The sequence below is a fragment of the Alosa sapidissima genome, chromosome 15 (assembly GCF_018492685.1).
Source record: "Alosa sapidissima isolate fAloSap1 chromosome 15, fAloSap1.pri, whole genome shotgun sequence".
Classification (NCBI taxonomy): domain Eukaryota; kingdom Metazoa; phylum Chordata; class Actinopteri; order Clupeiformes; family Clupeidae; genus Alosa; species Alosa sapidissima.
In genome coordinates, this window is record NC_055971.1 from 9,524,071 (window position 1) to 9,596,159 (window position 72,089).

At 42.7% G+C, this 72,089-nt stretch overlaps 2 protein-coding genes and 2 long non-coding RNA genes across 17 annotated transcripts in view; 1 reads left to right on the forward strand and 3 right to left on the reverse strand.

Annotated features, from left to right (window-relative positions):
• Positions 1-17,259: 17,259 nt before the first annotated feature.
• Positions 17,260-21,854, reverse strand: LOC121684131. Of its 4 annotated transcripts, none has more exons than XR_006023042.1 (6): positions 21,834-21,854; positions 21,510-21,551; positions 21,249-21,413; positions 18,455-18,532; positions 18,281-18,343; positions 17,260-17,679 (listed from the first exon to the last, which is right to left on the reverse strand). It is a non-coding gene; the product is annotated as an uncharacterized LOC121684131 (long non-coding RNA). The 4 variants fall into 4 exon arrangements; XR_006023041.1 differs by having other exon boundaries at positions 21,760-21,851; XR_006023040.1 differs by having other exon boundaries at positions 21,510-21,851.
• A 130-nt stretch (positions 21,855-21,984) lies between these two features.
• Positions 21,985-23,493, reverse strand: LOC121684132. Of its 3 annotated transcripts, XR_006023043.1 has the most exons (4): positions 23,465-23,493; positions 22,980-23,116; positions 22,782-22,858; positions 21,985-22,064 (listed from the first exon to the last, which is right to left on the reverse strand). It is a non-coding gene; the product is annotated as an uncharacterized LOC121684132 (long non-coding RNA). The 3 variants fall into 3 exon arrangements; XR_006023045.1 differs by lacking the exon at positions 21,985-22,064 and having other exon boundaries at positions 22,438-22,858; positions 22,980-23,111; positions 23,465-23,488; XR_006023044.1 differs by lacking the exons at positions 21,985-22,064; positions 23,465-23,493 and adding an exon at positions 23,313-23,458 and having other exon boundaries at positions 22,438-22,858.
• Positions 23,494-24,017: 524 nt separating this feature from the next.
• Positions 24,018-49,637, forward strand: pipox (pipecolic acid oxidase). The gene is made up of 8 exons (XM_042064079.1): positions 24,018-24,222; positions 33,016-33,164; positions 35,749-35,962; positions 39,421-39,603; positions 44,210-44,362; positions 45,410-45,559; positions 46,942-47,017; positions 49,014-49,637. The coding sequence occupies exons 1-8, from the start codon at positions 24,115-24,117 to the stop codon at positions 49,139-49,141; spliced, it is 1,161 nt and encodes a 386-aa protein (XP_041920013.1). The 5' UTR covers positions 24,018-24,114; the 3' UTR covers positions 49,142-49,637.
• A 19,452-nt stretch (positions 49,638-69,089) lies between these two features.
• The window catches only part of myo18ab (myosin XVIIIAb), a 108,613-nt gene continuing 105,613 nt past the window's right edge, over positions 69,090-72,089 (reverse strand). For all 9 annotated transcript variants that reach the window (XM_042064453.1, XM_042064449.1, XM_042064451.1 and 6 more), the window contains 2 exons: positions 70,458-71,952; positions 69,090-69,229 (listed from right to left, as the gene is read on the reverse strand). In XM_042064453.1, coding sequence (XP_041920387.1) covers positions 70,473-71,952 — 1,480 coding nt within the window. In that variant the 3' untranslated portion in view covers positions 69,090-69,229; positions 70,458-70,472. The remainder of the gene's footprint in view (positions 69,230-70,457; positions 71,953-72,089) is intronic.

A 72,089-nucleotide genomic window follows, 5' to 3' on the forward strand; every position in this document is an offset into this window, starting at 1 on the left:
ATTATCCACAAAACACACATGTGGGTTTGGCGGCCAATATGGACGCCCAGGGGTATGACATCAGTCACATGACTGTCACATGACACTACATCCAATATGGATGTCAAGGGGGGCGTGGCATTGTTTGACAACAGACACATGACTTTACATCCAATATGGCTGCCCAGGGGTTTGACACCAGTCACATGACTGTCACATGACTCACAAAACAATAACAATAACAAACAACACGTGGTGACAACCACATGGCTAATTTGCATAAAATGAGGCGTGGTTATGACATGATTTATGGCATTTCAGGGGGCGGGGCTTATTTTTGACAGATAGTTCATGATAATATACTACTTCTACATTTCTGATATGTTGCTGATTGGATCATAAACGGCCACAGCAATGAAGAAAAGTGAAAGTGATTGATAATGACTGACTGACTCTATTATTGTCTTACATGCTCCAAATGTAAAGCACTTTGAGCTGCATTCTGTGTATGAAAGGTGCTATTTAAATAAAGCTTATTATATTATTATTACTGCACTTCAGTGTAGGCTATCTTAGGTAAGAGCAGTCAGGAACATGGTGCGTCAAAATCTAAGCCTAGGCTCCTCATTCAGAGTCAGACGAGCTTTACTGCATGTCTGCCTGTAGCTGCGCTATTCTTCTTGTGAACACCTCATCCTATAAGCAGTCTCGCATATCTTTAAAGGGGCTTAAAAAGTTCTCACACAACAGCTATGGCACCAATTGTGACAGCCCTCTAAGTAAAAGTGCCACTCTTTTAAGCCTAGGCCCCTACACATTTCCTCTCTTTCTAACTCGACCTCGACGTCTTCTTCAGTGACACTCCAAAACACTATTGCGCAGGCAGCACACCAGGTGGGACTCTCAACAAGTAAGAAAGACCAGGGTCCAGTTCCCCGAAAGCATCTTAAGCCTAAGAGCGTCGTAAAGTCCCTCTTACGAACGTCTTAAGATTTGCCGACTGTTTCCCGAAACCATCGTAGCTTGAGAGCGTCGTGAAAACACTCGTAGATCTACGAGTGCTCCAGAGTACTCGTTACCGGCTAAGAGCGTCTTAACAGTACTTCTCACTGAGGTCACCAACAGGACATACAGAGGAATTACAACTTAGAATACATAATCCAATTTACGTTCCCATTCTGTATTGTGTTTACCTGTGATGAATCAGATTTTAGCGTGCAAAATAGCCTACATTTAATGGTCATAATAATGTGATGAAAAGCGGACAAAAATGCAATTAAGTTATTAAACGAGACGTTGCCAGAATAGTTTGACATTATCAGGCTTGGGCTTAGCCTAGAAATCTAGACGCGCCCCTAGCGCTGCCAGGGCTAGTCTAGCAACTCTTCGTTGGCTTGTGAGCTCCAGAAATCGAAACTTAATCAGGACATTGAAATCGTGTATAAAGTCGTTTGGTGGGCTTAACATAATGATTGATGGCAGAGTTGCAACGGTTTGGCTTGAATTCCCTGCTACTTGAAAACAAATATCCTATTGCGTCCTATTGCGTGCAGAGGGAATTTGAAAGACAACTGATTATCCCGCCCCTCGGACTGAGCACTGCGAACGGTGAGTGCCCAGACCCTACATTTTAATGTGGGTCTGGCTCGCCAGGCTAGCTCGGACTGGTAATCTGTACAACCGGGCAAATGCACGGTGGGCCGGTCCACATGTGGCCGGTCCACATTTTGTTTAAAGTTATTTAGCCTATTTGCGGCCAGTCATGTAGACCTAGGCTTAGCCTATAAATGCAGTTGCATCCATTTGGATTGGGGGGTGACAGGTCAATCATTTTGGCCTCTTCATGACAGGTTCAGTGTGTGTTACGATCGCGCCCCCCTGCCCCACCCCTCAAGTGGATTTGTCCAAGCAGCCGCTTGGTTTGTGGGGAAATATAGCCTACGAGTCCATGCATGGTAGCCTAGGCCAGTGTTTCTCAAACTTTTTCAGACCAAGGACCACTTAATCAATAAAAAAAGCCTCACGGACCACCTAGCTAAAAAAAATAGAATAAATTAGACCTAGTTCAATAGTAAATTACACAATAGGCCTACTCACTGAACCACTTTGATTGTATTATTGTGTCAGAGAATTCATATGATTTAAACTGGCATGGCTTACATAGGCAGTGTTGCAGAAATGTTTGGATTTACATACAAGTTGGTTCAATATTGCAAACAACTCAACTATATTAAATTTTACCACGTCTGCTCGCGGACCACTTGGGCTAGCTTGCGGACAACCAGTGGTCCCCGGACCACACTTTGAGAAACACTGGCCTAGGCTATATAAGTGCCCTCCGCTGGCTGGTGTTCACATCATCGCAGTTTAACCGTAAACAGCAATCAGAGGTGTCTAATTTTATTCCATAAATATATTGTTTTTATAGACGTAAGTTGCACGCGCTACGAAGAGCTTCCATTTACTGCACCATGTAGGCTACTGTAGTGCGGTTTGTCTGTCAAAATAAAAAAAACTCCGGGTACCTACAATTTTCGCACAACTTGGTGGAAAAGTGTAGCACAGGTTAAAGAAAACCTATTCATGTTTGGACTCAAAAGGAACTTCAAAGTATTTCCCATATAGTAGCCTTTTAGCTCACAACGACAGTGAAAGTGGAACTTGGAAAGTGGAAGTCTCTCCACCGAGTGTTACATAGATGCAAAATCAATCGCGAGTCGATGCACGTAAAAAGTATCAACTGGTAGGTTAGTAACTAAGGTAGCCTAATTTTGCAAAATGTGATGACGGCACACAAACTTGTGCAAAAACGTTTAGTATACACTTGTGGTGATAGCCTACGGTTAATGTGAATCGCTGACTATAACCAATGTAGAAGATTTGCACCAAATAGGCCTAAAGGCTGTGGTTGTGTTTCTACAACATGTTGGCACAAATCGTAATTTCTGTCAACCATGACGATCTCCATGCATGTTCAGTAGCCTATATTTTTCATTTAGTCAAGCAGTGACATGTGGTTTAATCAGCAAGTTACTTCAAAATCGTAATATATTATGTATTACTTATTACTGTCATTTCAAAGTAATTCATTACATTATAATATTACTGTCTCTGAATTGTAAGGCATTACACTACTATTGTATTACTTTTAAGTTACTTTTACCAAAATAGGTGCAGTGATGGCTCATGATGCAATACAAGGAACAATCATAGCCAGAATTTTGTTTAAAGAAGACAAAAGGTCAAAGTCTGGTCAATTGTAATAGAAATGCTGTAACTTTAGGCTTAGGCCTACTCATTAAAATCAACAGAGAGCCCACTACCTGTATATTGTAACCCAAAACTTGAAGACATGTCAAGATAGGCTAGGGTTGTGCCGATCATCGTCCAACACGATGGAAAGCAACCATCGTGATGCCACGCCCCCACATGCCAGTCACTAATTCCTGCTGTAACAGGCTAAAACATAAAAAAATCTTTACCTGAAAATGAGCCTACTTTAAAGGCTGTCAACCAAACAGTTATCACGTATTAGTCTACCATCTTGTAAAATAAAAGACTTATTAGTCTACCCTCTTATTCAAATAATTCCTGACTGTGACGTGAATGTGTAGCCTAATTGTCTTTTTGTAGCCTACATGTCTCGCAGGCCTATAGCCTACATTGGACATAATAGGTAGCCTAATGTTTTAGCAGAAAATATAGATTTATTATTGTTAGGCTACGACTAGGACATTCTAGCGCTCAAATATTTTTGCAAGGCTACAGCGAGCGCCAAATGCGTCCTTCTCCACTGTGTTAAAATAAACCATTTCTTTCGTTAATTATAGGATCAGAAGGTAGCCTATTCGTCTTTCACTGTAAGGCTTGTATTTCATGCATTCAGTCCCAGACAGCAGCGGAGTGGTAATTGGGATTCGTTATTTGTAAAAGTGTTTTTACTTCGCCCTCCTATAAATAGCCTGGACTGCGCGATCGCAGCCCTTTACTTTCAATTCCCGCCGCCCTCATATCAGCATAGACGGTAGCCCGATAACGTGGGATGCTGCATAGTACTAAGATTTTAAATGAGTGACCACTCATTTGCTGGGCCCAGCGAAGGCTGGCAATGTGTAATATTCCGCTGGTTGGTGCACACGCAAGTGTTCAGATTGATTGTCTATCCGTCTTTCAGAACAATCTTCTTGGAGCAGATCTTCCACACAACTTCGGTAGCCTGGTCAGTATGTCTCTCTTAGCTGTCCACTTTCATCAGGCCGTATTTAGGCGACATCGCCCAACCCTAAGATAGGCTACACAGTGCAGCTACTGGCCATTTTGGTGCCCTAACTGGTGAAATACAATATTAACCTAAGTATGTCATCATATGGCCAACTATAAAGATGTAATCTGCCTGTTCCCAGGGATGGGTAGTATTTCTGAAACATGTAATATGTGTTTCAAATGCAAAATAGTATTTTGTCATTTGTATTTTATTGGGTTGAAGGAAATGGCTGTGTATTTTGTATCAAAATACTTTATTGGTGTGTATTGTTGTATTTTAAAAATACTGCAAAATACTAAATGTGAAAAACACAAAAAAAGTAGATACTACACACAGGTGTAATGAATAATTGGTAATTAGGCAACAATGGTTTATGTTTATCGCAATCAGCTAAAGTGAGAACAGCTGTGTTCAACAACACTTACAGCTGTTCAGTGACGGCTATTGCTGAAGCATCAGCCCAGGGCCCACTTCCCCGATAACGACGGAGACACGCTCTTAAGAGGGTTTTCTACGATTCATCTTACGATCGTTCGTTTGATTTTTCCGACTGTTTCCCGAACATGCTCGTAGCGTGAACGCGCATGCATTGCTCTTAAGGGGAGCTGTCCACGTTAATAGTTCTGAAATATCCTCTGATTTGATGGTGATGTCAGGTGACTGCACGTCACAGCTATAGGCCTACCATTTAAACTTCAGATCTACACATTAATTCACATCAATACGAAAATAGAAACATTTTGACATCTGCATGTAAGCATCCCAAGTAGGTTATATACCACACAGAGACATAAATAATTGTAATTATTTTAAGATTAGATTGTTGCACCATGCAATAATTTTTCGCGGTGCCACTTAAGAACACGTTTGACGATAAGAAAGAAGTCGAGTAAGAAAGAGAGGAAATGTGTAGGCTTAGATTTTGATGCAGTAGGCTACAGACTAAACCACATGTTGCTTTCTCTGCTTTTTACCTCATAGGCTAATAAAATATTCACTTAGCAAAGAATATGTCAAACTATTCTGGCAACGTCTCGTTTCATAACTTGATTGCATTTTTGTCCGCTTTTCATCACATTATTATGCCCATTAAATGTAGGCTATTTTGCACGCTAAAATCTGATTCATCACAGGTAAACACAATAAAGAATGGGAACGTAAAATGGATTATGTATTCTAAGTTGTAATTCCTCTGTATGTCCTGTTGGTGACCTCAGTGAGAAGTACTGTTAAGACGCTCTTAGCCGGTAACGAGTACTCTGGAGCACTCGTAGATCTACGAGTGTTTTCACGACGCTCTTAAGATACGATGGTTTCGGGAAACAGTCGGCAAATCTTAAAGGCTTCTACATACCTGACGCACCCGACCGGTAGCGCGACAATGTGACGTCAAAATGACGTAGATCTCTCTTGCGCGCCAGGGTTTTGGCCGTGTAGCGCTAGGTAGCGCACCACTCATTTTTTTTCAGACGAGCGCGACAAGGCGGAAACAGGAAGATGGACTAGTTCGAGGGCAAGCGAGTTGCAGTGTTTTGTGGTTGAGATATCTGACATTTTTCTGTTAAAGATTGGCATGGAGACAATGGGACATGGTTGCCTTTGTCAGTGTCCTGAACTTGCACAGGTCTTTACTTGCGTACCACTTCGCACCAGTGCTTCAGATCAGAGCTGCTGCTTCAGCAATAGCTGTCACTGAAAAGCTGTAAGTGTTGTTGAACACAGCTGTTCTCACATTAGCTGATTGTGATAAACATAAACCATTGTTGCCTAATTACCAATTATTCATTACACCTGTCTGTAGTATCTACTTTTTTGTGTTTTTCACACATAGTATTTTGCAGTATTACTACCCATCCCTGGGAACAGGCAGATTACATCTTTATAGTTGGCCATATAATGACATACTTAGGTTAATACTGTATTTCACCAGTTAGGGCACAAAAATGGCCAGTATAGCTGCACTGTGTAGCCTATCTTGACATGTCTTTAAGTTTTGGGTTACAATATACAGGTAGTGGGCTCTCTGTTGATTTTAATGAGTAGGCCTAAGCCTAAAGTTACAGCATTTCTATCACAATTGACCAGACTTTGACCTTTTGTCAAAATTGTCTAAACAAAATTCTGGCTATGATTGTTCCTTGTATTGCATCATGAGCCATCACTGCACCTATTGCATTCTACTGTTGTTAGCCTTAAGCCTAGCTCAGTCATTATGTTGTACCACATCACCCTCCTTTAGAAGTGCAATGAGCTGCATTGAGCATAATAAACTGCATTTAGAATTCCAAATCCATATTTCCAGATATTTTGGTAAAAGTAACTTAAAAGTAATACAATAGTAGTGTAATGCCTTACAATTCAGAGACAGTAATATTATAATGTAATGAATTACTTTGAAATGACAGTAATAAGTAATACATAATATATATTACGATTTTGAAGTAACTTGCCCAACACTGATTAAACCACATGTCACTGCAACATGCATGGAGATCGTCATAGTTGACAGAAATTACGATACTGATTATATAATAACCTATAGGTCCAAATCTAAATGTTTGGGTTCAGTTTATGAAGTGTTGCTACAGCATGATACTGTGTGTTTGTTATTTATCAGGGGGGGATTTTGGTATCGGTGGGCTTGTGTGTGTGTGTGTGTGTGTGTGGGGTGGGGGGGTCGTCGGTCCAGGTAGTGGGTCGGTCCAGGAGAAAATTGCCAGGGCCGAATTTTGTTCCCAGTCCGACCCTGGATCCGAAGCTTAAACGGTAGGCCTATAGCTGTGACGTGCAGTCACCTGACATCACCATCAAATCAGAGGATATTTCAGAACTATAACGTGGACAGCTCCCCTTAAGAGCGTCTTAAGAGCAGTGCACGCACGTTCACGCTACGAGCATGTTCGGGAAACAGTCGGAAAAACCAAACGAACGATAATAAGATGAATCGTAGAAAATCCTCTTAAGGGCGTGTCTCCGTCGTTATCGGGAAACTGGGCCCAGGCATGACAGATGTAGCCTATACTGAGCCTAAGCCTAATATGGTACAACATCTTGCAACAAACATGAAAATGGTGCAACAATCTAGGCTAACCTAAAATAATTACTATTATTTATGTCTCTGTGTGGTATAGCCTATTGGGGATGCTTACATGCAGATATCAAAGTTTTTCTATTATTGTAGCATTGAAGTGAATGTGTAGGCCTAGATCCGAATCGGAGTCGGTGGTGGGCGGCTGTTGAGCTTTATAGAGTGTCCCAGTGACTTCCGTTTTACTTCCGCTACAAGGGACCTGTCTTTCAAAAAAATATGAACGGGAGTTAATGGAGAGATAACAATTATTTTTTGGTCCAGTTTGAATTGTGCCACGAATTTCACATATGATGTGTGTGAATATAAAAGATAATTATGACCGCCGCTAGCGAAGCGGTCATATAGAGATTGTCAATTTTGTTTTTTGTTTTTTTTTCGTCATCTACTTCCTGAATTTTTGGTCAACGATACCCGGGACACCAAACCACCGGGGCACATGAAATTTGGTGGGTATGTAGCCCCACTAGACTTTTACGGAAAAAATTTGTTTCGTCCCCGGGGGCCACTCCCCCCCCCCCCCCCCCCCCCGTGCTGGGCCCCCCGAACCGCAAAAAAAGTTTTTCCTAAATAACTACCTGAACCATGGCACTGAGGATTAAGAATCTTTTATGATATGTTGGTCTCAAGGGCCCACATCAACCTGGCCCATAATCACTCATTTGTGATTTGCACCCTGCCCACCCGGTAAAAAATGAAAATGCAATATTATTCTGCTTTAATCGCCCCTATCTTCAGTTAAGATGTTCAGAACTGCACCAAATTTTATGTGTATGATTGACCTGGCATTCTCTGGGGGTATGCCAAGTTTCGTAGAATTTCATGGGGGGGTCTAAAAAAAAATAGGTTATGTGTACATTTAGTGACTGTACACTCATTGGCCTGTAGATGGCAGTGCACACATATACACATGCACACACACACAGGCACCCACATACTATCGGTATTAGAACGGCCGATACATAATTACAAATTCAGTAGGATTAAAAGAAAGCCAAAATAAATATTCATCATCATCATCATGGCTGCATTTCCAGTATTGGCGATAAGTAGTCGTTTGTCCACTAGATGGCGCATCGTTGCAGTGAGACGTAATTTTGTTGGAAGTTAAAAGTGGTTTGGAAAGGACTATAGTTTACCGCAGAGAACGTCTAATAAGGATAGGACGATGTTCACATGAAATGTAATTGGGGGCCAAGCAGCGAAGCTACGTTTTCCTATTATTATTATTATATGCAATGGAAGTCAATGGCAGCCCATAGAACCGTCTGGTAAAAAGGTGGGAAATTTTGCACACTAATTGGGGATGGTCCCATGATTCATGTCACCAAGTTTCATGTCGGCAACTCGAACCCTCTAGCGCCACCAACAGGCCAAAGTTGGAAGTGTGTTCACTCACATAACTTTTGACCCGTAGGTCAGATTTTCAAAAGTCAGCTATTGTTGGAATCCTTGGACCAAGCCGAGTTCAACGCACCCTATGACGTCATTTTCCGCCATTTTGGATTTCATCAAAAACACTTAAAATGTATCAGGGGTCACATACTTTCTCTGATTCCCACCAAATTTTACACAGATCATCTTCAGACCAAGCCTCACAAAAGTTATCACTTTTCGTCTTCGGCTCATATCTCAGCAACCCTTGCATTTATCAAAGCCAAAATTGGTGCATGGACTCAGGACCCAATCAGGGGGACGCTCAAGAAATCTGGTGACCTTTGACCTCTAGGGGGCCCTGTAATTAAGAATCATGCCTTTTGGCCTGTAGCAGCAGTTTTGCTTAGAGTTAAAATGCACTAGTGGTGTCTGGTAGTACTGTTGAATGTCCTTAGGCCGACCCAAGCCAATTTGTGATGTCATCGTAATTGATTCGGCCGCCATATTGGATTTAATCAAAAACACATACAAGTTTTCGCAGGTCACAAATTTCAGCGGATCCTCACCAAAATTGGCAGAGACCATCTTCAGACCATGCCTTATCAGTGCATTGCTTTTTGGAACATTTGACAGTAGCATTCGGCTGTAACAGCCAATCGAAACTTGCTGCGAAGCCGCCAAACAGGAAGTGAGCTCATATCTCAGCAACCCTTGCATTTATCAAAGCCAAAATTGGTGCATGGACTCAGGACCCAATCAGGGGGACGCTCAATAAATTTGGTGACCTTTGACCTCTAGGGGGCTCTGTAATTGGCAAAAATGTATTTTGGCCTGTAGTTGTTGCATTATTCTGCAATGGAGGTCAATGGCAGCCCATAGAACCGTCTGGTTCATCCTGATGATGCACAAATAATTTGGTGACCTTTGACCTCTATGGGGGCATTGAAATCACAGCAAGCATGATCATATCTCAATCGATCTTTTATTTTTGATGTGAAACTGATACAGCGAGTTCCATTCAATTAATTCTAATGCGTGCGTGCAAGGGTGGGGCAGGGTGGGACGGGCAGGGGCGATTGCGGCGGTGAGTTGGCTGGTTGAGGGGCGGCGGCACTCAGCCCTGGTTCAGCCACACAAAATCAGTTATGTTTTGATGTGAAACTTGAACTTGTAACTCAGCCAATCTTGGGTTGTTTTGCATGGAACTTGCTGTGACTGCTTAATTCTAGTGATGTAGTACTCGAGTCCGGTCTCGGACTCGAGACCGGTCTCGAGACCAATTTCTGCTTTCTCGGTCTCGTCTCGGACTCGTTCCTTCAAAGACTCGGTCTTGACTCGGTCTCAGACCACAGTGGGAGGAGAAGGACTCGTAATTTCAGACCGAGTCCTCGAGACCAACGCATTTTTATGTTCATATAAAAAAAACACACAACAACAATAATAATAAAATACAATGTTGACCGGCATTATTTAAAAATGACATCCCATGGTGCAATGCAAAGATACTGCCGTCAGAGCCGTTTATTTATCACTATGGCTCTGCTGCCGGTGAATGTCTGTAGGTCAGCATAGTCCATATTAAGACGTTAAGACTGCTCTTCTAAACAATTCCCAATCTAGCTTAGTCTGTAGGCCTAATGGTTGATTATTAACTGGGGTGATATTAAATCATGAATATGAAAACTGACATGTTTTTATGGTCTTGGTCTCGACTCGGTCTCGACTCCTAAAGGACTTGGTCTCGACTCGGACTTGCTTCCTCAAAGACTCGGTCTTGACTCGGACTCGACTGTATTTGGAAACCAACAGACTCGGTCTCGACCCTTCAAAGACTCGGTCTTGACTCGGACTCGGCATAGGCGGTCTCGTCCCCATCACTACTTAATTCTATATGCCTGATGCCACAGCATTGAGTTGCATGGCAAATCTGGCCTGCTGAACTGACTGCTTGGCCCCCACATTGCTGCTTGCAGCTATATTTATTATATGCAATGGGAGTCTATGGCAGCCCATAGAACTGTATGGTAAAAAGTTGGGAAATTTGGCACACTGATTGGGGACGGTCCCATGATTCATGTCACCAACTCAACTCGAACCCTCTAGCGGCACCAACAGGCCAAAGTTGGACGTGCGTTCATGCACGTAACTTTTGACCTGTTGGTCCGATTTTCAAAAGTCAGGCATTGTTGGAATCCTTGGACCAAGCCGAGTTCAACGCACATTTTCCGCCATGATGGATTTTCCGCCATTTTGGATTTCATCAAAAACACTTAAAATGTATCAGGGGTCACATACTTTCTCTGATTCCCACCAAATTTTACACAGATCATCTTCAGACCAAGCCTCACAAAAGTTATCACTTTTTGCCTTCGGAAGTATTACCGTTCGCCCGTAAAAGCCAATGAAAATTTGCGGCGAAGCCGCCAAACAGGAAGTGAGCTCATATCTCAGGAACCCTTGCATGTATCAAAATCAAACTTGGTACATTGACTCATGACCCCATCAGGAGGACCCTCAAGACCTTTGACCTCTAGGGGGCGCTGTAATTCACAAACATGCCTTTTGGCCTGTAGCTGCTGCTGTGCTTAGAATTAAATTGTACTAGTGGTGTCTGGTAATGCTGTGAAAGGTCCTTAGGTCAACTGAGGGCAACTTGTCACATCAAAATAATTCATTCGGCCGCCATATTTGATTTGATCAAAAACACCAACAATTTCGCACAGGTCACAAATTTCATCTGATCTTCACCAAAATTGGCACAGACCATCTTCAGACCATGCCTTGTCACTTCATTTATTTCTTTAACAATTGATAGAAGCGTTCGCCCGTCACATCCAATCGAAATTTGTGGCGAAGCCGCCAAACAGGAAGTGAGCTCATATCTCAGCAATCGTTGCATGTATCAAAACCAAACTTGGTACATGGACTCAGTGACCTTTGACCTCTAGGGTCACTGCAATTAGCAAAAATGCATTTTGCCTTGTAACTTTTGACGTGCTAGACGTGAAACTTGCTTTGACAGCTTATGGCCATACGTCTGATTGCAGCATTGAGCTAACAGACCTATGTATGTCTGGTTGAACCCAGCCTGATCTGCCCGCTATTTATTTTTTGATTTCTTAAAAGCCAGACTAGCCATGGACCTCAGTTACACAATGCAAGGGAACATGAATAAGCCTATATTTGCACGAACAATAACGGACAACAGCTCTTCAACTTTGGCCCATTAAAATGTGTATGAACAGTCTAGCGACGCATTTCATCAAGGCCCATTTGGACATGTCAGTTATTTGCACCACTGGTTAGATGTAAAACAGCATTTCGTTTCAAACTACTGTTACTTAATTTGCATTAACAATAACGTTTCAGACTACTGTTACTTAATTTGTGCATTGACAATAAAGTATTACATGAACTAAAGATGACTAAAATCTTATGTAGAAGAAGAAACATTCACAAAAAATCCATCCATCCAAAAATGACCTTTGTTTTTGATAGCTGTTGAAAACGGCATGGAACTGACAGAGATGTTTTTGTTTATAAATAAATAAATAAATAACATTATGCTGATACCTTTTGCTTTCCCCAAATACAATGTAGCCTACAGGTGTACAGTAGGTGACCTTTCATCAATCCAGTTGCAATGGATGAACTGTGATGAACTGCCCTACTTGTGATTGTTTAGAGATTTTAAAGGTTTTATAACAATGCTACATCTTCTTTGGCTATTCTACAATCTATTCACCTTTTCAGCACCAGTAGGCTACTTTCTGTGCAGCTGCACACACACACTCAGGCATGCCAAACAAGCATACACAAAAGTTTCAAGAGTGGGGGATGGAGTAAAGTATGGAGACAAATTGAAGTGTGATTTATTTTCGCGGAACAGATGTACAGGACTGAGCGGCGGTCATATTTTGTACCGCTATGCGGTACATGTAGTTTTTCACGTCAAGAAAGTACTGTTGTTCGATAGACTTCAAAAGTTATGTTGTTTTTTTTGCGAATCCGCTCAGTGGACTACATCTCTCGTCTCGAATGATGTACGTCACCAACGTAATGAAACGATAAGTTTAGCATGCTAGCTGTTATGCTAGTTAACGGTTGCATCTTGCTGCCTGCTATGTCACTTAAAAGTATCTAATGTACAGTCTATTGACGAATACAACTTACCTGATGTGTTTAATCCTCTGACTCATGGTATTTTCATCGGCAAGAAAGCACAATTAAGATCTGTTGCTGGTATGCTTGTACAATCTAGTGTGGCTGTGAATGAGCTAACGTCACTAGCGCGACTGATCGGTTTGTAGTCGTTGGAATTACGATCTTTCACAATGTTGTAATTCAATAATTCAATAATTCAATAGTTACGAAACAAACTGCAAATGTCTTAACATGAAAAATTGTCTTTAAAATTGACAAACATCATTATGGGTAATTCAAGGCACAAGTCAATAGGGGTGTGACTTTCGAAACCGACGTCTCGAATCAGTGTCGAGGCTTCGAAGCACACGTGTTTCGAAACACTGCTTCAAAACGTGGTTCAAAACCGCCATGTCATGTGACCACAGCTTCGAAACATCGTTCAAAATCCCCATGTCATGTGACCAAAGTTAAGCGAACCTCAGTGCATTTCACTGGTGTCGGCAGGCGTGCCCGCGCGTTCAATTAACAGTGTAGACTTATCTTAAGCAATAACCATGATGGTGTAGTGGTTAGTGAGAGTGTTTTTTGCACGGTAGCCCAGGCTGCTTAAATGTGGTTCGATCCCCGTTTGATTTGTAAGGTAGCCATATTGTTTCAGATCGTATCTGTATGTTTTCTTACTTCATCATTAACCACACAGTTAATGATGAAGTCAACTAAACTCTCAGAACGGTAAAAAATCGAGAGTTTTTATAAGAAGAAAGTGATTTAGAGAACACCGCAGCAATAAGATTCTTATTGTGACTTCATGGTCTCCCATCCAGTAATTGACCAAGGGCATGACTGCTTAGCTTTTGACAAAGACTGAACACCGGTAACACAGTGAGCTACGAACTTTAAAGACGACATCTCCAATACGAAGAATTTGACAGATTTGTTTCACCCTAAACAGCTCTGAGGTGTCGGAATTGTTGTTCGGCACAATTGCTTCGAACGTTTCAGTATTTCATAAAGCCTCGCTTTGCCCATCCCTACAAGTCAACCGGGACCAGAAAATCATTTCTTTTTTGCCATAGACTGGCGTTCAAAATTTTTTGAAAGATAGGTCCCATGGAGGCAAATGGAAGTGGCGTCACTGGGACACTCTATAGAGCATCACAGTCCCGCCCCTCCTCCAAGAGAGCTTAGTTTCCGGAAGTAAATTTCCCATAAACCACGCGCCTCACTGAAAAATATATAAGCAGCACGAACCAGCGCGAAATCATTTCCAACCGGCGACAGCACGCGAACCCTTTCCTCCAAACAATGATTTTTATGTAGTTAATAGCAGTTATTTCAGGAGTAATCGTGTAAATAATAGTGTTTTGGTATTGAATGTTATATTTACCATCGTGTATTTTATATATCGTGTGTGTGAAAGCGGTTAACGTTAACGTTAGCAACATTGTGCAGTGCTTCGTATCTGACTGCCATCCTGATGCATGGTCTGGACCACCATATTCAGTTTATTAACTTGCTGTTAATTATTACACAAAATGTTCATTAAATGCACTAATAAGTATTTCTAGGTTAATGATTGATGATATGGCTCGTACAGTATGAAGGCTACAGTAGCCTAGCTAATGTTAACTAGCATTACCAACCTCCCTGCAAAACTCACCACACAACTTCGTAGGTTTGATAGGTCTTGTCCCTCATGCTGGCCCATACAAAACCCACAAGCTGACCCTCGACACACAACAGTCAATAATCTGACCCGGTTTAAACTGGTTTTCACCCCTTTGGACACTCTTGATTTCGTCCTTGAAACTGAAATATTCACAGGGGCATGGACGGTTTGCTAACCATTTTACTGCAGTGTCTACCCGGTGGTAGCATCCAGCTTTGCTATCAGCTAGCTAGCTAGTTCAAAGTTTTAAGTTCTTAATGGGGATATACAGGGCTTTTTATGCCTCGACTGAGTTGATGTTTCATATAAACAACAATTCATGTTCATAGAAACAACAAGGTCACTAAAACATGATATATTTCATACCTGTATTGCAGCATGTAGGCTAATGTTAGCAGTTTTATAATGACATTCTAATGACTGAAAGGCTAATGATTAGCCTATCGGCTACCGCTCTCTAGACTACCAGACGCGAGCCTCTTCTGGGTTGCCAGATGTAATCAAAGTCAAAGTCAAAGTCAAAGTCAGCTTTATTGTCAATTTCTTCACATGTTCCAGACATACAAAGAGATCGAAATTACGTTTCTCTCTATCCCACGGTGAAGACAAGACATATTTTACCAATTTAAGTCCACAGACAAACATAACATTCAAGTAAACAAAAAAGTAAGTAAATAAGAGGGCACATATAATAATGAAAAAAAATAAGAGCAGCAAAATTTGGTTTAAATTGTGCATAGACAGTCAATAAAATACTAGTGCAAAGTCAGGCCAATAAAAGGCTTGGGTAGTTCTGTTTGACCTAAGTAAGAAAGAAAGTGACATAGTGGTGCAAGTTATGTAAGAGCAGCAGATGTGTTGTGTTTTCAGGACAACAACAAGTTGTAAAGTGTACAAGTGTGCAAGTGTGCAAGTGGAGTAGTGCACGCGGCCATTGTGGGTCCAATGTCCAGGATGTTATGTAGCTGAGGGTGGAGGGGGGAGAGGAGGGAGAGAGTTCAGCATCCTTACAGCTTGGTGTATGAAGCTGTTGGTGAGTCTGGTAGTGCGGGAGCGCAGGCTTCTGTACCTCTTCCCAGAGGGCAGTAGATCGAACAGATTGTGAGCGGGGTGACTTGCATCACTCACAATTTTGGTCGCCTTGCGGGTGAGGTGGGTGGTGTAAATGTCCTTCAGGGAGGGGAGTGAAGCACCAATAATCCTTCCAGCTGTGTTCACTAATGAAGACTTAGCTAACGTTAGTTGACCTGCAGCTGCTTTAACGTTTCTCCAACCATGACCCAGCTACACATTACGGAAACAGTGAAAACAAAAAATACCTCTCTAACCAACGTAAAATATTTAGCTGAAGTTAGCGATGCAGATGAAGTTTAGCCTAGGCTACCTGTTGTGGAGAAATATGGCCAGCTCTGCGTCAGACTTGATATTCTCCGTTTGACGAAGACGTCACCATCTCAGGAAGCTCCTCCATTTAATTTGTTTCTTGTTTTAATTTTGGAGATTTACCTGCCTCTCGTAGGCGTTCATGACTACAATTGACAGCAAGTTGACAGTTGGCCTTTGCTAATTTGGCAACACAAATAGGAGGACACGCCAGCCGATTATTAATACACTATTCTAGAATTAATCGTTTAAAACATAAACTAAAAATTCCAAGAGATTCCGCCCCGTAACTCATTTTTTTTCATGGGTTTTACGGGTTACAGTAATGTTGTCAAATAAGCCATTACTTCAATTCATCGTGTTTCCTTACTCTCTGACAACATATGGTGATCATTTTTGGAATGGTTACAGTTTATCTTCCATTATTTCCTACATACTGGCCCTTTAAGTGTTCAAACTAGCATTTGCAGTGTTCTATTTGATGGTGTATTGGCCCTGACTAAGTTTGTGTGATATATAAACCACAATCCTTGTTGATAGTACCAATGTTCGTCTAGAAAGTTTTTATTCACATTAAGATTTTCGCCATAGGCAGTAAAAGACTCCGCCATCTTTGTCAATAATTTTCGCTGATAAAGTTTCAAACTATGACCTTAACGGCCTTTCCAAGTGACCTTAAAGTACTTATCCAAGACATCGCGAATAAAATACATTTATCTCAAAACGAGGTTAGTGCCCCGTGAACTTTTGGCGTCTACATGAGCATACACAATCGCTTAGTACAGGTGTAGCTGGTTTTGAGTCTACCATGTGCAGTTAAGTTTTTATGGCTTATACCCGAATTGTCAATGGAGAAATTGCATTGAATTCTTACTTCCGGAAACTCCTGTGGGCGGGACTGTGATGCTCTATAGGAGTGCTGTCCCCCAAAACAAACTTAACCCAAACCAATGATAAACTTACTACTTAGCTACTACTCTAGCTGTAATAACATTTTTTCCCCCAAATGATCCGCCCATTTTTATTTTCTATAACCTATTTTTAACAGTAGCCTATGTGCGGGGAAAATATTGACTTTAAAAACATAGTAGACTTAAATGTGGTTAAAAATGTGATTACTAAATTCATGAACTTAATATTTTTGTGCTTAATATGTAGCAACTGAGTTGTAGAAATGGCTGCATGAGCTTAGATTAATTTCAGTTTGGTTTTTAACAAAATATGATGGGTCAAAATGTGCTACGTCGGCTCACACAGTAAAAATTATCATTTTAAAAATTATTTATTTATTTATTTATTTACTTAGGCTACTTACTTGCTAACTTATATAATGCTATCATAAATAGCCAATAATGACATTGTTTCAAGAATTTATTACACAGCAAGTTACAGAAAATACAACACAAAAACAAGGAATAGAAAAAAAGATATACATACATTAATAGATAGATACATTCATACATAGAAACATTAATAATAAATGACACTGATCAATAGTTACACATGTTTACATTACATATTTTACAGGAGAATGTTGGACATTCTAATTACAGCTGATGAAAGCTTTTGATTTGATTTGATCCCTGCCATGCACTGCAGAAATGACAGGTATTCCATATTAAAAATTAAATAAACTGCTAGCAATGCTCCAATGCCCATCGACACATCTTCTGGTGTTACGACGTCTTGTCCGTCCATGCAAAGTGTAATGGTGGTGTCTTCCTCGAAGGGGTTGCCTCTCATGCATAGGGTAGGTGTGGGTGTCTTGGATATCTGAAAAGTGCAGAATAACAGTATTTACAATGGTGATATTCAAGCCCATTGGCAGGGGAAGTTTCTAACAGTGTCAAATGACTGTGATGGTAATTTTGATACCATAGATTTAATAGAGACCCAGTCAGACCAATAGTATGAAAAATCAGGAACAGAGTTTATTTACAATGATGCGCATCAAGGGAGAGACAGCATGACTTCACCTAAAGATCCATCAGCTGCTCTAACTAGACAAGGAAATAGTTAGGGTTTAAGTATCCTTCCAGGCTGACGGGAGATGGCGTTGGTCATCCCATCTCACATGGACTACACTGAATCAGACCCTGATTAGTGGCAGCCTGGCAATCCGGAGCAGATAGCTACTGACGCAGCCATGCAGAACAGTGAAACACTGCAAAGTCATAATATTCCTGCTTATCTCTAAACACAGTCACACACAGATATACACAGGAAAAGTACAGATATCATAGTCATTACCTAGAATCATACTCTTAGTATCAAAGTGACCCACTAATGAAAAATGCAGAACATTAAACCACATATTGGAATATTGGGCATAATGCTCTAATCCACTTTCTCTCAACTGGTACTCTTACTGTACCTTATCCACAACGTATGAGCCGGTCAAGATTGTCCCCAAACAGATATGGCCGCTCTGCGAGTCCTGAATTTGAACAATACACTGGATAAGTCTTTTAGCAGTAATAACATACTTGTAATTCCATACAGTTTTATAGCAGTAATGACATGAAGTGTAAATCAAACTTCTTAATACCTTTGTATTTGTAGGTTGTCTCCTCACAGGCCTGGTACTTAGGTCAATGTTATGCAGGTGCTGAATTTCAGAGAAAACCTTTAAAAAGATGAGAACTAGGGCTGTAACGATACACCAACCTCACGATTCGGTTTGTATCATGATTTTTGACCCACGGTTCGATATGAATCTCGATTTTTCTTTTTTTTGGGGGGGCTAGACATTTTATTAAACAATATTTTAATAGTCTCCCTTAGAACACCAGAAGATTACAATATAATATATCTTTTATTTTATATCCTTTATATTTTTCTGAATGGCTGATATTCATGACAGCACACTTTATGCAGATTAGCCTATAGCCTAGGCCTACTATTTTTTATTACAACTCTTTAATTCAGCTGTCTGGTTGAAGCCTGGAAATGTTGTAAACAAAGTAGCATAGTTGGCTAGCTTAGCCTATCATAGTCTACTGATTGGACTGTTCAGTTTCCCCATGTGTGTTTAAGTTTCAAGATAATACTTGTTCTCCTTGGGACAGGCCCTTTTGGGAAACGTTGGTATTGAGATGATCAGTCAACTTCAATGCGAGCTTCAACGAGTTTTAAACAAATATGTGCAGCAATGATAGCTAATGATGCTAAGCGGATTTAATAGTAATTTAGCTAGTCGTCTTCTATGCGTCCTTGCGTTCACGATTGTGAATGTTTTATTTAAAGGGACACCAGGCAAGCCTGATGCTTTTTCTCTACGAAACGCCCCCTCGCTCGGTCTGAAGCGCTTTTCCTTTTCTTTGCATTTGCATCTTCCGTCAAGGGTTTTCGCTGCTTCTTCGCCGGCTCTGCCATTATACACACGTTTGCAACAATCGCTAGCGTTTCGTTAGCCTCCCTCTGTGCTGTGGATGCAGGATGGAAACTGAAACTGCTTCGGTCGCCGGGTACGATACACTGAACTTGCAAGCGGGATATTCTTCCTACAGGCAGTAGGGGTGGGCGAGAGAGTCTTCATTCGCCCTGTAATGAGTCATTTAACCATATACCGACTTACGAAGATGAGTAATTAACACGAAAACGTTGCCTGGTGTCCCTTTAAGTCGCGAGTGTTCATTGAGCAGGAGAGAGAGAGAGAGTGAGAGGGAGGGAGCGCGAGAGAGAGCGGGGCAAGGAGAGGGGGTTTACTTCTATACTGTTTGGTAAAGTTGCACACATAGTCTACAATGAAAGCAAGGAGAGGTATGAAATTATTATTTATTTATTTGTTTTTGGACAACGTAGGCTACCGATAAGTAAAGCGGGAGATGTGGGTTGCTTTTGCGGCCGCGTAAGCTGCAAAGCAGTGCGTGAAACACTAGAAAGGGTGTGTCGCGATTCTGCCTTTTCATACCGCGACACAGTATCGTGGATATGAATGTCGCGATTTCGGGTTCGAATCGTATATCGTTACAGCCCTAATGAGAACAAAGTACATGTTCGCTTGGCAGAAGAACATCTGAAAAATAATTTGCAGTAGGGCTGAACGATTTATTGCATTTGCGATAATATCGCGATATGATGAAACACGATTTTCAAACCGCAAAGGCTGCGATTTGTAATATGTGACGTCACCAAAACGCATTTATACTTGCTCTTGCAGACGCGCCACCGACTCTTCTCACCGACCACTGAAGAAGCAAAAAACGTAAACAAGAGGACCAGCTAACAGTGTCAAGAAAGGTCTGATCAGTAGAGCTACTTTGGTTAAAAATAAACCTCTTCATTACCTTTTGCTCGAACCTGCCATGTCCCTGGTTCTAGTTCATAATTCCCCTGTGCTGCTACTCTGGTTGGTAACTTCGTTTACTTGTCCAGCTGACGATTAAAACTCCACGACTGTTTAGGCTGCACAGCAGCCATTCACCTGTGCACTGGGGACTTTGTTTACTGGAGTACAGTGACAGTGGGGACATTTGCGATAAATGAATTGATGTATAATGTTATCCACAAGTAGTTGACACAGCTAACCACCAAAAACCCAGCTGTTCTAACATTAGCTTACCAGCTAAGGCTCTAGGCTACATACATGCTGCTAACTGCTGATAACTTTGCCTGTTTAAAGAGTTTTGTCTCCGCGATTGGCTTTGTTGTGATATGAACAAACTAGTTAATTTGCATGCATGCGTATTGCGCTGCGGTGTTGATGATGCTAACCTTTAGTTAACACCGAGCAGAACGGTCATTCGGCCGCATTTATTTGCGCTACAACAATCTACAGTAGTTTGTTCCGATTCACGTGCAAGTAGCCTACAGAGGAGAGGAGCGGGTATGTGTGTGTGTGTGTTTGTGTGTGCCCGTGCGTGTATAGAGAGCACAGGACAAGGAGAAGCCGTGTCAGTGCCACTACATGTAGACCTATTTGCTAACTAACGAAAGAAGGTCATATCTACATGAAATAGAAACGAATCAGAATAATTAAATGTTTACAAGGCTGGAAGTTCAACAAATATAGGTCTACTAATGTGATTAAAATAGTTAAATAAAAAATATTTCATTCATCAATCTTATTCAATGACCTAATGCCATCATAACATAGGCCTGGGCTCCAGGAAAGTGGGCTCCAGGAACAGTTTATGTTTAACTTATCTAATTTTGTGTTGGTCATACTATAGAATAATATATTGCTTGTCTTTGTTGAATAAGACAGAAGATAAAGAGCTTAAAAATAATCGCATATCGCATCGCAATCGCAATATTGGTGAGAAAAATCGCAATTAGATTTTTTTCCAAAATCGTTAACCCCTAATTTGCAGTGAACTAAATGCCAAATGTTAACTCACAGTTCAAATGTGGTGTAAAGCTGGGTATTCGGTAAGGATTTCCTGTGTGGAGTGGCGTTGAATAAATGCCACTCTGTCACTGATTGTTCTCCTCATTCTGTTTTCAATCGTATTTAGATCAGGGTTTACTTTTCAACACTCCTCCTTCATTTTTGTCTCATTGTCCTGTAAATGTTACATTCAATTTAAAGTAAAGGTCAATTTGGTTAAAGAAATGTAATAAGTAGTAATATGATGTTTAATCATCATCTGAAAACTTACATTGGATTTGGATACGCTTTCATCACCGAGAACATCTACAACCTCAGTAGTGTACTCAGTCAGTGTAAAAAGATCATCAGTGAACATATATGCACACGCACGCACACGCACACACATACGGGGTCATCCCTATGTTCCCCGCTCGGGGTTAGGGTTTTAAAAAAGGGTCCTATGTTCCCCGGTCCCATACAAAGCGGGGAACATAGGACCCGGGGAACATAGGTACGCTCCCCACACATACACACCATACCTGAACTACAGTGTTTGCATCCTGGGTAGCAGGTATCTGTGTGAATAGAAAAAAAAAAGTGTGGTTTCCCTCACATTGGATTGAGTTTTGTCCTGGAATCAAAGTAAACCTCAATAAGGATAACACTGAAGTGTAATTCTGAAAGCTTCTGCTTGAGATACAGATGCATTTTGCTTTGTGAGGAAAAGGTGACTTGCCTGTGATGAATTTTGCCTTTTCCCATGCTTTGCTCAATGGTATCCAATTTCAGGAAGGCTCGGTGGGATTCTCTCCTTCTTGAATTTGTTTTTAGCATTCCCAACCAACTATAATATGAAAGGTTATATAAACCAATTAAAGGAAAAGTCAAATGCAATGGCCTGTTTTATACAGGTGTTAAGTATAGACCCTTTCAACAATAAAAACAAAAACAATGCTTGAACGTTCTATTTGGGCCCCATTAAGATAACATATGGAATGTTAAAAAGGAAGTCTTGTGGGGCCAACTATGATGCTGATAATGGAACTCTCTTGAAAGGGTCTATAAGTATAAGTATATATCTTTTACAGTCTATGGTATATATACTCTTTTGATCCCGTGAGGGAAATTTGGTCTCAGCATTTATCCCAATCCGTGAATTAGTGAAACACACTCAGCACACAGTGAATACACAGTGAGGTGAAGCACACACTAATCCCGGCGCAGTGAGCTGCCTGCAACAACAGCAGTGAGGGGTTAGGTGCCTTGCTCAAGGGCACTTCAGCCGTTCCTACTGGTCGGGGTTTGAACCGGCAACCCTACGGTTGCAAGTCCGAAGCGCTAACCGGCTGCCACCTAAGCAACATACCAACAGAAGGGAAGAGTGTCATAGTAGGCATACATGATTCAATTGCATCTGTAAGTGAGCAGACTACAACAGCCTGAATACACCTGACAGGAATATCCCATCCCATTATCCCTATTTGTTAGGTGCGCTAAAAAAGGACCCTCACTACAGCCAGTAGGCCTACCTGTATGTTTATGACTTTAATAATCTACTTACATGCATATCCTGGTCCTGTGCGATCCCGGAGGAAAGGGTGCTTAGAGCAGCAGCACAAATGTCATGACACTGGATACCTTTGAAATTAAACATAGAGATGGAGTAGCCTAACGTTATATTTTAAATGACTGGTTGTTGTTTTGCATGAATGCAAATGAAGAACACTAAGTAAAGCTGTGTCTCATGCTATACACTTACCATACATAGAAATTTAATCAAATAGGACCTGTATGATCTGTGTGCAGCAGTATGAACGTCAGGACTTCCTCCATTAACGTTAGCAGCTAGCTTTCATTTCAGGAGAGTTGGAAACAGGGGAAGATGAAAAGTCTGTGCTGAAGGAGTAAAAGAGACAGAATATTTGGCTAACATTCAGTTTAAGCATAGCATACAAGCCCAGGCATAATGCTATCTTATAACTTAACAAACTAACGGTAGGCTAAATAAGGCTAGTTCTGAGCTCTAACGTTATGTTAACGTTAAACAAAAAGTTAACGTTAGCGTTCACTAACGATGACACGTTGACCTAACCTTTAGTTGTATGTTATAGCCTATAATGAGGTTATGGTTAAAACGTCTCGTTTCCATTTAATATGTAGGATATGTATAATTTAAGGTATTGTTTCTGACAAACGTCAACATTAAAAAAGCTTGAGATTGGGCTGTCAAAATGTTGCACTCACCTCCTGTAGTTACGTTGACTCAACCAAAGATTCTAGAACAGAGCTCTGTTCTAGAATCTTTGGACTCAACTGTCAAATTCTGTTGCCATTTTTAAAGAAGATTCCACACGCGCGTCATCGCCTCGAGCAACACCTGTGTGCCGAGTTATCCGACCATGTTGCCTAACTTGCCTGCTATTTTGGCATAGGCAGTAGCCTAGGCCTAGCCTATGCTCGGCTAGTTTTTCAACTAACTAACTTTTTTATGTTTTGAATCAGTTAGGCCTAGGCTACACAGCAACGTAGGCCTGGAAAAGATAAATTCAAGAAAATTACTCTCTCTCAGCTGGAGATCCTCCAGGAACCTTGATTAAATTCGGTTCTTTGAGGAACCTCCTTTCATACTGAAAAATCGTTAAGGTTCTTGCAGAGACCTCTAAGAGCATCAAGGCACGTTTGAGTTCTCAGAAGAGCCCCTGCGTTCTTGGAATAACATGCTTCTTCAAGGAACTATCCAATTTTTACAGTGTACAAAAGGGTGGAGTTTCTTGGCGGGAGGGGTGATCTCTGTGTTCTGCTACGCTACTACAAGAACAAAGTGTGATTTATATATGGATTTGAAATTGTTTCGAAAGTCTGCCAGTGTGTGATTGTCGCGGGGTTGTTAAAAAATGTCTTCGCAAATATACGATTGCATTGTGATTGGAGCAGGGATCCAGGGGTCTTGTACAGCGTACTACCACGCGAAGAATAACAAGAAAACGCTTCTTCTCGAACAGGTTGGTGTCATCATATTACCCAGGTAGCGCGCACAGAAAGTTTGGGCACCAGTCGTAGCCATCAATGAAATTATGCAATATTCCAAACAAGTAGGTTGTTAAACTCATTATGTCTATGGTTAAACTGCACCGGGGCACGGGTCTGGACAGGATGCATACTCACCCGGAAAAAAAGTTTTGTAGGCTATATTTTAAAGTTTACAGGCATCAATCTGGAACACTTTGAGAATAAATTAAACGATAACAGCTGTGTATTTATATTGATGGAGATATTTGTGCTGTACAGGCACGTGCAGAGAAGGGGGGCTACAGGGGCTCTACACTGCCCTTTTGCCCCTTTGATGTTAAGTGCCCTTTTGACAAGACCCGTTTTTTACTTTTAACATGTGTAATATTTCCGCTAATTCCAACGTGAATATTCGCTAAAATGTTTCATTAATAGTTTGTGAAATTAGAAATTTACAAAAATAAAAATGTTCTGTGTTAATTGAAATGCCTTGCGGACACCAATCCGTGACGTCATACATTCAGTGAACTCTCAGAAGGTGCACGCAGGCACAGTGCTGCAGGAGACGTTTGGGAGCACGGTACAGGGTTGCCAGATTGGGCGGTTTTGCAATCTATTTTGCGGGCAAAAATGGGTTTGGGCGGGTGTATAAAAATTGGGCTGGTTTCGGATCAGTTCGGCGGGTTTTTGTAGCCGAAACAAAGGCACTTCAGACCCTTCTTCCAGCGACCGTCTCTGGTCAGCAGGCAGCAGTCTCTCACTCACTCACACACCCTCTGGCTGACGTGCCCCCCTAAACTCACAACAGACACTCTCAGCTCACGTCACCTTATGTATCGAAACATGCATTCTAGCCATATAAATGGCATAGTGCATGGTATTTCCATAACCGTGATATGCGCGCTTCACAATGACCGCAATTAGTTGTTAGATATTCACAGCAGACAGTAAAGCCCAGCAGTAATTTATCCAAATTAACACATATTTCAAGTACCATTCATGATGTTGTCAAATATTGAAGTTGTGGGAAGTTTAAGCTGTATGTTTCTTTCGTCCCCCATGTCGTTTCATTTATCTCGGTCTGGAGGGACGAATGAAACAAAACGCATGTTCGATTTCTCCTTAAATAAATCCTGAATGGTTTTGTTCAGAGCTGAAAATGCAACTGTATTTGACAGAGGACCGATGTAGTTTGCTTGTGACAAAATATTAGCTTTCAGTGTTTTACGATGTCTTTGTAAATTACGTTTAATTAAAAAGTGTTTCAGTCCGGTTCTCCCCTACTCTGGCGCAGACCGCCATTCAAACACACAGCTCGCGGGGTTTTCAAACTTAGCTAGCTGACTGACAATGTCAATATGCCAAAGTGGGCAAAGAGCATTTTGTCATTACAGTCAATCTCTTCATGAATGTGCACACTGCTGAAAGATTACCTACGAGACAGGATGGACTTACCCCTTCTTTCAGGGTTGATGGATGTGCGCAGGTCTTGCGCGAATGGCTTGACATAGGACTACGGCCCACGTTCCGTCCAGCCCGACAGTTGTTGAGGAAGTTTGACAAAGCCTAGGCCTACTAGAACTTTTTAATTATTTTTAGGCCTAATAACAATTGCTCAAAGCGATTTTCACGAAGGGCCTAGGGCCATAGGCCTATGTTTTGTTGTGTAGAGATGGCCCATGCATGAACGTTCTGCTTCTGCAAAGAGCGCACTGACACACCTGTTCGTTCAACGCGACTTTCATGAAAACTAGGATTAACTGCCTGTCAGGTAGGCCTACTAATTGTTCTAAATTACAGGTGTCAAACTCAAGTTTGCCTTTAGCCTATATCTGGCGTATGAAAATATTCTTTGCGTGTAGTTGCCATGCATGGACGCACTGCTTCTGCAAAGAGCGCACTGACACTGTCCTAAATAGCCTATTCAGAGCGATTTTCATGAAAACTCTAGGCCTAACTGCCTGTGTCAGGGAATATATAGCGCCTAGGTAGGCTATTAATTAATTGTTCTAAATCACAGGTGTCAGACTCAAGTTTAACTCAAGCCTTTAGCCTACATTTGGGGTAGGCCTATGAAAATATTTTTTGTGTAGCCTACAGTTGGCCCACCAGTTATGAACGCACTGCATCTGCAAAGAGTCGACACTCTTCATATATCCACTCAATGTTTTTATGTTAGGCTAGCCTACTGAATGCTTTAGTTCCAAGCGTCTATTGACACTAAACAGACAGATTAATAGTCTATGTTTAGCCTATTGCATTATTTTCCGTAACATAAGCTTATAGAATAATAGTCTGACGTCCGTGTAGCCTACTTTTGCGTTCATTTGAATATTGTTTCTGAAATTGGATAGGCTAAGTCGAAAAATGGGTCATTTTAAAGCTTGTTAATGATTTTAATGTGTTTAAATGAGAAACAAGCAAAAGCAAATTTGGGCGGTTTTTTGTGCATTCTCGCGGTTTTTGACGAGGTTTTGGGCTGGAAAACCTTGCTGGCATCTGGCAACACTGGCACGGTAAGGTCACTTGGCAGTTAGCCTATCTGAACATGCAATAGTATTCAGCTTAGAGAGAGAATAAAATGTTTAAAGTTGTTTCATGTTTAATGAAGTAGGCTATCAAACCCGTTTTAACCATGTCATGGTCCATCCATTTCAATAACCTGGCAGCTTCGAAAATCTGAACGTTGAAGCTGAAGGCTGAACGTTCATAACATATTCTATTTAGGTTACTATATATGTATATATATGTACAGAGTAGGCAAACCTTTTCTAAATCGTCATAAGCCGACGACATAGGCTATGTAGTTGTTTAACTAACCCAACTCCACACGTCGTTCTCGGTTTACAGTAGGCTACATTACGCGTCATCACTCAGTGGCCACACGCACAGCACGTGAATCTGCAAGACTCCAGCTTGCTAATGGTGGTAGTTCACTGTGATAAACATTAAAATTATAGCCTGACAAGCCAGACTAGGCAATAACATATTTGCTGCCGCTAGGGTGCGTCTAGATATCTAGGCTATTCAAATTAGCTTTGAATTTAATCAATAAGATGTAGCCTTATAGCCTATGATCTCTGTGTAGACAATAGCCTAATGAAAACTGAAAAGACCTATCCGTCTGTGCCCTGGCTACAGTAGGCCTACAGTACATGCACTCCTATTGAATTTTCAGAACCAAGAGAAATGAGAAAAATGTGTTACAGCTCTGTCTGCTATTTATACCCATTCTTCTTGATACATAATGAATAAATATGAAAATGTATAAAATGTTTATCAGTACATTAGACTACTTTGCAAATTGCTAAACCATATAATAGCCTGTCCCACTATCATCATTGAAATAGCATAATGCTAGAATTTAAATGGACAAAAAATGTCCAGCTCAGGTTCAGATGATTAAAGCTTTATAGGCTAGGGAATGTAAAACCTAAGTTCCAGTTTACACCATTCAAATTGTGTGTATCTTTTCTAGCTTTCGTATGCATTATGTTCTATAAAACATGATATTATATTCTGCAGTGCAAAGAAGCCCACTAAAGACAAGTTTTAAATAAAGTTAACACGTTTTCTGAAAATTTTGTTCCATGTGCCCTTTTTTTTATAAATTTGAGCCCCTGCCCCTACAAAGGTCTCTGCACGCCCCTGGTGCTGTAGTCTAAACTGTTTTGCACTTTAGATTGTAACCATGCAGGTGGATGATGATGCTACAATAAGTTCACAACAGCACTGTAGGCCTACTGACATGTATAGTAGTCCGCAATTTTCATGATGGGCTACAGTAATAGGCTACTTAAGCTGATTGCTGCAGCTTTTTGTTTCTGCAAATTATGGTCTGGCTCAGATGTATTTTACTGTGCAGTGTAAGCATCTCAACGTAAGATGGTAGGCTACCTTGCAGGCGCACATGCTGGTGTATAGCCGTAGCCTAAGCACTGTGCGTACCATAGGCTGAACAACGAGTGAGAGAATTTCCTCTATGTGTGTAGCCTAGGCCTACTCACAATCAGGGGCGATTCTAGAGCTTTGCTGGGGCACAGGCCCCCAACTCCCAATACATAAAAATAAAAAATAAATAAATGTGTGCGCAATTATTGTCACTGTCATACTGTAGGACCAGCACTCTCTCCCTCAATTGTTGTAAGAACCACTATCCAGCAACATCCAAACACATAGGCATAAGTAGGCCTATACTCACTGCATGAATTTAATAGGCTTTCCTACTAACACAAGGGAAAGCTTATTTTTTAGTCAAAATTGAGATATACTTCCCTCCCAGGCAAGGGTCCTATAGTCATCCTGGCTTGCCTTGTAGCCTACCTGTAGGCTAGCCATTTATTTCATATTGCGCGCACATTTTTTTTTATTTTTATGTATTGGGAGTTGGGGGCCTGTGCCCCAGCAAAGCTCTAGGTCTAGAATCGCCCCTGCTCACAGTCACACCAAGTTGGCCTACAGTACCATAATTTCCCAGCTCTGCACAATATCCCATTAACTGCATGACAGTAGGCTATTTAAATTTTTCTGTAAAGTAAACCTTATCAAAATCAACGTAATGCAGAGCTATACAAACACACCTTTTGTTTGAGCAGGAGAGAGAATGACAGCGCACGCACGCAGCGTTACCAGCTAATTCACTAACTCAAGACTTCAATGCCATCTTGGATATAAAACGTTTTTGTAAACAACGAAAAAAGAAAGAAGGGAGGCAGCAAACGATGGGTGTGCGTACAATAACATTATTTCCTGCAGGCGCCCCTGACCTTGGCAGACTTGAGTGACCATGAAGAAATGTTCTCTTCAGCATGATAGGCCATGGAAACCATACTAAAGTAACTACCGTTTTGGGAAAGAGGGTTGAAATGTGGTCCCAGTTCAAAAGACATAACCACATATCTTATATGACTTAGGACAGGCTATAGCCTAAGCCTAGACATAATAAAGTGAAACAGTTAATGATTGACTTCTGTAATAACCATAGATTCACATCCACAGTTAGTGGCTTAAAGGAGAATTCCGGTGTGATATTGACCTAAAGTGTATTGAAACATGATACCGAGTGTGAACGTATGTCTCATAGCCCATCTCGGCTTGTCCCCTGCACTCCAAAATCTGGCGCTAGTTAGCCAATGCTACCAACAGCTTTTTCAATAGTGGTGCTTCGGCATCGGGCTAGCCATGCAAATAAATCACTGTTTTACACCCATTTACGAGGCTCAATGTATCTCCACACTTCATTGGTAGACTTCCGAGGGCCCTGACATTTAAAACGAGACATTGAGAACTTTGAAAAAGCACCGGTAGTTTACTTACAAGACGATTTATACAGACAGTATCTTCACGAAGTTTAGCGTTTGCAGCCATCTTGAATTTAGTCACGATAAGTCGAGCAACGAGTAAGAATTAACAGGTATGATAAGGGATCAGATTCCAAAAATAATTCAGTGGAAATGCATGGATTCCAGTTTCTTCCAGTAGTAGCAAATTCAAGATGGCTGCAACTTCGAAGTTCAGAGGGAGGTATTGATGCCCAGTTCACTGAGTTTGGTGATCAGTTTGGAGGGGATAATGGTGTTGAATGCTAAACTGAAGTCAATGAACAGCATTCTCACATAGGTGTTGCTATTGTCAAGGAGGGACAGGGCGGAGTGAATTGCCGTAAAGATGGCATCCTCTGTGCTCCTGTTCTGGCAAATTTTCTTGAAGCACTCTATACTGCAAACAAAATCTACCTCTGGGTACAAATAAAGTAACTTGAACTTGAACTAGTTATAAAGTTATTCATCTAGTTATTAATTCACAGGACATTCAATCATTTTACTAACACAAACTTTATGAATAAATATGGGTAACACTTTATGTTAAAGGTACATGAATTATCATGAATTCATGCATGAATTAATTCATGATTTATGCATTACTTCATTCCTTTATATGCTATGAATCATCAGGAATTGACATGAATTCAGATACTCTCATTCATAATTTTCAAAACCATGGCGGGAGAACCGACTGCACTTTGGTTAGCTGCTGCGCACATTTTTAGTAGCCTAACCTATAAATGCAAGTGAAGTTGCTTTGCATTATAGTGCATATGTCGATGCTTAGAATGTCGAATTCTTGCGATTGCGTCTTTGGACAATAAAAAGTGATTTGGAAGCAAAATTGAAGAGAAGCAGGGAGCAGTTCAGATGAAAGACTCAATGATCTTCTTAACCTTTAAACACTGTTCATTGCTACCCCCCTTAATTTACTGTTCGCGGTTAAATTTGACCGAACAGTTTTAACTGCTCTTAAATACCAATACCATGACAAAAAGTATAATTTAATAGAACATTATTGTAAACAGACCCTTATTAGAACATTAACATCTACATCACGTGTGTTTGTGTGTGTGGGTGTGTGTGTTTCTGTATGTGCGTGAATGTGTGCGGACACTGTGGTTCACATGCACAGTGGCAACATGACAACATGAACTGTGTGTGTGTGTGTGTGTGTGAGAGAGAGAGAAAGAGAAAGATAGAGTGTGTGTGTGTGTCTGTGTGGGTGTGAGTGTTTCCATGTGTGAAAAATGTGTGTGCAAACATTGGTGGTTTTCCTGCACATGTGGCAACATGACAACATGAACTGTGTGTGTGTGTACATGTGTGTGTACAGTATGTGTCTGTTTGTGTGTGTGTGTGTGTGTGTGTGTTTCTGTGTGTGCATGCATGCCTGTGTGTGCGAACATTGGTGGTACACATGCACAAGTGGCAACATGACAACATGAACTGACAACATGTACTGAGTGTGTGTGTGTGTTTGTGAGTGGGTGTACATGTGTGTGTACTATATGTGTGTCTGTTTGTGTGGGTGTGTGCTTCTGTGTGTGTATCTCCTGGATGAAATGTATACTCTTTCCCATTAATTTCCTATGGCGGTCATTTTTGACCTTAAACAAAAAAAGTGTTTCTACGTTGAATAAATCACTCAAAATAAATTCTATGTGTTCAAAAGCCTTTTGTGAAGATCATAAGATCTTGAGGCAATCTGATGAAAAATGCCATATTTATGGTACAGGGAATGAGTAAATCATTCACCGGAACAGTGTTAGAAGGTTAAACACAGTAGACAAAGACGTTTGGCTCTTCTTGGTCAATTTGCCTTGGGATCTAAAACAGTGGCATATAGAAATATTCAAATGGGTGAGCACAGAAGAAAGAAACGGGTGGGCAAAGCGAATTTGATTGAACATAAGAGAGGCCTAGATTAGATACACTATGAATCATAGGCATGTTATATTTATGACATAAAAGTGGAATTTACTGAACGCATTTGATCACAGCTGACAAATTACACAGAAACATTTTCAACCGGAGTAAAACAATGCATGAATGTAGCTTCAGCACGTCACATTAAGTATAGTATAAGTATATATACTCTTTTGATCCCTTGCGGGAAATTTGGTCTCTGCATTTATCCCAATCCGTGAATTAGTGAAACACACTCAGCACACAGTGAACACACAGTGAGGTGAAGCACACACTAATCCCGGCGCAGTGAGCTGCCTGCAACAACAGCGGCGCTCGGGGAGCAGTGAGGGTGCCTTGCTCAAGGGCACTTCTGCTGCGCTTTCTACTGGTTAGGGTTCGAACCGGCAACCATCTGGTCACAAGTCCGAAGTGCTAACCAGTAGGCCACGGCTGCCCCATTAAACACAATTGAGAGACAATAGATTGACCAAATTACGCAGTCAATAAACATTTTAATCTTGCGTAAAACGGCATGAACCCAGCATTGGCACGTCACATAAAACACAAATTGAAGCAATAGATTGACCATTGGGCAATCCTACTGCAAAGCCTCATAGGCACGCTACGTTTACTCACCTAGTGTTCATAGGCTTCGGAAAAAACTTTTTCCCCAGTGAAAACATCATCATTCCGCGTCATTCACATCACGTAATGTGTGAGTCAGAGGTCGGAAACTGGGGCTAGATTTTGCTAACAGAATTGCCCAGTTAGGGGCTCGTCATCACTGTAGTCGTCATGTTGTAGTTCGTTTGTAGTCCATGTGGCCTTTCATGTCCAACAGTTTTAATGTGAACTTGGGAATTTGCAGTTTTTGTCACTTGAAAGCTGCATATCTTTCTTTCACAAGCGTCTTACACTATATTTTAAGCAAATACAGTTGTTTATTTAGGATTAGTGAGTGTGTGTTTTAACCTTTGTTGTGGCATCCGTGTTTGTCACACATTCCGACGGCAAAGCACATGAACACTTGCTGTGAGTGTAAATGTGTGTAGGCTATACTAGATTTTAGTAGCATGGTTTAGAGGAATAACTGTTCCATACGGTCTTGCGTGCAAGCAGATTCCTTCAGATGCGCCACTGACTATCAAAATACCAGTGCGCTGTTTGAAGTTGCGCTTGCTGTTAAAGGGAATTACAGATGTCATTGTCATTGGTTTAAATGATGTTAGGCCCAAAACACACCCATGACTGATTAAGAAACATAAGAATGCCTTGTTGCGCCATCTGCCCGATGTTTGATAACGAAATAAGCTTTTGATAAGCTTAAGACTAGTGACCATGCATTTTAGACCAATGCAGTGCTTGATCAAGCCCACTAATAAGTACTTCTTCTGAGAGTTAGAAATTGTGACTCTGCTCTCTGCTCTATCACTACACAATGATGAGAAAAAGACATATTGTTGCATAATTGTGTTGAATTTATATAGGATGTCATAGTGAACACTATGCATGAAATGGAAGTGGAAGAGTCATTTCTCCCTGCTCTTTAAGTTTTTCCTGCCTCACTCTCGTGGAAGTTCCCATGGCCAGACGCGAATTATCAGGAAGGCCTATCAGCAGGACTTCTACCTCCGGATGATGGAGGAGTCTTACAAACTGTGGGCCGAGCTGGAGAGAGATGCAGGTGTGCAACTATACAGGTAGGTCCGATGCTTCCTCTGGTTCACTGAATACAGCGTGCAGCCAGCCATACGCCGGCGCTAACATTCAAACTGTCCTGCCGCTGTTCGCCGTGTCATATCACTGTCATTACCGTTTGCTCTGTTGTATTCCTGGTTCACTATTCACAATGTCATTTACCACCGTTTGCCATAAATGCCAGCTAGCATGCGTTGTTGTTTAAGGTGCAGGGAAAGGCCTACCGGCATTCTTAAGTAGCAAATGTTTGTGCATGACTCCATTCTTATATTACTCAAACTATATACATTGTCATTTCCATCTCCCATCTAGCAAGTAATGAAAAAACCCACACTGGCTATCAAACTTCTCATTTATTTAGTTAAAACTTAATTACGTAATTACAACTCTGTACACAGTTAACTCACCACCGTCCCGAACTCCGGTTCAACTTCCTTGTATAACGTGGGGAAGCTGAGGGAATGTTCCACTAGGTTGAAGTAGAGGGGTTTCGCGGGTGATTGGTGGTGGGAACATTTTGTATGTATTTCTATATTTGCTGTTTGCTTGTTTGGTTTATTATTTGGTTATTATTGTGTGATTATTTGGTTAATTGATTTTTGTTAGCAATGTTGCAATCTAGTGGGAGGGGCTACAGCTAGGCTGTATTAGGCCCCATGGCCTCAGTCGCAAGAGGCTGTGCAGAGAGAGAGCTGTTTTTGAGAATGGTGGACTGGTTAAGTGTGCAGGGTCTTTGGAGACATAGCCTGGCAACTTGATGCCTATTTATTTTCTTTTTGAACAGTTTTTGTTTTGCATTTTTTGCGCACCTTGACACTGTAAATATTTGCAAAAATATTTTTGGAAAAAGAAAAAAAAATAAACAAAAGACTTTTTAGAAAACTTGCATCTTCCCTGACTCCGCCATCGGTTATCCTGCCACAAAGACAATATAATAATATTACGTTAGACATATTTTCATTTAAGTCAAGAAGTGCCCCGAATTACTCTCATAAAAGTGCAAGAAGGAACCTCAGACAAGGTTTTATTAATGTAATACAACATCCCACTGAACTTTTATGAAAGCAGATCAAATATAATATCAGGCTGCCCCAAAATACAACTGCAATTAATTAAATGTCTTCTGCCAAATGGAATATCTTCAGCTATACTTTTGTGTTTATGTTGGTGTGTCTGCCAGATTTTACTCTGCCACTGAATGTAATTCAGGGAATTTTTCACTTCAGTAAACACCTCGGCTTATTATTTGAGCTATGAGGTATGTGAGTGTAAATACAAAGGCTGGATCAGACTAACGCAAAGCCAGTACTGGGGTCGGAATTTGGTGTTGTTATTGCATTGGGTTTCTAACTTGATTGTGCTGCAAAAAGAGACTGATTCTTAACATAAGTCTTTAGAGGAGAATCTTGAGGAGGTTGTATTGATTAGGATGAAAAAATACAGATGGGAAGTGGTAGCGCAAATAAATAGACAAATAATTCAAGCAAGCAACAGTTATGCACAGCAGACACAATTCACATTGGGAAACAAACCATATCAGGGAATTGTTAAACCAGTTGGATACATCACAGTCACCATTGTCTTTTTTCCACTTTTTTCCCTCGTGTCCATTTCATGCATTTTCTCTCTCACTATCTCTTTCTCTCTCTCTCTCTCTCATTCTCTCTCTCTCTCTTGCTCCCACCTCTGCTTGGTGAGTGATTGGTCCTCAGTCCAGGGCCAGCTGTGTCCTTGAGTTTTTGTGGAGCACAAACTCTGAGAGAAAGATGTGTGTGAATCACTTTCAGCAATGCTTCACCTCATATCATAGTAGCTCCCTGGTCGTCACCTCCCTGGAGAATCATCCCCTAGGGCTGGTGTGGCCGATAACCACCCAATCCCACAGCAGGAGGAATCTGTCCAGAGAAACACACACACACACACACACACACACACACACACATGCCACTCATCCCACAGGGTAACATGGCCACTGCTACACAATGCATTATATTAATACCCTTGCTCTCTGACTGTTTCATCATCAACCAAGTCATACATATGTATACACACATACACACGCACAGACACACCACACACACACAAACACACACACACACACACACAGTTGGAAACACAGTCATAAAATTCCCTGATAAATAGTTGGGGCCCTTTAGCTGGTGGTGCCCATGCATCAAGGCTTGTGGCAGATGGCGGCGCAGCCCTCAGAAAACACTGTTCACACAGGGCCAGCACAGCCATCCATCACAGGGCCCCGCTGAAATACCGCCTGTGTTTCAGAACTTTTCAACCAGGGGACCGATAACTTCACACACCAGCTCCGCTTCACGCCGGCCCCCTCTGCTCCGCACCGCGCCGGCCGTACCACCAGGCCACCGCTCTGATTTATGGAACATGGCTGCCTGGCTTGCGGGGCCTGGAGCTGATTTTAAGCTTGCCCTTTACAGGCCAATCTATGCATCTGCCCCCACAGTCTTGTCCCTGGCTTAAATCAAACCAAAACAAACAAAAAATACAATGGGAAAGGTCACATGGAAGCTTGTGCAATGGCTAGATTTAATTTGAATGTGCCCCCCCCTCCTGCAGATGCACAGGCCTCCTGGTCATGGGCCCCGAGGACGGTCAGTACTACTCGGCCGTCAAGGACGTGCTGCAACGGAACAAAGTTCCCACTGTGATGCTGAAGAGGGAAGAGTTCAACCAGCACATCCCCAACTTCAACCTGGTCAGTGGAGAGAACGCGCTGGTGGACACCAGTGCAGGGGTGCTGTACGCCGACAAAGCCCTCGCCTCCCTTCAGGTGAGGGTCACAACTCACAGTCCGTTATAGCACATCAGTACGTGCAGTTCACATCTGTAATGTTACAGGTCAATTCCTTGAACAACGCTAGGTGCGTTAGTTACAGGTAAGTGAGATTTAGCAAAGGCTTTTATCTAAAGTGACATAAAACACTTTCCAGACACGCGACTGGGGGACTCCCAGTTACGTTAGATAAATACGTTAAATAAGTTTTCAGGTAACTTTTGAGGGGTTTACTGGAAGTACTGATATTAGGTAGATAAACTTACACAATGAAACAGCACAGCAAGTACATATAAGCATGTGTGGTATACATGTTATATAATAGATACTGTATAACAGAATGATACGTTTCTGAATGAATTAAGGTTTTAATGGAACCTGTAATATGTCCTGAGAGTGAGAATATGGTCAGACTAAGTATATTGAGATACTGTACCTCCTGTGTTTTCTGAAAGGCCTCCCTCTGTGGGAATCTCAAGATAGTGAGAAGTGTGTTTGTTCTAAGGTATCTGATGGTGCTGACCCCAGGGGAGACATCAACACAAACATGGCTTAGGTCAGGAGAAGGTTAAGGGGTTTTGTAATATTCTTATCTCTGTTAATACTAACTAGTTGGATGGGTAACAGGTCCCCGGTGTCGGTGTGCGTGCGTGTGTGTGTGTGCCCATGCGCAACATGGCAGCAGGAGCAAACGCTGCCACACCACTCTAACGCACCCGCACCCGCCGTGACTGCCGGCGAAAACACAGAGAAGTAAAAGTTGGAAGCGATCAAGCTCCTGACTGCAATGTGGATTATTGCGGTTTGAAAGTTGGCAGAAGTCTAAAAGAAGAAGAAGAAATAAACTTTCTTACTTATGGCAACAAAGGTGATCAAAAGCAATTGACATCATCCTAAACAATAGTGCAACATTCACTCACTCTTAACTCCGCAGACTGCGATCCACAAATGCAGGCCTTCACAAAGACAGAGGTAGAAAAAGTCATCACTTTCCTACCCAACAACAAAGCGAGTGGCTCCGATGGAGTAACTTACGAGACTTTAAAAGCCACATAACAAGTGTCATGCCCAATGCTCACGCAAATCTTTAACGTGTGCCTACTAAATGTACTATATGTGAACTATTTCACATTTAGTACATTTAGTAATACATAGAATCCCCCCAGAAGATACTGTAACACCCCCGATGACCCATCTACATGGAGGGACTGCTACCAACAGTTTATAAAGTTTTTATGAAATGCATTTGCCCGTATTCTACCCTGGCTTATAGAACACAAAATACTCTCCCCCAGTCAAAAGGCCTACGTCATCGGTCAGGGGATGTTTTCTGCTTAAAGACAGAAATTGACGATTTTAAGCATGACTCAAGCCAGTTTTATTCTGTTTTCCTGGACTTTCCCAATCCCGCTACAAATTGACATTAAAACAGGATGCCCTTGGAGTGCAGTAAACTTCATCCTGGCCATCACCAATTGGCTGAAATGGTTAGAGCAGTGCGCGCCTGAAGGGTTACGCTCACCACATCCAGTCCAAGGGTACACAGATGATGTGCAGATCGCTTCCAGGGATGAGCGTGCAATCCATGAATTGCTCAACCGTACAGCTTCTCTACCGTCTCCATCTCATCCTTTTATCATACAGGTAGCCTAATGTGGCAAGTTGATTGCTGCATCGATTGAAGTCATTTAGCCAATGAAGTCTTTGAAATATAATTATGAGTTAAATATTGATGTTACCCTTTTCGTGATATTTTAAGTATTTTGTAAAAAAATTCTGGCCTGGTCTTCTCCACTGTCTCAGAGGCATACACACACACACACACAGACACACACACTTGTGGACATAGACGTGTATTAATTCTCTGATTAAAGGTGCTCTAATCGATGCTGGGTAACGTCACTTCTGTTGACATTCAAACAAAACAGAGAGCTAGCTCGCTACTTTCTCCCCCTCCCTCCCGTGCTGCTCTCGTGCAATTGAAACTGTCCTAAACGCGCATCTCGTCTGTGATTTGCTGGAACAGTTTGTTATGTTTTTATGGGCTAGGTTTGCCCTGGTTGTTTTTGTTGCCGTTTTTGGAGCCTGGGCTGTCCACAGAGATTGCGTTTTTTTACATTGTATTTAGGACACAGACAGCTAGCGGTTGGTTAAGTGATGTTTGTAGTAAGTGGCATAAAATGTTTCAGCCTAAAAAACGCGTGGCATCGCTTAGTGTACCTTTAATGTGTATTATTAATAGTTATGTATAAAAGATTCATAACAGTGTCCTGAAGAATTGTCTCCTCCCTATTATTATTGTTATTTAGTTACCACACAATTATCCATGACTGACCTGGCTCTTCAGTGGATTGGAAGAAAATAATGAAAATGTGCTTCCCTAGAGGGCCCCTAACAGAGTCAGGACATGTACAAATTATTTCAAAACTTTTTGTATTGTGAGAGGATTGTTGCATGTGGTGTATTTGGAGACTGATGTCTGATGTTGAATGATAACTGTTGTTGAATAATGGTATTATTTCAGAACAGTGGGGTTGTTCAAAAAGGGATTTAATAAACGTAGCTAGTTCGTACGCATCTTACATAAATCAGGTTTTTTCATTTTTTTCAGGGGGTTTGATATTATCAGGGACAGATAATTGGCCCTATGCCTGTCTGAGTATTTTATTTGAGTTAGAGATCTTTTGAGTTCAGTGGTGTTTTGTGCATTGATTTGTCCTTTTTACTCCTTTTTCTCTTTAGGAGAAACAGGCATCTGATATAAAAATAACACACAGTAATGACTGCTCCGCCATTTCTGACCTCAATTCCTCTCGGGTTATTATAGCAGTTAATAATGAGTTGTTAGGTGGTTTAGTAAGTTCAAGCCAGTGAGCATTTCTGAGAGGATGTTTCATGTAATGCCTCATTGTGGGACATATGGATGAATGCTAGAATATGTGTGTGTGCGTGTGTATGTTCGGGGGTGCTGTTAGAAATGTTATAATATTCTAGAAGCTGGGTGTATACGCAGCTGATGGCTCAATTCTGGACTCATCATCAGTGATGTTCCTGGTATCACCGTGTGTTTCAACATCATACACCCTCCTCCTCAAGACCGATCAGTGGGTTGATCAGACACCCCAGCCTGTGCTGTTCTATGGTGCTCTCTGGCCCTGAGTTGCGTGTGCATTTTTCCATTAATCCTGTTTTATGGGGGGTCCCTGTAAGTGCAGGGCCCTTGGCCTAACTTTTCCTCAACCAACTTGTCCTTGTTCTAACTGTGTGTATGTGTGTGTGTGAGAGAGAGAGAAAAAAAGAGAAAGAGTGGGTGGATACAGCTCCATTCTCAAAATGGACATTGCGTTAATGAGTGATGATGTAATCTTTGTTTAGATTCCTATCTTATATATCTCAGGGCTTTCTTATACCTGTTTGTCTCATTATTTTACATGTATCTGTGCTTCCTTTATCAGAGGCTGTTTCAGTCACATGGTGGGGTGATTAAAGATGGGGAAAAAGTAACTGGCATCAAGCCAGGCCCGGTGGTCACGGTGACAACAGCCTCCGGGGCATATCAGGCCAAGAGTCTGGTGATAACAGCAGGACCGTGGACTAACACGCTGCTCTCCCACACCGGAATGGCCCTGCCTCTGAAGGTACAGCCAGAACACAACTTCCACAACACATGGCCTCACACTCTCTCAGTTAGACTCACTTCACACACACACACACACACACACACGCACATACTGAAATATCAAAGCACATTCCCGATCATACATAGCCTGGTTAACACCAGACCTCTTCTCAATTCTAAATTGAGATTGAGGGCCCTAATATCGTAGTCTAAAACGCATGGTCACTGGCGAAAAGCTTAGTTAAATTTAGTGGGATGTCCAGTTCACGTTGGGAGTGTTTTCGTTATCAAGCGTTGGGCGGATGGCGCAACAAAGCATTCCTAAGTCAACACTTCCCTCAATAATGTTCGAATCACTGAATAAAACACATTTATCCTGCATACGAGTTGCTGCTTACATCTTGTGACAGTGCGTCTTCAGTTGTGCTTCATATTTGCCTAATTATATTTCCCATTGTAATCGTGTAATTTGTAATGTGTTGCATGTGCACGTTCATGGATGAGAGAAGCCGGGTGCGTTGTGCACCCGCCCATATCACTGTTGATAATGCGCCCTTAAAATAACATATAAACAACTCGCCATGGATTTCTGACCAGGTTTCTCTTGGTCAGTGGCGTAATGCGTTTTAGGTAGTGTATGATAGCGATTTTTAGATCATGCGCCAGACCCCTCCTTAGGTTGGTAATTGCCACACCCCTTGGCATGTTGCTCAAAAAACGAGACGGGCATGGTGAAAAACTTGAGTCTACAATAGTAATAAGCTTTGCGTCGTGATGATTACAGACTTTAGACTGCGCTTTAGACCATCATGATAGAACCCTGAGAGTGGGTCTGGAAAGGCTTCATTAACTTACGACTTCCACGGGCGTAACCAGCATTGAAATTAAACTTAAAATTGGTGCATTAAGCTCTTACTAAAAAAGTGCTGTCAAACAATTACATTTTTTAATCGCGATTAATCGCTGAATTCCTATAGTTATATAATCACGATTAATCACATATTTTATCATATGGTTAAAATTCTATTATTTTGCATTTCTGAACTTTCCAGGAGTCCATATTAACAATAAAGCAATTATTGTGTATCTTGATTGGGATTCAAATGAAAGCAAAGACGTAGGTCTATTTGATTTGAAATAAAATTTCAAAAGATGTGCAGCAGACCTGAGGCAACACAATATTCTTCAGAAATTTAGCTGATATAAACAATAAAATAAATAATTAAAATAAAATAAATAATAAAAATGAAATAAATGCTACCGCAGAAGTGCACAAAATGTAGGCCTACACACATTATAAAGGGCATAACAAACAGAAAATATTATATTCATACTATATTCATTATCTTTGAGTTCAGTTGAAAATAAGGAAGTTTTCAACATGAGTGCATTGCCATTTTATAGGCCTACAGTCTATGGTGCACTGTCACTTGCCACACACATCAGCGCCGAAGTTTTTAACAGAAAACACTGGATGAACAATGGATTTTATGGAGCAGCGTCGACCAAATATAACTGAATCGTGATTTACACGGCGCCAAAGTGCGATGCTGGTGTGCGGAGTTGTATTGAAAAGAATGGAATCTAATGTAAATGAATGTCGAAAGCAGAGTGCATCGCAAATAGTAGCAGCCAAAGAGGAATGTTGATAACAGAACAAGTGACGGTGAAAGAATCTTTGACGGCACACATTTAATGCGTCAGCCTAGGCTACTACTCTTTGGCTGGCTCATAAGCCCAAACAAGTGTGTGCAGCATGCCTTTACGTAGCCTACTAACGGCACATCATCATAAAGATACATTTAATCTGCATCACGCCCCATTTTAGAGGAAAACAAGTTAACATTATTATTGATTCCAATGGGAAAGACGGCTAGTAATCACACGTTGACGTTACATTTATTTTTAATTCACAGGACATTCAATCATTTTACTAACACGGCAGTTATGAAGAATTATGTTTATGTAACTTACTCATGTCGAAACTATGTACATTATCAACCTAATTCGTTTGCAATACCCCATGTTGAGAACAAATTTAGCATGTACACTTACCATAATATCTCATGCAAAACGGTTAGCTTGCTAGCTAGCTAACTGTGGAACTTCAGTATAACATAGCCAATTATCTCACCTACTGTAGTTGTAGGAAATAGGCTACGTTCATATTACAAGTGATAGAATGAATGTGGGATGCTGGTGTGCAATTTATGTTTAGTTACTTATGTTTATGTTTAGGGACTTATGTTTAGTTGATGTTATGACATGTAAAGTTAAGCTTGCTGAACTTAGTTATAGTCAGCCACGGGCAGTTTGACTGTGCCTATCGATACATTCGTGACACTCCTGTAAACTAGAAAGAGCAAACCATAGGAACATGGTCACATTAATCCCATAAACACACAGATAACTCTTACACCAACCTTATTAGCCTTTTATTCACGTTTGTTTCAAGATTTAGTAAGTATAAGCCCTTTTTGCTCCCCACTTCGATGCAGCATAGGTTTTCCATTATATCAGTCATCTTTTCCCTAAAAGGGGGCGTGTACGTGCAGCATATACAACGTTCCATTCCATTTGTCAGAGCGTATTGTTTAGTTTCCGGTCTAGCTAAATCCGGTGTTGTAGTTGTTCTAACGTTACTAATGTAGTTGTTGCAACAGCATGTGAAAAAACTAAACAAAGTTTGTTTAACCAAAAATAACATTAATCTCGCGTTAAAAATATTGACGCCGTTAAAATAGGTTAATGCCGTTAATAACGCGTTTAACTGATAGCACTATAAAAAATATAAAGTAGTTGCACACTCTGATATCTTTTTGTATATTTATTTAACCAACATTTCGGCACAAGGCCTTAAACCTTGATAAAGGCTGTGCCAAAACGTTGGTGAAACAAATATACAAAAAGAGATCAGAGTGTGCAGCTACTCTACAGTATATTCTTTAATTTGATAAACCCCCTGACTGGCACCTCGACTTGGGTGTGCGTCCCTCTTCCAAGCCTTTCATTGCATTAAACTCATTTCAGAAGTGCAGCAATCAAATATTTCTTGTAAACAAAGGCTTTAAATGCAGTTGTTTACTCAATTCCAAAGAAAATTCACATCCATTTATGTTTAACCCTGTCACTATCAGCGCAGCCATTGGTTGTGTTGAATGCTCTATTTCAGAGGCTATTTGTCATCATCATAAAAAGCCCGCACCATATCTGATAGCAATTGTGATTGGTTCCTGTGTTTTTGGAAAATTGGAAATGGGTGTCAATGGCCTCCTTGCCAGACTGACCTGCAGAGCAAATTCAAATTTGGGTTCTCTTAGGCTAGATCATAGACACATTCCAGATCTCTGATTCTGTGACATCATGTATATAGTACAGACATACTAGAAAAAAGGATGATGTTGTTAAGCAATATTGCTTAACAATAACATAACAGGTTCTTATGTTCTGATTGGGTGATCACAAGTTGCTTCCTGTTGATTTACATTCTTCAGATACATTTGTCTGGGATGGGTAAACATGAGTAGGAAAGGGCCTGAACAACATCGGTCAGCAACATTTTCCAGTAAAACTGCTGAAAAAGTTGCCCTACAGTATGTCTCATTACATTAAGCTCTGACCCTCTGGTGTACTTCCTAGATTGTTGTCATGTTGACTTAAGTACCTACTACCTAGTGACATAAAACATTTGATTACCATAATCTTTTGTCAGGACTTGTAAATGAGTAGGAAACGCAAAGCTACTGATTTACCAGACGTCACTCATAAAGAAAATAACACACCAAGAACAAATGAACCAAGGAAGGGAAGAGAAATGTACCATCTTCCTCCACCCTCTTCCTCTTCTGTCTCCCTGGAGTTAATCTCCAGCCTGTTGTTTTTTTGGGGGGTTGAGACAATCTTCCTCAGGTCACATAGCTGATGAGGGGCGGAAGGGCCCATATGAGATGTTATTTATGCAGAGGAATCGCGAGGTGGAATTGGAAACTGCATTATTCAGCACGGCTCCTTTGCTGTCGTGCATGAGTGAGCACAAGGAAGCGTGAGGGAGATGAGCTTGCATGCCAGCCCCCCCACACACACACACCCCACCCGAAAAGAGAGACGGCACCCTGTTAGCTTATTACACTGAAAGCTGCACAAGACAGGCCTCTTTATTACCCTGCCAGAGATACAATCTGCGGCAGGAGTGTATGTCTTCATTCAATTAGAAACTTTAGCGACGGCAGAGGAGTTCTCGTCCAGAGCCTTTTTATTGCCTTTCCAGAGATATGATTTGCAGTCCGTATGCGTCTTCATTCAATTAAAACTATATCCTAAATGCAGCAATAGGAAATCTCTATCCAGCTGGGTAGCTTTTATTAGCTTCTCAAATGTATGAGTTGCACTTACTGTAGTGTATTTGAGGTCCTTCAATTAAAAGTTTATTGTAAATGCTGCAATCGTGGCAGGCTACTTCTGTGTTTTGCTTCTTGTTTGATTGTACAAAGCTGGAGGAATCACAGAGGAAAGGCCTGCCTACAGTTCCCAGGACTGTGTAATCTCGTCAAGTAACATCTGCCCTTGGGCCTTGGGGAAAATGTTTGCTTCGTTGTCCTCCTCCTCCTTCTCATTTTCTTGGACAGGTGGAGAAGATAAACGTGTGCTACTGGCGGGAGAAGGTTCCGGGCTCGTATGACGTCCACAATCGCTTCCCTTGCTTCAGCCGGCAGGACGGCCCGGAGGTGGATCAGATCATCTACGGCCTTTCGTCCAACGAGTACCCGGGCCTGATGAAGGTGAGGTAGGCTAATTGGCTGAGAAGGGTGGCAGTGTGATTGACAGGAGGGTGGGGCCTTGTGGCTCCATTTGCGAAATGAGAGAATGATTCATGTGAGTTTCTTTCAGCATGTGCGTTACACCCCTGAAAAAAAGCGTTTTGTGCTCTCTCTCTCTCTCTCTCTTCCTAGCTGACTCAAACTCAGAGATTAAGTGCAGCTCTTAAGTGCACCTCTGACAAACACAAGAATATTTTTTCTTTTCCCCCCATTGTTGTTGTGTTTGTTGGTGGCCAGCTTTGACTGTTTGTTTTTCGGCACCCGCATATTTGATCATAGCAGGTTTTTTTCCGTGAGTGGGTTAGGCAGCGGGACTTTTCTGACAAATTGCACACAACATGTATGCGGCGGAGGGGACAGATGGTGGTGCCACATTAAGTCATTATCCCTGGATCAGTTACCAGAAGCTCTCCCTCTCCTCTCCTCTTTTCCTCTCCTCTCTCCTCATCTCCTCTCTTTTCCTCTCCTCTTTTCTTCTCTTTTCCTCTCCTCTCCCCTCCTCTCTTTTCTTCTCCTCTCATCTCCTTTTCTCCTCTCCTGTCCTCCCTCGCTCCCTCCCTGCTGCTTCTTAAAAAGCACCACATATTAGTGCCACCAAGCAAGTGCAACACACCCCCTCCACTGACATGACTGTTATCATACTCTTAGAGGGAGGGTGTGGTGGTGCGTAAGACTGTTTAGTGCTTTGAAGTGTTCAGAGATGCATTGCCTTCTGCTTAAATTAACTTGCTCCTATTTTCCCCTCACATTCAAATGGAAGTTAAATAGTTCAGGAAAGTAAATCTGACGATCTAACTCTGACGAACTCTGACGATTCCATGGATTGTGGTCCAAAATGAAATGTATTAATGCAGTAGGACTGACACTGTAGTGCTAACACTGAGAAATGAGCTAAAACTTGTTAATACATGTGGCAGATGTGTATGTTTACACCTTAAGCAGGTTGGAGTTTTTGAGCATGAACTCTGAATCGTGTGTTGGTGTGCATTTGTCTCCGTCCTCCAACAGGTGTGCTACCACATTGGCAAGGAGACGGACCCAGACGCGAGGGACAATCAGACGGACCAGAGTGACATCCAGGTCTTGCAGCGCTTCGTCGCCCGCTGCATGCCCGGCCTGGTGCCCGTGCCCGCTGTGGTGGAGAGCTGCCTCTATACCGTGAGTCGTGGGTAACCGTCATCATGGTGCCCAGCCTCTCAACGAGAACGCACCTTGACCTACACGCCATACACCACATGTACCTGTACCTCCTGCTTTCTCTTCAGCCAGAAGTGCTTGTGAAGACATGTCATCAAAAAGAGGTGTTCCAGGCTGTTGTCTATCATTTTTGGAATAGATTTTTGGAATGTTGACATTGCTGGACGTTTAGAGGCGAACACTCAAGCCGGCTGACTTGGCATTTGGCAGAGGTGCCAGTTCAGTCACTCCGGTCCAGTCAGATCCATCTCAAAGAACGTCCCTGAGAAATGAGTAATTATACTTTACTTGACACAAAGGCCTAAATCTATTATGGCAGATGTTCCCAATTGCACCAAATAGACACAACCATAGTCACGGGGTGATAGATAAGAGGTCCTCAGGGACAGAACACATGACATGTACTGATATGTAGATGTCAGTCTGTACACAGAGAGGCACCGCCTCCAAGCTGGCTATTGTACCTTGACCTGTAAACTAGTAAATCTGCATCTTGCTGTATACTCTGCACACTGCACATATGCATGGCCTTTTATGGCATGCTCTAGCTGCATGTGTGGTGTCTGGAATTAGTGAGACTAGCCCCTTTGTGTATGGTTACACAATGCAGGTATAAGTGAGATCTGAATTCTACAGCTTAAATGAGTCTAGAAACAGAGAATGCATAATTGCTTGGGTGGATCTCCTTGGGTGTTTTTTTACTGTTAGATGTGTGCTCAGTATGTTGACCTCAGAGTATGTAGGAGAGACTGGGTACTCATTACATAGGCCAACTTGAAAACACAAAAAGGAACAATGGCAGCGTCAATGTTATGTCACATCACATTACTCTCCAAAAATGTTACATACATACATAACACAGTTATATAACACTGCCAATGTCAAACAGATTTGCTGCCTATGGTCTTCTGGAACAGTAACAATAGAATCACTGGAGAGCTCTGGTGCCATCCTCCATTACCTGCATGCTTTATTAAAAGTTACCTAAGCACAGAATGTCCATGGTCAGCCGACAGCCTCTTTGGGATCCGAGGGTTAGTTCCAAATGTGACTCATATTTCAATCTGTCAAGAATGAAATAATGACACTTAAATCTGTTCAGTGTCTGGAAGGTAACAGAGTTGTTCTCTCTCTCTCTCTCTCCCTGTCTCTCTTCCTCTCTCTCTCTCTCTCTCTCTCTCTCTCTCTTTTCTCTCTCTCTCTCTCTCTCTGTCTCTCTTTCTCTCTCTCTCTCTCTCTCTCTCTCTCTCTTTCCCTTTTTTCTCTCTGTCTCTGGCCCAAATCCAAATGATCTTTCTGGACGACTTTGGATTCATATTGTGCCATTCTTTCTCTGCTCTCAGTTGACGCCTGACAATCACTTTGTCCTGGATTGTCACCCCACTTACAGCAATATCATCATCGGCGCTGGATTCTCAGGTCAGTTCACATGTTTTCATACACCCTATAGCTCCTCACTATACTGAGTCAAACCCATGGCAACCCCTCCCCCCCCCCACACACACACACACAATCTCTTTTAAAGAGCTGCCTGAACTTTTAATTAGGCCCACACACACACACACACACACACACACACACACACACGCCACAGACACCAGTGAGAGACATGGAGTGCGGGCCTCCAGTGCGAGCCCTTTTATGGTCTAATTAAAGGCTGTGTCTGGGCTCGGACCCTCCTGCGCCTCCTGGGCCACGGGCTCCTCGTGGCATTTGTTTCATCCCCGCCGCCAATCGTCCTCCCGGAGCTCATTACCGCCCCTAATTAAATTCTCCCTCTAATCACTCAGAGTGACCAGCGGAGACCCGGAGCGATGGGGGCTGATAGTGGCACTGAGGGATGCATACACACACACACACCTACATAAAGACACACACACTCTCACTCACACACACACTCACACACACACACACACACACTCACACACACACTCTCACTCACACACACACACACACACACACTCTCTCTCTCTCTCACACACACACACACACACACACACACACTCACACACACACTCCCTTACACACACACACACACACTCTCTCTCTCTCACACACATACACACATATGTACATACATACGTGCACTCACACAGACACACACAGAACCTCCATTTCTTTGGCTAATTCTGCCCCCACACTGGTGTCCCAGCTTCACAGTTGGATGAGCTATTCATCATGCGCTGCATTGTTTGATGCTAAAGAGGTGCTTCTTTTCCGCCGAGGCGTGAAGGCAGCCATTGTGGCCGTGCCTGGGAGCCGTAGCCACCATGCCCACTGCGGTGGCAGTGAGAGAGAGCTAATGATTTATGGAATTTATTCTTCTGCCTTAATAATGCATAAGGCGCATGAGAGAACTGAGGATTCATCATTATTAACCTTTCCCAAGCGGTCCTTCTCATTGTTTAACATGATGCCAGTGGTTTACTCCGCGGCCCCCTTTTCGGCCTGCCCTCGTGTGATGTATGGGGCCAGTCTGGAGGTGCTCTGCTCTGGTCATTGGCCCACAGAGGGTGGACAGACGAGTGGGGGAAACAATGAGAGCCTGCGCACAGAAAGTTTAGGAAAGTCAGCCCTTTCTGCATCTGAATACATCTAAATCTGATTTTTTTTCTTTCTGTTCCTTTTCTAGTCTGTTTTTTGAAGGATCATGTTTGTTTCTATGGTTACCAATTCAAACAGTAACCATAGGGACGTGTTGCCCTGCTTATTGCTGAGACTTCTGAGGAGTCTGAGACCCGTCCAACAAGCCATAGTGAGTCCTCCCTGGAGTCATGTTGGCTAAGCCAGGAGCACACTCCCTTCGGATAGGTGTGAGGTCAGACCCACTGGAGAAACTCACTGACTGTTTGTTTTGGTGGACCAGGCAACACGTCCAGTTTAAATAAATGTGCTGTGACTGAGCCCCAGAGGTCGAGGTGGGGTGGGTGGGTGGGGGGGGGGGGGTCCCCTTTAATGTGCTCCTTCATGAAAAAGACTAGACACTGATTCTGGCCGTGGGAGGGGCTATTTTTAGATGCACATTGTTTGTCTAACCCCTCATCCCGGCCAACAACCCCAAAAGAAAATATATCTTTAGCTTTGTACATTACACTGAATACAAAAATGTTCTCCAGCTCCTAGCTCTGGTTCTTAGTCAAATTTTCTGTGTGGTCCACTGAGGGGTCCTTAAAGATGTTCATTTGAACTCCTTAGAGCTTATAAGCTTATAAATACTAGATAGCACTTTTAACAAGCCCATTGAGTATAAGGTCTCTAGTCTAAACAATAAGACAAGACATCATAATTCATATTAAATTATACAGGGCAAGATATAATACCTTATACAAAGTATTTGTATAGAACTTCACTTCACTGCAGGCATGTGAGGTTTTGGGCCTCTCTAACTCGCCATTTCCTGTCACCCACCTTTCAGGTCATGGCTTTAAGTTCGGCCCGGTCATCGGCAAGATCCTGTATGAGCTGAGCACAGGGCAGGTGCCCTCCCACAACCTCTCCCCGTTCAAGATCACCCGCTTCCAGACCCCCAAGTCTGCACTGTAGACCCACTGTCGGTTACTCTCCAAGAGACCACTACTGTGTGTGTCCTATGGGTACATGAAACATCACGAATGTACTGCAGGGTTGAAACAATATGCTTTAATGCTAATCAGGTCTCCGTCATGCTGAGAGGAGATTACTACTGCCATTTTAGCATCTGAATCATGTCTTAGATTTTCTATGTGTAATGGAACCTGTTAGTTGGCTCAGATGGTGTACAGTCACACATACCCATATTGTGCCCAGTCGTCTGTGACAAAAGCATTTAAGCGTAAAGTGCACTCTGTGATTTTTTACATTTATTTAATCTCTTTTGCACAGAAAATGAAATGCACTTTTTGTCATACATGTAAAATGACAATAAAGATATTCTATTCTATTCTATTCTATTCTATATTGCTTCCCTGACATGGCACTACACCCACATACCGTACTTTGAGGTTGTGTGTGTGTGTGTGTGTGTGTGTGTGAGAAAATAAAAAGCACTGTTAAAAAGTCATCAAGCTTACCAACATTTGTCTCTGCGTTGCCACTGTTCCACTCTCATGCTTATTTACTGCTGCTGCCAGTTGTTTGCCCCCCCCACACACACATACACACACACACCTCATCCCAGCCCTTCAGTAAACATGTTAATCACTAATCATGCAGGCTGTTACAATGGAAGAGACCGGTCTCCATCAACGAAAATGAGACAATTATACAGCGAGACTCGGGGGAAGAGGGAGGATGGGGAATGGTTAGATGAATTTACTGGATGGGATGGATGGGGTGATGATGGTTGGTTGGGATGGAAGGGGTGGGGGTGTCAGTCACTGGAGCTATTCATCATCTTGGGCTGTAAGTGGGACTCAGGAAGGAAAGTATTAATAGTGTGTCCATGAGAGGACCAGGCGGGGGTGATACACCGATTTTGATAAAACTTTGAAGGGTCCACCTAAAAACTCAAAAAGCCAAAATAGTACAAAATTTGAAACAACCCATGGGGAGTTAGGCCCCCATCTTTGTTTTAGGCCAAAAAAACTAAATTGCATAAAATGTTGACATCCCTCCTGCTGTCAGATTTAAACACAGCAAAGTAACAATCCATGCCATCAAAGGTGCATCCAAGGTTAGTTTAAAACTGGGGTTACAAGGCGTAAGGTGTGACTGGTGTCAGTCCAGGACTGCACATGTCCACTATGTCACATGCCTTTTGGCGAATACCCCAAAAAATAGCAATATTCAGACCTGAATATCTCCGATGAGCAACCTCTTTTTCTCAAAATTCTTTCTTCACATGAAAAGGCAATCTGTGGATTTTATAAATCAAAAGAAAAATGCTCGGCCTTTTTATTATTTTTGTCGCTGTAACCGCCTAAATAGTGTGATCCAGCCAGTGATTTCAAATACATATCTATTTCAATGATTGGTTGAAACATAATATTTAGGTCATTTATGGTGGACAAATGAAGATATATTATCATCAATAATGTCTACTGATCAAATCCAAGCTAGATTTAATGTCCTGAGTGCAATATATTCCTTAAGGTAGCTCAAAATGACATCATTGGGTGACATACACCAGTATACCCGTAGGTCCAATATTTGCAAATGTGATATCTCCAACATATCTCAGGGCTAGAAACAGTCACTTGAATTAAAATAATAACTTGTAACATTTTGGTAGCCAAAGGTCAAGGTCACTGTGACCTTATGTATATCCCTTTGTGGTGGATAACTCTCAAAAAATCCCTGACACAATTTCATATGTGATACAAATATTCCCTTTGACTCACAGTTAACAAATATTTGAATTTCTGCTGTGGCCATTTATGATCCCATCAGCAACTACAACAAACAAAACACCAACCCTTGATGAGGGCGCCAAGAAGTACCACCAAAGTCTTTGGTCATTCCTCTTTTTTTGCTCCCACAGTTTCTGATCCAATCAGCAACATAAACAGACCAACTGTATCCCTTGATGTGGGCACCTATGAATACCTACACATTCTTCAGTCAATCCTCATCATTGCCGTGTCACAACCCGGTCCAGAAGCCTCGTTTCCTAGCCTGTGACTTGAGATGCCTTTGCTGCTCCGGTCCGGGTTTTCCTTCTGCCTTGGCTTTTGGTTGACTGACAAGGGAGGCATCCAATCACCTGTGTTTGCTCTGCTACACCTGCTGCCACTCTCCTCCTCGTCAGCCATGGCTTTTAAGCCATGCCATGTGGAACACTCTTTGCCAGATCGTCACGTCTTTCAGTGTGGATTCTTGCATTGTCTCATGTTCATGCTGGATTTACTGTTTTTTGACCAAGGATTGTTTTTGGACTTTGTGATTTTGCCTGAACCTTTTTGGAAACCTTTGCTTGGACTTTGCTTGCTCTTTGTTACCGACCTCTGCCTGTTCTGACACATGAGTCTTGCCTAGCCCCTTTGCTTAACTGCCTGCGGCCTACCTGTGTACTGAACTCTGCCTGTTTTTGCCACTCTGGAGATCTGCTTGAGCCCTGCCTGTACTGCTGCCTGTGCTTTTTTCGCCTACTTAGTTGACTCTGCCTACCAAGTGGTTTTGCCTGGCTGCCTATTTTTGTGTTCAACATTAAAACCTAATTAACCTTTAATCAGCTTCTGAGTCTGCTTTTGGTTCCACAGCCTTACCTGGCCTCACCGGCCCTGACATGCTGTGGTGGTTTATTATCTGATCATTAACATACCCAGTCAAACCGCAAGCCTTTGATGCAGACACCAACAAATACCAACAAATATTTAGATACCAACTAATGTCACAAATTCTTCAGTCATTCCTGTTTGTTGCTATGGCCATTTATGATCCGATCAGCAACATACCAAGCAATATCATAAATTCTCCAGTCATTCCTCTTCATTACTGTGGACACTTATGACCTGATCAACAACATACACAGCCGTCACGCAAGCCCAACAACTACCACTCCAGAAACACAGCAGCAGCGTCTCAGTCGATTCAGGTTACAACATGACCCCAAATAGCATGTGAGTGCCATGGCCATTGGCTTGCCTTTTCAGCAGCCTCCGATATTTGTTACAGCTTCTTTCAGTGACCGTCCTCAAAAAAAGTCTAACAGAGGTTTTGAACAGAAACTTGAACATGATATCCTGGAAACACAGAGTATTGTTATTATTGTTATTATGACATGATAATAACCTTGTTATTTTTCATGTGATAAATGGTTTTAACATGGAAAAATGTTAATCTGGCTTGGCATTACTCCATTTGCACTGTTCCATTAGCCCAACGCAGCAGACAGGAGTTAAAGTGGGAGGAAACAGTTCCGCCACCTCGGATAATTCAATAATAAATCTATTCTTTCATACCAACGATACAGCGCGATGATATTGTTAAAATAAATGCGGAGTTAATTTTCTCGTGTACAGAGGTGACCAAGAGGCTATCAATTCTTGTCCAAAAAAGTATTGCTACACCACGATACTCAATATGTTGTCCAACGGTGAGTCATTTTTCCCCGTTGCACCGACACTGGATTTTAGGGTTCCCCCACCTGCCAAATCCCACTTTAACCACTGGTCATATGGCATGCAATGGAAACAGATTCACAAGTAATGTACATTATCATGTTTTCAATGTTTCAGACACGTTTCCTTGTGGGACCCTAACATGAAGCTAGGTGGTTATACCATGTCAGAGTCTCTGCTTTAAAACAACTTGTACCAATAAGCAGGGTCTATAGACATGTTTTTACGATGGATGGACATTGAGGTACAGTAGGCTACAAAACAAGTAAAGCCCAGGAGAGCACTGACTGGCTTGCTATATATATGAACACTCAATACCCAAAGTAACCATCATGTCCTTGTCCACGAGGGCAGCCATGGCCTACTGGTTAGTGCTTCGACCTTGTAACCAAAGGGTTGCCGGTTCGAACCGTGACCAGTAGGCACGGCTGAAGTGCCCTTGAGCAAGGCACCTAATTCCTCACTGCTCCCCGAGCGCCGCTGTGGCAGGCAGCTCACTGCGTCGGGATTAGTGTGTGCTTCACCTCACTGTGTGTTCACTGTGTGCTGTGTGTGTTTCACTAATTCGCGGATTGGGATAAATGCGAGACCAAATTTCCCTCACAGGATCAAAAGAGTATACAGTATATACTTATATACTTGTTTGTAAAAATCTCCATTTTGGATGTCCACAGATCCAAGTAAACCAGCATTCTCTTTAGAAGGTTTTTAAAAAATATCTGTGTGGGCTAAAACACGTGTTTACGTGTGGACGAAAGACCCAAACATAAAATATCTGGGTATGTGTGTACAGGGCCTAAGTTGTGCTAAATTTTAAATAACTCCCTCAAGGTGTTTCCAGGATATTGTGTTCAAGGTGTAAAAATACAGTAGACCCATGCTGTTTTTTTGAGAGGTCACAGTAACATTGACCACTGAAATCGAATCAGTTCATCTTTGAGTATAAGTGACTGTGTGTGCCGAATTTGAAAGAAAAAAAAACTTCCTATAGGCATTCCTCACAAGAATGTGAGGTCACAATGACCTTGACCTATGACCTTTGACCATCAAATTCAAATTAATTTGTTATCTGTGAGTGAAAAGCCCTTTCCAAAGCGAGCTACACTCTCTCCCTAGCCACTTGCACTCCTAACCAAGTGTTAAAGGAACACGCCAACATTTTGGGAAATTATCTTACTGTCTCTGCCAGAGTTAGATAAGATGATATATACCCTTCTCATCTCTGTGCGTGCAGTACCTCAGTCTGAAGCACCCACTGTTAGTATAGCTTAGCATAGTTCATTAAGGTAAAGCAGTTCCAACTAGCCTATAGCACCCAAAAGTGATAAAAGAACTCCAACATTTTCCCATTTACATGGGGAACTTGATTTATCTGTAAGGGTGATTCCCACCTGAGTGCACACCTTAACTGAGGGAAGTGGGTAGGGATTGGTTTCAGAAAGGGCCAGTGTGAATGTTTGTATCACATTTGAAATTATGTCAGGGATTTTTAGAGGTTTATTCACCACAATGGGATGTACATAAGGTCACAGTGACCTTGACCTTTGACTATCAAAATCTTACAAGTTAATATTTGAGTCCATGTGACTGTTTCTAGCCCTGAGATATGTTGGAGATAACACATTTGCAAAAATTAGACCTACGGGTATACTGGTGTATGTCACCCCATGATGTCATTTTGAGCTACCTTAAGGAATATATTACACTCAGGACATTAAATGTAGCTTGGATTTGATCAGCAGACATGATTGATGATATATCTCCATTTGTCCACCATAAATGACCTAAGCATTATTTTTCAACCAATCATTGAATTAGATATGTATTTGAAATCACTGGCTGGATCACACTATTTAGGCGGTTACCACGAAAAAAAATAATAAAAAGGCCGAGCATTTTTCTTTTGATTTATGAAGTCCACAGATGGCCCTTTCATGTGCAGAAAGAATTTTGAAAAAAGGAGGTTGCTCATCGGAGATATTCAGGTCTGAATATTGCTATTTTTTGGGTATTCGCCAAAAAGCATGTGACATAGTGGACATGTGCAGTCCTGGACTGACACCAGTCACACCTTACGCCATGTAACTCCAGTTTTAAACTAACCTTGGATGCACCTTTGATGGCATGGATTGTTACTTTGCTGTGTTTAAATCTGACAGCAGGAGGGATGTCAACATTTTATGCAATTTTGGGCCTTTTTTTGAGGTTTTTTGGCCTAAAACAAGGACGGGGGCCTAACTCCCCCTGGGTTGTTTCAAATTTTGTACCATTTTGGCTTTTTGAGTTTTTAGGTGGACCCTTTAAACTGGCCAAGTTTCATCAAAATCGGTGACGTAGCATGTATCACCCCCGCCTGGTCCTCTCATGGACACACTCTTAATAGCCGAATCAAAGTGGCAATAAAGATGCAAAAGTGAGTATTTCTCCTCAGAAAGCAAGGCGTTAGCAGTCCAGCGAAGAACAGGCACATCAAAGCGGTGGGCAGAAAGGGAGATGGGTGGGGGGTGTAGAGCAGGTAGAGCACTGCTATGGCCTCCTGGCACATCTCCTTATCACCAGAGCCCCCAATGAAAGGCTCGCCTTCCAGCTCTGCTTGAAAGAGGACACAGGAATGGCCCCTGGGAGATAATCTGTCAAGATGAAATCAAAGGAGAACCACAATACCATATTTGAAATTCATAAAATTACAGTGCAGTTGTGAGATTTGGATGCAGAGAAAATGATGGTCCATCTGAGGGCCTGTTAAATTGAAAAGGAGAAATTGGAAGCCCCATCATTTTAGGAGGATTTTTATTCAAATTCAGTTTTTACAACGTGGTTAAATTCACAGGTAAATCATCTGGTTAAGATGCTTGCTATGAATACTCAGAATTCTGGGGAACCACTCCGCACATATGAAATGCAATGCATAAAATGTGCTGACAAAAGTACAGAGCAAACTGAAGCATGCAGATGTCTTTCCCAACAGAAGTGTGCAGTGGTAGCTTAGTGGCTAAGCATGCAGTAGCCAGAAAAGTTGGTGGGGGGTTCAAATGCCGACTGTCATCGTTAACCCTGAGTTGCTATAGGATGACTACCCCTTGTTATAAGTGACATAATAAGTCGATTTGGTTAAAAGTGTTAGCCAAATGAATAGTCTAGTTGGAGCAACATTGAGATTATTCAAATATGCTCAGACAGATCTAGACATGTAGGGGTGTGAGTTAAAATGGCAATCCAGTTCAATGATTTTTTTTCTAGAGCCAAAAATGGCTCTCATCTCAAGGCGCTATACAGAGGCCTGACCAGGAGTCATCTTGATCATGACATGAGCTGCAAAAATCTGTAATATTTAATCGAGTAAACAGTGAACAGAAATAACTAAACAAATGAAATAGACAAAACAGAGTGCTGGTAAATAAAGTTAAGATTCACAGGGTTTATTAAAAAGCCTTGCCATCGTGTACGGTCAGTGAGTGTACGGTCATATCTCCACTCCACTGTTCTTATCTCTCAAGCAGGTCTCTCAGTTCTTTTACTGTTTTCCTAGTCAAAAGAAGCAGAAAGGCTGAAAAAAGCACACCTATCGACCATTGAAAGAGAAAGTAGCTATGACAACTGGAGCTTTATAAAAACTCTCTCCACCTCTCTCTCTCTCTTCCCCCTTCATTAAGGGCGTTAGCTAATGGAATAGTGAGCGATGAAGCGAGCAAAGAGTTGTATGCAATATGTTGGCAAGAGCTTACCAGTAGGCACCACACAGGAGAGGGAGGATTTGCGAGCTCATTCCCTCGTTTGCCAGGATGATAAGGTGTCGCTTTTGCCTGGTCGTGTCTGAATTTCCTTAAAGAGAATGTCATAATTTTTCTCTACTTTTTTTGTTGAAGGCATCCTGTTTTATAGACAGAGCCTGTCTTCACCCTCTAGGCCTCTGTGATCTGATCATAACCTTGAGGAAAAGTAGTTTTCAGCTTACAGGCGTTGCAACAGAGTAGACAGGGTATTCTTCAAGGATATTATGTCTTTTGTTATCTCTGGGTTGGCACACCTGAAGTCTTTATTTCAGAAAGCATCCTTCCTTGAGCATCCATCAAGGCTGCTGAGGAGTGGGTATTGAGCGAGCCAGGGAAGTGACTGGGAGACCGAGAGACGTCGGGCTGTTTTTAAGCAGCTCTTTGAATGCCGTGCCACATTGCAATTAAATACGCTTTCATAACATCAGTGCTGTGATGCTAATTTGCTTGTTTTCTGTAATAATATTTAGAGTCAGCATGCAAATGTGGCACATTTCATAAAAGCACATTCCCCAGAAGCTGTGCTCCCCATTTTCATTTTGGTGGACAAACTTTTCTGCTTATTTCCCATATTTACGGTATAGTTGACAGTTGCTGATTGCAAAGCATGCTTGCTGATGATACCTTATCTTTCCAACACACCAGTGCTATAATTTAAACAGAGAACCGTTTGGACATAATGCACCACACGTGAGGTGAATACTGAACATGATTTTATTCATGGTGTCACACCCCGATGTGAGTTGCGCATGCTCAAATTGATAGGTTTACGGCATAACGCCAAGGGATCCGACTGCAATCGAGGTGGGCATGTCTGTTTCATACTGAAATTTGTGAAATTCATAAAATAATAAACTTTTCTGTTTCAAAAACGTTTCTATGATTGTTTGATTGCTAACGTTAGCTCAAAACGCCATTCAAGTGACAGTCTTTGTTGTGTTTACAGTATTTCTGCGATTAGTTGAATACAGCCACCCACCTACAACTGCCTCCATATTAGCATGTGACGGAGGAGAGTTTGAGGATGACGCACCTGCTGAAGACATAGCAGAGCCAGCTCTCCGACCGCAAAATATCCGTAATAGTCTGTCCAGGCCAGGTAAACGTGGAAATGCGCTGTGATAATTGCTCCGGCCTGGGACACATGAAGCGGAACTGCCCCAGCCCTAAAGGCCTGATTACAACAGCACCCGTCAGGTCAGCACCTCCCCAGGCTGAGAAGGGAAGCTCTCAAAGTGTGTTGCGTGTTAAAACTCAAGGCGAAGAGATGAGCATCCATGTATTGATACACAACAATGAGGTCTGCGCACTCCTGGACACAGCGGCAAGGAGGAATGTTCTGCCTGCAGCCTACTACTCTGCTTTGGATCCAAATATCAGACCCCCACTACAACCATGAATGGTACAGTCACTGCAGGGGATTGGACCGGAGAAGGTACCTGTACTAGGGAATCACATCTACCTGTGCAAGTGGGGAGCCGAACAGTGAGTGTTAACTTTATTGTTGCCAACATAGCCGATACAGATGCTATCCTGGGCAACCCCTTTTTGGAATAGGCTCTTGCGAGACTGGACTTTGGACAGAGGAAAATCATGCTGTTTGGTGAGCAAATACCGTTCTTCCACCCCACGAACCGGCCAAGGGCACACATTGCCCGAGTAGCTCATACCACCATCTTAGGACCAGGTCAGGAATTCATTATACCAGGCCGTGCCCATCTCTGCGGACCTGTAAGAGGTGAAATTCTCCTAAGCCCCACAAAGAGATTTGTGAAGAAGCATCAGGTGTTATGGAAGCTGGGCCTAACAGGTGCATTCCCATTCGAGTCTACAACCCAGGAAGTACAACAGTCACGTTGAAAATAGGAGCAGTAGTGGGGATTCTCCATCCAACTGACGTGGTTTACTGTGCCACCACCAGCAAAATCCCTCCCATTTAAGAGCTCAAAGTCAGATAATACCAGATCACTGTGAGAGTTGTACACCCAGACCTCCACTGAGCTAAATACTGAAGACCGACGCAACCTGGAGCATATGCTGCACCGCTATGGGGACATCTTTTCTACAGGCCCTGGTGATTTAGGCTGTACAAGTCTAGTTAAACACAACATTAAAACCCGGCCAGGTGCTCCAATTAAACAGCGACCCAGGCGCATGGCAAATGAGAAATAGAAAGACGCAGATCCAGCAAAACCTTGACACTGGTCTCGCCTGCCATAGCCACAGGTTGGGCCTCTCTTATCGTGATGGTCTGCAAAAAGGATAGTTCCTACAATCTTTGCGTGGATTATCAGGCCTTAAATGAGAACACCATCAAAGATGCGTATCCCCTGCCCCGTATACAGGACACCCTGGACACTCTCTCAGGTGTGAGGTGGTTCAGCACACTTGATTTGACTTCAGGATATTGGCAGGTCGAACTCACACCAAGGGTGTGAAGGGCAGCAGCATTCTGTACAAGAAAAGGGCTGTTCGAGTGGAATGCAATGCCCTTTGCGCTATGCAATGTGCCAGCCACGTTCCAATGATTAATTGATGGTGTGCTGGCGGGGCTGCAGTGGGAAACCTGCCTTGTATACCTGGACCTGAGGTTGGTGTTGCAACAGACCCTCAGAAAATCACCAAGGTGCAGAAGTTGCCAACCCCAACCACAGTTTCAGAAGTCCGCCAGTTTGTAGGGTTAGCATCCTATTACAGACTTCCAAACAATATACAACCATAGCTCAACCACTCCATGAGGATACTGATGTGAGTGATGTTGGGATAGGAACAGTCCTAGCTCAGATCCAAAATGGGGAGGAGCGCGTGTTGGCCTACGGAAGTCGGAGATTGCCAATGGCTGAACAAAATTATTGCACTACTAGACGGGAATTACTGGCTGTGGTGGAATTTGTCACCCATTTGCGCCAATACCTGGTTGGCGGGACCTTCACTGTCCGCAGGATGAAAGAGCCTGAGGGGAAGCTAGCAAGGTGGTTGGAGAACCTTGGTGAGTACAACTTCATCATCCACCGTGCTGGTCGTCTACACTTGAATGCGGACAGTCTCTCTCGACGCCCATGCCGTGCTACTTGCCCTTGCAAGCTGCCTGAGGTCACCCAGGGCCGTGTGATGGTGGAACATCAGGGAATACAGAGCGACCTAGAAGGGGAAGTTCAGCTGATGTTCAGCCGACTCTAGTGGGGGTAGAGGAGCCAGCAAAGGAAGAGCTGAAGGAATGCCAAATGGATAGGATATGTCTTACGACTTAGGATATGACCTGATGATTCCGCAAGCAGTGGGTGGAGGCCAGGCTGGGAGGAGAGGGTTCTGTTTGGCAGCCAGGGGAGAACTGACTGTGTGTAGCGAGATGGAAGGAAGGGGAAGCGTGTATTCACTCGGGTGCCATTTTGTGATGAGACTGCACTGCAGCTCACTTACCGTACACACACCTCACTGCAGTATATAGGAGGAGAGTTTATGACAAACTTTAGCAGGGTCAAAGTTTCTTGTTTCGTTTCTGTTCCTAGCAAAACATGAAAAGTTTCTGGTTTTCGGTTTTCGTTCCGTGAACCGGTTCAAAGTCTTGGTTTCTGCAGACCGCTGATAAATTGAACGTCACCTATTTTGTGTATGTGTCACTTAATATTAATTTCTATACAAACCAAGACCGGCAGATCTTAAAGAAACGCATGCCCCCACAATAATTATATCTAAATTAGCTATGTACCAAAAATTACATTTTACCGTGACTCTAAGAGCTGTAAACAGTGTTGTAAGGGTGCGTAGGCCTACCCGCTTGGAGCTACAGTGGAATTTTAATTTCACGATGAGAATTCTCTTTTGCGGAGTGCGGCGAAATAAGGCATCCACCAGCTCAGCACCAAACTTCGAGCACGGTAAACAAAATGGGGGTTTTAAGGCAGTAAATGCTCCCGTTAAGAACCGAACCAGATTTTGTTCAAATCTACACACCCATGGCTACTGAAAAATGTAAGGTTAATTTATCAAATGTTATTCTGAAGTATTAAAAATAATCTTTGTTCTAGAATTTTTGAACGAAAGGGGTGGAAATTGGTGCTTTTACGATAAGTCTGCCTGGAGTTTTTGCGTCTCTCTGCAAACGTCACTCGTTTTTGTTGGTGAATGACTATCCAATTGTATACAGTCATTTGAACTTTGCCCGTTGATCACGCCTCTTGTGCAGTAGAAAATACGTAGAAGACTCCCCAGACCAATGTTCAATCTTAAAAGATTGAGCTTGGTCTGGTAATAGCCAGACTAGCTCATTCAGCCTGTTGCAAAACATTCACTTAGATGTATTGCTATAATGAATATAGATTTTGATCGCTTGAAAAAAAAGTCGTCACAAGACAACATAGGCTACGCACGAGAAGACAGTATAGGCCACGCACGAGAAGACAGTATAGGCCAGGGGTCTCAAACACCCGGCCCGCGTCCTGCCCAATTCCGGCCCGCGACGTATGTCAAAATAATAATGTAATCCGGCCCTTGAAGCTATTTTTAATTGCGACAAACAACGATACTGATTAAAGTAGACGATAGATCCAAGTATGGTGACATCTCAATTGTAGCCTACTCTGCTCCACTATGTGCTAGACATCCAGAGCTTGATTAAAACCCAAAATCGCTGCGCAAAGTTTCCAGAAATACTTGTATTACACGCGAGAAACACAAAGACGTGCATTTGTAATGACGCGGAAGCGATGCAGACCATAGTTTTGCACAAATTGAAGCAGAAATAGGCCTACACCTAATGTTGAAAAACGTTCACGTGTGATGAAGTCTTAGGTAGGCTATGTTATTCACCTATTCTGATTCTGAAGGAGAATATCCTTTTGTAGATTATGATCGATCGTCTATTGACAGTGATAGTCACAGTGCGTCTGCATGGAGGTGCGTCTTTGCGTGTATACGACGGTGTCCACTAAGCATACCATGCTTATTTCGACCCTCTGCCCAACATAGCTTGGAGGTTGCAGTGGTAATCGTGTCCGTAATGGACGTGGTACAGACAGCAGGGCTAGTAAAAACAGGGCTCTAAAGAACTACAAAGTCACCCGCAATATGATGCGAACTTCTGCTCAGATTACCCGCGATTACCCGCGATAGGAACTGATTTGACCAGAATACTTTATTGTAGGCCTTGTGGTTTAGTAATACATCACTAAACCATATACATCTTAGGTGTTTTCCTGTTCATTTGTTATGTGGGTAATATGAAAAAAAGGAAAGTAAACCTGCTCAAATATGTTCATCCAGTATTTACTGAAAGGTGCATAATTTGAGGTGCTTGCCATCAGTGATGGGTACATTTACCCCCTTCATAAACTTTTGTTTATACTCAAAGATTTTTATATTTACAGTAGGACTTTATCTCTGACCACTTTCAAGCCATGACCTTTTGAAATTTTGATATAAAAATCCAATGGTGTTGCTTTCTTAACCCTGACGCCTAGTTTGCCAGGTTTAAAAAAGTTATGAGAGGAAAATATTTTTATTTGGTGTGAAACACACACATACTGTACCCGTTTTTATGCTTTTTGTTTGTTTTATAATTTGTATTAATATTTATTTTATCATTATTTTATTTATAAGCTAAGGTTGCTAGCACAGGTGTCTAAAACTAGATAAAAACACTTGCACTTTCTGTTTGCAGTTTTGTGTGGTATTTGAAAAAAAGAACATTGCATTTTCAGAAATAGCCGGCCCTCCAATCAGATGACGTTGGCAGAAGTGGCCCCCAGCTCATTTGAGTTTGAGACCCCTGGTATAGGCTATAGAGATGTAAAACTTACTTACTGTAGGCTATACTACTGTGAGTCGAATTGGTGGCGCAACAGGTAAGCCTGGGTGTGTATTGCTGCTGGCTTGCAGTTTTAGGAACATATCCCAATATATAGTCGTTAATGCTGATATTGTTGATAAAGGCCACTTTGCCAATGTGCAGACGACAAAATAGTGGTACCATGACACATGAACAACTTCTACCTCACCACAAGTCTTCTGTTCTAAGAGCTTGACATTTGACAATCTCCCATCATGCCTCTGCAGCTGTCTCCGGCCACTCCTCAAACAGTGGGCAGGGACGCGGATGTGGCCACTCAGACAGTAGGGTATACTCAGAGGTCGCTAGCAGCCAGTGGCGTGAGTCGGACAAGAACAAGAGAGGCTGTCAGGCAGGGAGCGCCTAGGGAAACCGGGGCGAGGAGAGGCAAGGCGAAGCGCGTCTCCGGCAGCAGGCATTTGGAAGTGTAATGAGCCTGGTGGCTCTGTTGCCGGGAGAGAGAGAGCCAAAGCCATCAATTTTACAGCCCCTGCTTGCCACCTTGTCTCCAGGGGAGAGAGAGACAACGCTCCTCTTGCCTCCACCCTCGCTCTCCCCCCTCTCTGATCCTCCCCAGCCTCCTCCAGGAAGGCCGGCCAGACACACAGCGCCGTCACCACGACCACCACCACCCTGCTGAAAACCGAACTCATGTGCACACCGCGCGGCACAGTCCACCCGCGCATATTATATCTCCCTTTTGATCAGGAGACATTACAATTCCAACAGTGTCAGTCAACCAGCGCGTGGCGGCGTTGAAGTGGGAAGCAGTGGGTGGAGGCCAGGCTGGGAGGAGAGGGTTCTGTTTGGCAGCCAGGGGAGAACTGACTGTGTGTAGCGAGATGGAAGGAAGGGGAAGCGTGTATTCACTCGGGTGCCATTTTGTGATGAGACTGCACTGCAGCTCACTTACCGTACACACACCTCACTGCAGTATATAGGAGGAGAGTTTAGCAGGGTTATGAGAGTCCACCCAGTTCCTTGGAGAGAGTCTGATATATTTGAACACTGTGTATGCTGTTGGAAATCCCAGGAGGAACATAGTAGACATTTCTGCAGTTTATTATTTTTTTTATATGGTTGCTGGCAGTGATATTTAGTTCTGCTACGCATGGTTGTTATGGGATGGGACTGTGGGGTTTCTCTATGAAATGTATTGCTCACAAAGAAAAATACTTTCTGAAACTGGGCTCAGTTGTTCAGTGGCTCCCTCTGAACAGTTCCCTCCTGTCTGGTTCATGTTTTGTATGGTCTTCAGTAGTCAGCCATCCCCTGGTGAAGATGCTCACTGTTGCTCCTCCTTCTCTTCCCTTGACCTCTGACCTGAGGCACAACATGTTGGGGCAGTCCTGATGGAGCTCCTGACCCTGGACACCCCATCTTCCGCAGGACCACAGACTGCGACTCACTCGGTCATCCTTCCACGCAGATGGAGCTTCTGCTTTGCCCATATGCAGCCATCTCTGTGTGGAGTGGACGGTCTGGCCACGATCTTGTGCCTCTGTGTTGCCTACTGTCGATACGCTCTCATGCAAGGGCTTCTGGATCTGTGTATGTGTGTGTGTGTGTGAGTGCATGGAGTAGAGTCCTGGCAGGGTCAAACCACACAACATGTGACGTGATGCGCCCAGGCAGATGGCAGCTCAGGGGTTCTGAGGACTACAGATTTCTCCCCCACTGCGTACAACTGTGCCTCTGCCTCTTCCAGCATCCCACGGGGACACTGTGATTTAACAGAATTAACCACTCAGAAACAACGTAAACAAATGTCTGTGAAAAAAAATATCTGCTCTAAATCACAATGCTTCTAGAGTTTCTAAAAACTTTGTGATCATCAGTAAATTTCATAATGAATTTGTTTTCAATAGACAAAGCCTTTGGCATCCAAACAGTGCTTAATAAATGAATTGTCAGGTGTGGAACAGGGTCGACAAGATCTACCCAATAAATTCATTTTATGTGTCTAGTGACTGTATTAAAATTATATAAACGCATTCAGCCATCACAAAGTCAAAGTCTTAAAGTGTTAAGATCAGTCACATCTTAATTATCAAGCATTCAGAATGCAATTAAGCCTGAAATTACCAATGCAGGGAGTTGAACTGTTTCCCCCCTCAATAACACACACCCCAGTATTTACCAATATCTCCACATCGTCATCTGTTCTGTAACTAACGTAATATGAAATGTGATGCGTCATTGTTTATTTGGTAAATTGATGGGTCTCTCAACAGCAATCAATATTCATTTTGACACAAAATTTAGAGTAATGATAGTCAGCTGTTGTGCTCCTCGCAAATGGTCTTCCTAATGACTGATGAGATGTTTATGACCTATTAATCCAAGCCATTAGGATTGATTTAAGTCATCCAGCACCTATTTGCATTTTAATACATCAACATGGGTCCACTCCTCAAGTGCTCACTCAGTTTAACATACACAGTCTGTGCAACAGGGGTGCAAAGGTTAATCTCTTGGTAAAACAACCAAACTTTGACTAGCACTGATTCAGTTTGAAAAAAATATGTACAGTTTAGTAAATGCATAAGCTGAACTCTTTAACCCAAGTTTATTGTCATGAGTGCTAGACTCTTAACAAGTGTAGCACAGTGTTTTATAGCCAGAGGTGACAGGGATGATGAATGCAGCATACAGCATGCTAATGGATTTGTTTGGTATTGGCTCTCTTAAACTTAAAAACAGCCATTATCGCACATAGAAAATAAAGTAAAACAATTATTTTTCATTTTCCCTTTTTCCTTTGTTGACTATGTCAATTTCCTGCTCTGGTCATGCATAAACCTGCTAATTCAACAATTAGTGGAAAATCATCACTTTGTAAATCAATGATCTTTCTTCATCTCCCTTAATAAACACTTAAAATATATTTTTTATATATTTTATATATAATTTAAAACTTATTAACCTATAAACTTAATTTGTACACTGCAATTCAGTTTTGACACGAAACAGTTTATCAATTCCTTATTTCTACCAGAAAGACTCAGGAAGGTGCAATGAAAGTTAACACGTTTTAATCCATCAAAGGATTTACAAAAGACATAAGCAACAATGGATAGTCTTTGGCATAGGCTCCGTCCTCGGTCCAGGTCACTGAGTGTGCAGACCCTGCAGGAACGAGATGGCTGGTGGTGGTTAGGGAGGGATGATGGGAACATTGAAAAATAGGCACCTGAAAGCAGCAGGCAGGTGCAAAGTCATGTCATTATAAAGACTGATGCAGACTATAGATTGGTCAGAAGTAATGAATGAATAAATAACGTAAAATTGAGTCTTCCTGGCAGAACTTAACGCTTCCATTTCAGTATTCATTATTACTTCCACTTGTACCACAGGCAATATAAGAAACCCGTCATGCATATATGTTTGTGTATAATGTTCAGCCACTTAATCAGGTTGGCAGTGGAATTTCCGTGATTTTTCCTGGTTGGTTTTAGGCAACAATTCAAAAGAAGCTTCTCTTATTTGATAGCTTCATTGATCAACACTGTAGGGGGCTGTGCCTGAGCCCACAGCCAGACTTTGATAAGCAGTAAATCTTCACTGAAGCACTTCGAATAAAAAAACACTACCTCTAAGATTAAATATTGATCATTTTGTTGAAATCTGTTTCAAGGTTCCTCAAGAACACTGCCAATAGTTAGAGGTACATACTTGTGCCCAAAATCGCAACTGTGTAGAATCTATTCTATACAGGATTGTGCCGTTTTGTTTTGACTGTATATTGTTTCAAAAAGACCACAAGTGTAAACAGTGTAAAATAACATTTGTTTTTCAGTGAATGGCTGGAGTTGGTCGTCAGTTGTTCCCAAAACATTTCTTCTGAAAATCATGTGACTAATCATAAACAGAAGAGGCTGACACCCCACTGCTTATGGTTGCCCAGTGAATGTAAAATGTTGAAGAATAACAAATAGTTTCGGACTTCTATAAGGTCAAGCCTGGAGAGGGAGAGAGAGAGGATTGTGGGTAAAGTCAAGCACTACGCCGATGGGACCAATTTGTGCGTCTGCTGGTTCCGTCTTCACATTTTGGCACTTTTGAAGTGGTAAGACTTGGAACAAAGGGATGCTAAAACATTGCATTTGCCTGAAGTGAAAACCGTAATCATCCAGTTTTTGTAGCCTCTACTAATGGTGTAGACTTGGGCCTGCTAAGAGGAAAATCTCTTCTTTCTTTCTTTTTTTCACATTAATGTGTGATTGAAGGGAGTGGGTGGTGGTGGGTGGTGCTTGTTTGTTGATGTGTAGTAATGCAAGTAATCCCTCCAAAACAGCATGAAAGCAAATGAAAACACAAACACACACACACACACACACACACCCTAATGTATACATTGAGATCATAGTCATATTCATAGTCTAATGCAAAACAGAAAATACTGAAGTCATATTCTTGATTATATTGTGTATATTTACACAATGACATTAAGAAAATGGACATTTCAAAGCAAAAACACAACTGACAAAAATGAGCCAAATGAGACCTTCTAAAACAATCACCATCATTTATTTACAATATATTAAATTGTAATGCAAAATTATTACTTATAACAAGTGGTCATTTGTTCAATAAAGAAAATAAACATGAACTATTTTGGAAGCTAAAATGAATCATACAGATATTTATATATATTTATATTAATGTGTACAGCCAGCAATGTTATGTCTGCATGTCTTTTTTGTGGTTTATTGAGCAAAGTTGATGAAAACCAGAAGATAAAAACACACTCACCTTTCAACTTAATATCAACTGCATAGAAAATAGGATAGTCATAGACTTGTGTGTAAAATACAATCACAATCTCCCTTCAAAAACAAAGTAGCAAATAAAATCCATACACCCACTGCTAGAATCTGTGTAGAAACCATATGCATTTTGGCATGTGCTCAACTCATCGATGCTAGTTCATAAATACTATGGCAACAAGCGAAAGAATACAATATAGGCAACCATAAAATCCAGAGGAGCCTGTTTGTCCAGGTCAAAAGTGCACCTCTTCTCGATGAAAGAGTGTTATAGTCATAGGGTAAGGCCAGAATACTGGGGAGTCTTCTTCAGAGGCTCAAAAGAGGATTTCACAGTACGTGTTCTGTAACAAGTATCCATTTAAACCTGCTCCAATGCCTCGTGAACGAGGCAGTTTCTCGGATCTTCCTCGTCTTGTTTCAAGAGATGTTTCGAGAGCCATTGGTTGTCCAGTATTTTTATACTACTGCAGCAGTGCGGCGAGGAGTTAAGATAGTTAAGGAGATAACCACTACCACACAGCACCGTACCCAATATCAAGTACATTCCCTTTGGAAAGCCACGGATGTCTATGATCAACTAGATTAAGGAAAGCATCAGAACAACAAGAGAAACACAAAACTCAAAGCTGAGCCAGAGACCAACCACAAACACAACTGTGAGTACTTCAGTGAGTTCAATCGAAAGAATAAAACCAGACAAGGCATTTCGTGGGGTGAGTTTAAGGGCCTCAAAAAAGGAATTTCCATACAGCGAAGGCGGTCGGTTTTTCTTCCTCGCCCTTGTTTGTTTTTTTTTTGTTTTTTTCTTTTCTTTTTTCTCAAACATACATCAAAACAAAAGTTGAGGCGGCAAAACAATAGCGACAGTGCACTTTTCGTTAAACAAACTGCTAGCTCTATAGTCTTACTTTGTCCCTGCCATCAATCAAGTTAAAAAACAAACACCATATCTCTCCCCCTCCTCTCTCTCTTTCCACTCGAGCGCTATCTGAGAGAGAGGAAAGCACAGCAGTTCAGCGAGCGCACACGCAGAGAGACACAGCTGGCAGAGGAAACAGCTGCAGGGGAGCTCCGCTTAAATTGGCGGCACTTCTCTTCCCCCTACTCATCCTCTCTGGGGAGCCAAAGTAAAAAAGCTCCACCTCCGTATATGCACAGACTCTTACTACAAAAGGCCTTTTCTTGGTACTTCTTTTCGCTCTCTTCCTCTCTGTCTGTCACTCTCTCTCTCTCTCTCTCTCAATGTCTGCTCTCTCTTTTTGTATTTTTTCCACACTACTTTCAGTTAACTTAACTCTTAATGATGGAGCAAAATAAAAAATAAAAATCAAAAGTTTCTGGCTGTCTTGAGTCCTGCTAGGAGTCTTTGGCTCAGTACTGGCTGGGATGCAGGTGAGCAGAAGAGGCCCTTAGGGTGGCCCAGGGACAGGAAGCCAGGCGGAGAGGAGTTATCAAACAGCGCGCACTGGACACAGCACAGAGCCTTCATCATCAGAGGCACTGGGCTTACGAGAAAAGGGCAGCGAGCAGGAAGAAGAAGAGGAGGAGAAGAAGTCAAAGGAGAAGGTGGCAAAGCAGCTGAAGACAGAGACAGCAGGAAACGGTGGAGAAAAAAATTAAATAAAAATGGACGAAGCTGTGAATCCTCAAGAGTCACATCACTCTAATGCTTTTTAAAGCTCACCACGCTATGTACAAGTAAGGAGCTAGTAACAGCAATGTAACTGATAACTAATACGGATAGCAAGGACAGCTCTGTTGTTTCGTCACTGTGTGTTGTGTTGTGTCCAGTCTGATGTGGAGTACAGTAGAGTGGTCATTTATTGGGGTGGAGAGTAAACACGGGATGAGAGTCCTACTGTGCTCCTGTCTCTACTTCATGCTGTTACAAGAGACAGGAGAAGGTTCTGGAACTGGTGTTGGTGAGTATAGTGATGAGGGCCAACACTGAGAGGCAAACAGTCTTTTTTAAATGAGCGATTATGTGCATCCATGTGAACGTGTGTGTGTGTGTGTGTGTGTGTGTGTGTGTGTGTGTGAGAAAGAGAGAGTCCGGCTATGCTGTTGTCTCTGAGGCCTTGCCCTCGCTGTCGCTGTCGTTCAGGTAGCTGCGTGTGTATCTGGAGCGGTAGGAGCTTCGGGATGCGCCACCCTCTTCCTTTTCTTCTTCCTCCTCCTCTTCATCAGATCGATCATAGCAGAAGCGTCTTCGTGAAGGAGGGCTAGAGGAGAGGTGGGAGATGGAGATCAGGGCAGACAGAGGGGGAGGAACAAATACTTCATTATAATAGAGTAAGACCACAACATACACATGCACAGGATACGCTATGCTTTTACACGACTCAGTTCAGAGTACAATCAATCCACACTTACATCAATACACATGTGATCTAGGAACACCACTCAGTGCTGTTAGACACCCGCCAGACGTGGATCATGCCAGTTAATCACACAAGCACCTCAGAACTGGACACTGAGATGACATCTTAAATCTGATACTGCTCAAGCTCATACTCCTCACCCAATGAACATCGCACTCCACAAAAGGACTCCTGGAGCTACAACAGTCTCAGAGTTTGCCGAGTTTGCACAGCGCCGTTCAATCACTGTCAAGACCCCAAACCCCGGCTAAAGTGCAGCATTTCAATGTCTTTCTTTCTAGAGCCTATTATGTGATACCCCATAACCTTATCAGCTTAATTAACATATAAATTAAATGTTGTTTGCTCTAATTATTGGGGAGCAAACAGATTGGGTCTGATGCAGGCGAGAGCCTCGCTAATGGTTGTGTCTGGGTACAACCCTCGACAAAGAGCAGCTCGGGGTTCCAGAGTTATCTAATCTTTAACCGCCCACACAATGCAAACTGCAGGTTAATTGCTGTTGATTCAGAATCTGAAAAGGCGAGGAAAAAAGTGCTACTTGCTACTTGTGTAAATCAATGGTCTGGTTTAATTATGTCTGAAATAAAGGCTGTAGGGACCATCTATGGTATACTAGAGTGCCTGTTCTTTTGGCTGGTGCTTTCGGACAATAAATCACTCAGACGTTTTAGCGATTGCCGTGTCCACGCACACTGATTCAGAGGCCCTATTTATATACATAAAAGCCCAAAATTAATTACCCTAAATGTCTTGTCCAAATTATTGGAGGCACCAATTTTGTGTGAAGTTATTATGCACATTCATGCACACAAAAGGGCCGAAGATAAAAGAAAGTACCACGGCTGCAAAGCGAAAACAAGTACACAAGAACACAATTTACGGTGCATCATTCGATTAGTTCACTCCGATGAAATGAGTCTGTGGCAACACTTCCTTCACAGGGATGCATTACAATGCTAGACTTTGAGCCTGTGTGGAGCTGTGCATAAAAGGTGCCATTTTTCTACGGTTAGTGTCACTCCATGCTCTCGCGCGCATTACTCATTGCACGTCAGGCAACACCTACTGCCGTCTATTGCCGCTAGTCACTGTCGGGCCGGTACAGGTACTTCATCATCACGTTGTCCACCTTCTTCTTCCTCTTCTTCACGTCCTTCTTGCTGAGAGACGGTGCTTCGTCCCCGAGGCCCTGAGGGTCTTCCTCCTCCGAGCCGGACGCTGGTTTGCTACTGGGGGCCTTCTTAATGCTGTTGGTGCTGCGGTAGGATATAGTGGACGCTCCGGAGCTGGAGTCCGACTCCGAGCTGGAGGAGGATGAGGAGGACGAAGAGGACGAGGAGGCCTTCCTGGACTTCTTCTTGGACTTCTTGGACTTTTTCTTGGAGCTCTTGGAGGAGCGGCGTCCGTCGTCCGAGCCGGAGCTGTCCGAGTCGCTGCTGTGGCTCCTCCGCTTCTTCTTCTTCTTGGACTTGGACTTGCTGCTGCTGCTGCTGCGGCCGCTGCGCGTGCTCATGCTGCTGCTGGACCGCATGAAGTCCACGGCGGAGGCCGAACGCCGCAGGTTGCTCTTCCTCCCGCCGGCGTCTTCCTCCGGGTCTTTCTTCCTGCCCGCCTCGGCCTCCGAGTCCTCCAGGCTGGTGCGCTTGAACTTGATGGGCTTGAAGCTGAGCACCTCGTTGATGGCCTTCTCCAGGTCGGGGTCCAGGTAGTTGCGGTGGGTGACGGGCTTGACGTCGGAGGTGTCTGGGGGGCTGCTGTCGGTGGCGCGGGCCTGGGGCGGCATGGAGATGCTGCGGCCACTGGAGAAGGGACTGTAGGCGGAGGAGCGCGCGTCGCTGTACGCTACACTGCGGCTGTCGTCGTCCAGGCCGAACTCACTAAGCCGACAGCTGCGGGCCGCCGACATGCGCGAGTCGGCGCGGCTCACGCTGCCGGGGCTGCGGCCGCCTCCGTCCGACCGCCGGCTGGGGGTCGGAGAGACAGGCGAGCGTCCCTCCAGGCGGGACATGCTACGGCGTCGACTCCGGGGGCTGGACCGCCCCACGCTTAGCGTAGACTTGGAGTCATCCTCGTCGTACAGGTCCAGCACGGTGCGGCGGGTGGACGCTCGACTCGGGGCCAGCGACGACACCACCGACTCCTTGTCGAACTCGGACCAGCGGCTCTCCAGGCCCTCCCTGGCCCGTCGGCTGGCCTCCGAGTAGGCCTGCGAGATGACCGAGCCGCGGTCGTCCAGGTCGTCCCCGACCTTGGACTTAGACCTCCAGGAGCTCACCGAGTAAGAGTCGTCCTGGCCGTCGGCCGCCTTGCCCTTGCCCTTTCGGAAGGACGACAGATCCTGGGAGTCCTGGGACTGGTCCTTCAGGGTACTGAAGAGGGAGCCATCGTCCCCTTTGCCCCCGATCGAGTCCTTGATGTTGGAGCGCTTCCTGTAGCTTAGCGAACTCATGACAGACACTGGCCTGCTCTGTTCTACCTCTTTACCTTCTTTCCCACTTTCTCTCCATTCCTTACCCTCTTTCCATTCTTTCCCTTCCTTTGCGTCAACGTTCGCAGCGTATCTAGAGGGAGAGAGAACGTGGCATGGCATGGGAAGGGAGACAGCACAGAAAAACACATGATGACGCAGGGAGAGAAAGGGACAGAGACAGAGAGAGAGAGAGAGAAATGATAGATGAGTTACACAGAGAACTGAAAA

What these genes read in the sequence shown, in the direction of transcription:
- pipox (XM_042064079.1), top strand. Translation starts at nt 24,115, where the DNA reads ATGTCTTCGCAAATATACGATTGCATTGTGATTGGAGCAGGGATCCAG. An exon ending in GCAGGTGTGCAACTATACAG is followed by an intron (nt 33,165 to 35,748) that starts GTAGGTCCGATG and finishes CCCCTCCTGCAG; the next exon opens with ATGCACAGGCCTCCTGGTCA. An exon ending in TGGAGAGCTGCCTCTATACC is followed by an intron (nt 45,560 to 46,941) that starts GTGAGTCGTGGG and finishes CTCTGCTCTCAG; the next exon opens with TTGACGCCTGACAATCACTT.